This window comes from Aotus nancymaae, unplaced genomic scaffold, assembly GCF_030222135.1.
Source record: "Aotus nancymaae isolate 86718 unplaced genomic scaffold, 86718_ANA_hifiasm-v0.15.2.pri h1tg000076l, whole genome shotgun sequence".
NCBI classification, from domain to species: Eukaryota; Metazoa; Chordata; class Mammalia; order Primates; family Aotidae; genus Aotus; species Aotus nancymaae.
In genome coordinates, this window is record NW_026988491.1 from 9,765,220 (window position 1) to 9,837,308 (window position 72,089).

Here is a 72,089-nt window from a genome sequence, read left to right on the forward strand (position 1 = left end):
CTTGAGCTGGAACATCCATCTTCTCCTGCCGTTCTTTGGATACTGGAGCTCCTGGTTCTTGAGTCTTCAGATTCTCAGACTCACCCCAGTACCCTACCCACCATCCCCATCCCCAGTCAGTTCTCAGGCTTCAGCTTCAAACCTGGACTGAATTATTCTGCCGCCAGCTCTCCTGATTCTCCAGCTTACAGATGGCAGAAATCATGGGACTTCGTGGCCTCCCTAATCACACGAGTCAATGTCTATAATAAGTCTCCCCTTATATACCTATGTCTTACTGGTTCTATTTCTCCAGGGAACCTTAACCAATACAGGATGTCACTCCAAGATGAGACTACAAAACACTGCAACTGCTGTCCTCCATCAGTCCTTTCTCTGGGTCTCTCATCTTGCCACTGCGAGTCTAAGTCAAGAGATTAAACATGAACCCTGCATGCCAACTGTCCATCTAGGACTTATCTGAAGAAACAGCAATTTCTTGCAAATCAAAACCACGTTGAGATATCGCCTCATACCAGTTAGAATGGCGATCATTAAAAAAATCAGTAGGCAACAGATGCTGGAGAGGATGTGAAGAAATAGGAACACTTTTACACTGTTGGTGGGAGTGTAAATTAATTCAACCATTGTGGAAGACAGTGTGGCAATTCCTCAAGGATCTAGAAATAGAAATTCCATTTGACCCAGCAATCCCATTATTGGGTATATACCCATAGGATTATAAATCATTCTATTATAAAGACACATGCACACGTATGTTTATTGCGGCACTGTTCACAATAGCAAAAACTTGAAACCAACCCAAATGCCCATCAATGATAGACTGGATAAAGAAAATGTGGCACAAATACACCATGGAATACTATGCAGCTGTAAAAAAGGATTAGTTCACGTCCTCTGTAGGGACATGGATTAAACTGGAAACCATCATTCTCCACAAACTGACACAAGAACAGAAAACCAAACACCACATGTTCTCACTCGTAAGTGGGCGTTGAACAATGAGAACACACGGACACAGGGAGGGGAACATCACACAACAGGGCCTGGGAGGTGGGGGGCTAGGGAAGGAATAGCAGTGGGTGGGGGGATTGGAGAGGGGTAGCATTAGAAGAAATACCTAACATAGATGACGGGGTGATGGATGCAGCAAAGTACCACCGTGGCACGTGTATACCATGTAACAAACCTCCACGATCTGCACACGTACCCCAGAACTTAAAGAATAAATAAATTTTTTTAAAAAGAAACAGCAGTTTTTTCCAACTCTAGAGAAGAAAAACTTGCCACATGGGACTTACCCAGAGCCAATGCACACATCTCAGTAAGGTACTTGCTAAAGGACTTCCAGCAGTACTGTAATGCTAGCGTTCATAACCTTGAGTCGCATCCTTGAAAATGAATCCCCAACAAGATGCAATGTGACTATATGGCCAGATTTAAGTTTTATGCTGATTATTATGCCACCTCTAAACTCCTCTTCACACAGCTAACAGTGGCCACAGTTTAATAATTGTTTTACTTCTTTGTTCATTTGTTTTGGTTTTTTTTCTGGCATCATTTATCAAACCAAGAATTATAAGGACAAAATTCACATTTACCCAAATCAAAATGAACTAAAAGCCAGTTTTAATTTGCTGACAACCCCATCAACAGTGGTGAGTATGCCAAGGTATCTCTTAGCATTTTAAGAGATTCTCAAAATAGCAATTTCCAGCAATTTGCAAGTTCCATTCCTCTTTTCTCAAAAGCCCCATCTTTTGAGATGCAACCATAAATTAATAGCCTTAACCATAGCAATACCAAGGGTTAAGATGGGAGGGATATTATCACTTTGTCTCTGGCTGAAAATCACCCTCCTAAATTTAGTAATAAATAAGAGAGGCTAACTGCAATACAATTTACAACACTGACTCCTTCAAACTATTTACCATAATTTGTAACTATTTTATCACTTCTCTATTTGTTTATCATTAGTGTCCTCTCTGATCTGTGACCACACGAAAGCGGGAGCCATGTTGGTCTTGTTCAATATATCTCTCCTACGTAGTCTAGTGTCTGACACATAGTAGGCACCAAATAAATGTTTGCTGAATGAAGGATCGAGTGGAAAATTTCCCCAGATTCATGCCATGTACTAACGCTTCGTGCTTTATAAATCCATTGGTGAAGGTTTGTGTACTCAGCTTGACACATCTGTTCATAAGGAGATGATCTATGGGAAATGGGTTCTACTCCAGAGCAGTTCAAGTGGGACCCTGAAAATCCTACACCAACCCTGATTTTCTGTTCTTCAGACATCATTATGACTAACTTGAAATATGTGATATAAATGGAGGCTTTTAACCATCATACACAACTCAAGGTCCAAGCTGATTGAACATAACCGCCCAGAGGGATGTGAGTCCACTTCGAATCAAGTCCAGACTCTCTGGTTACCAAACCCTGAAAGGGTTTTGTTCTACGTTCTGTGTTGTGCTCTGAGCATTGCAACTCTCTCCAGGATCTGCCCATCCTGGAGGGAGGAAACAAATCTCACTCCCAAGCAAAAAGGCTTAGAACTCAGCAGGCTATGAGAGGGCTTCAAATGTTCTCAACAAAATCTGGGGTGAAAAAGAATCCGTCAAACGTGAGCTCAGAATGGCAGGTTAAGGTCTCTTGGTTTCCCTGGGAAGCCATGTCAAGTGCGGGTCTCAAGAGCAAATAAATAATACAAGGACTAAGGGTCCACTGAGAACTCCTGATCCTCTCACCAGATCATCCCCAGGATAGGCTATCTTCCTTTCATTGTCCCTGATCCCTCAGCATATATGACCTAGCCCACAGGACAAAAGCCCTCTTCTACTCAGGAAGCCAGTGTCGCATAGTCTCAGATACACACAGAGGGTTAGACCCTGGAAAAAATGTTCTAGAGAGAAGTAGTAGAGAGTACGGGCCCTATAGGCCTCAAATCTCTCAACAACCAACCCACTGAGATCTTCACACAGATGCTTCTTTGAAAGCTTTTTCTTTAAACTTAGGATGGAAAAATAATTCAGAAAAGAAGTGTGGGATGGTGGAAAAAGCTTGGGATTGGGCGATAGAAAGATTGGATTAAACCTGGGACTCTGTCTCCTGCTAGGAAATAATGGAGAGACTTTGAGTGAGTCACTTGCCTCACTAGGCTTATAACTCCCACTTCCAACAAAAGCTAGGAGTGCCAAATGCCATCATATGGTGAGCTTAGGACATGGTCCAAATGTAAACAAATGTGAAGGCATGCTGTAGGATAAACTGAGAGGAGGCACTCAAGGAGGGGCTTTTCCTTCCTTCTCTTCTTCCTTTCTACCTTTTCCTATGAACTGTAGGAAGGTAATTGGTCCATGTCTCCCATTGCTCAGGAAGTGCTAATGCCCCATACATGAAGTCACATGCTTTTTCTGGCACCAAATTCTGACAAGAAAACTCATTTTGTCTGTCACACATACCTTGAAGCAGATACCAGTGGTCACACACCCCCAAACAGCAATTACCTGTCTTCTTCCTGGCTGACAAACCCCAGTTTTTCCCAGGAACTGAGCTCCAGAAGTAGTAAGGAAAGCTGTCCCACTGTGTAATCCCAGGGAGCAAATGCTGAGTAATTCAACTTGTCATGGTATTTGCATTACATCTGCCAGCAACTGGTTTAAGTGGAGACATGTGACACGATCCTGGACAATGATAAATAAAGGGAATTTTCTGGTTGCAAAGAAACGCTTATACACTGCTGATGGGAATGTAAATTAGTTCAGCCATTGTGGAGAGCAGTTTGGAGACTTCCCAGAAAACTTAAAAGAGAAGTAACATTTAATCCTGCAATCCTATTGTTGGGTATATATCCAGAGGAATGTAAATCATTCTACCATGAAGAAACATGCACACATATGTTCATCACAGCACTATTAACAATAGCAGCATCATGGACTCTACCTAAATGTCCATCAACATTAAACTGAATAAAGAAAATATGGTGTGTACACACCATGAAATACTATGCAGCCATAAAAAAGGAAGAAGATCATGTCCTTTTTCAGCAGCATGGATAGAGCTAGAGGCCATAATCTTAAGCAAAGTAACACAGGAACAGAAAATCTAATGCCTCTTGTTCTCACTTATGAGTGGGAGCTGAACATTGAGCACACGTGGACACAAAGAAGGGAACAACAGACACCAGGGCTTGCTTGAGGGTGGAGGGTGGGAGGAGGGAGAGGATGGAAAAACTATCTATTGCATACTATGGTTATTGCCTGGGTGACAAAATAATCTGAACTAAAATAATCTGAAATAATAAATTGATTAATTTATTAATCAATAACAAACCTGCACATGTACCCCCAAACCTAAAATAAAATTTTTAAAAATTAAAAATAAATAAAAAGAATGAAAAAAGGCAAGTCTTATTCTCCCACCTTTGAATAGGTTTGTGTGAGGCCTGGACCCACAGCAATCATCTACCAGCCACGCCAGACACGCCTAAAGATAAAACCAGTGCAATGGGTGCAGCACTATTCACAATAGCTAAGATTGGCAAGCAACCAGGTATCCATCAATGGATGATAAACAAAGAAAATATGGTATATACACACGCGGAATACTACTCAGCCTTGAAAAAGAAGAAAATCCAGTAGGACAATGACAGTTAACAAGAATTTATTGCATATTTCAAAATAGCTAGAAAAAAAGATTTAGAATGTTTTTGGTACAAATAAATGATAAATGTTTCAGGTGATGGATATTCCAGTTACCCTGATTTTATTATTATGCACTGCATGCAGGTATCAAAATATCACAGGCATGCCATAAATGCATACTATTTATGTATCAATACAAATTAATTAACTGATTAAAATTCACATTTTTAAAACAGGAAATTCTATCATTTGCAACAACAAGGATGAGCCCAGATGACGTTATGTCAAGTGAAATAAGTCAAGCACAAAATGACAAATACCTCATGATCTCACTTATATGTAGAATCTAAGAAAATCAGTCTCTTAGAAGGAAAGAGAAGCATGGTGATTGCCAGGGTCTGGGGGTGTGGCTGGAAGGGGGATTGGACACATGTTGGTCAAAGGACATAAAATTTCAGTTAGACAGGAGGAATAATTTCAAGAGCTGTATTGTACCACATGGCGACTATAGTTACTAACCATATGTTGTATTCTTAAAAATTGCTGGCTGGGCATGGTGGCTCATGCCTGTAATCCCAGCACTTTGGGAGGCTGAGGTGGGCAGATTACCTGAGGCCAGGAGTTCGAGAACAGCCTGACCAACATGGAGGAACCCCATCTCTACTAAAAATACAAAATTAGCCACACATGGTGGCACATGCCTGTAATTGCAGCTACTTGGGAGGATGAGGTAGGAGAATCGCTTGAATCAGGGAGGCAGAGGTTGCGGCGAGCCGAGATCGCACCATTGCACTCCAGCCTGGGCAACAAGAGCGAAATTCCATCTTAAAAAAGAAATTGCTAAGAGTAAATTTTAAGCGTTCTCACTTACAAAAAAAAAAAAAAAAGATAACTATGTGAGGTAATACATATGTTAAGTAGCTTGATTTGACCACTCCACAATCTCACACTATCATATTGTACATGATAGATACAATTTTTATTTGTCATTTAAAATAAATAAATGTTTTAAAATAAGAAAATGAAAATAGGATATGGTAAACCAATGTACTGGGGATGGCAGAGAAGAAAGATGGAAGTACCTGGTTCTTGACATTGTTGTCACGCCTAAACTAAGCCACCCCACATCCTCTTACCTACACACATGATTGTGTGAATTAACAAACCCGCATTGTTTAAGCTCGTTCAAGATGGATATTTGATCACTTCCAGCCAAGATCATTGTGATGCACACTTCCTCCCAGACTCCAACACACACAGCCTATAACTTGCCTCCACTTTAGTTGGGTTCCCCATGCTTCCTTAACTTGCAGTTTGGTTGATGGTACAGCCATCACCCACAGAAATACCCATGACTCTTTTTTTTGAGACAGGGTTTTGCTTTTATTCTCTTGTTGCCCAGGCTGGAGTGCAATGGCGCAATCTCAGCTCACCACAACCTCTGCCTCCCACGTTCAAGTGATTCTCCTGTCTCAGCCTCCCAAGTAGCTGGGATTACAGGCATGCACTACCACACCTGGCTAATTTTGTACTTTTAGTAGAGGTGGGAGGGATTTCTCCCTGTTGGTCAGGCTGGTCTCGAACCCCCAACCTCAGGTGATCCACCCACCTCGGCCTCCCAAAGTGCTGGAATTACAGGCTTGAGCCACCGCTCCTGGCCTCTCATGACTTTTTTACTGCCTGTGGGAAACAATTCATATCTGGAAAAATCTAAGTGTATTGCCTCACCTGGCCTCTCTCTAGCTTCTTATTTTGTTTTGTTTTACTTCTAACATTGTCATTGCAAAAGTAAATTAAAGTGGAGAATACCTGAGCAGATAAAGCCAGTTAGGCCTCCTAAGTAACCTTATCATTGCTTGATTTACAAACACAAGCAAAACTTAAGCTATTTCTTGTGAATGCCTATATTAATGAAAAACAGAACTGAAATTCAACCAAAAAGAAGCCGCCAACAAACTTACATAACTAGGGAGTTTTCAGTGGCAGAGATGAAATAAGGCAACTTTATAAATGTAACCAATCAAATATTTTCCTTGCATCACATCTGCATCTCTCTATAAAAGCCTTTGTCTTCAACAGATCTTTTGAGCCACTTCTGCTTTGGAGCTGCCTGATGCATGAATTGCCATTTGCTCAAATAAACACTTTAACATTGTATTGTGCCTCCGTTTATTTTTCAACATCACAAATGGAAATTACACTGGGCATTTATGTGCTATCAAATTATCTGTTTATTATCTATTTTCAATGTAAGTTCTATGAAAATGCAGACCTTGCCTCTTTTGATCACAACTGTCTCCTCAGCATAAAGGTCATGCTCTGGCACATTAGAGTGGATGTTTCAAAATTATTTTATGAATGCATAAATGATTGGATGGCCGCAATCTACCTTTCCCACATGTTCTTCCTGAATACCTTCTCATAAGACGAAACCCCTCTCTCATCCATGAAACTAGTAACAGTGCATCATTATATTAGTCTGTTCTCACATTGCTATGAGGAACTACCTGAGACTGGTAATTTATGAAGAAAAGAGGTTTAATTGACTCACAGTTCCACAGGCTGTACAGGAAGCATGGCTGGGGAGGCCTCAGGAAACTTACAATCATGGCAGAAGGCGAAGGTGAAGCAGGCACATCTTCATATTGCAGAGCAGGAGAGAGAGAGAGAAGGGGAAGGTTATGTACACCAACCGATCTCATGAGAACTCTATCACAATACTAGGGGAATGGTGCTACACCATTAGAAAATACCCCATGATCTAATCAGCTCCCACCAGGCCCCACCTCCAACATTGGGAATTACAATTCAACATGAGATTTGAGTGGGGACACAGATCCAAACCGTATCAACCACACGTGCCTCAATGGGTCCCACTGCAGGTCTTTGTTCCTGCAGTTATCACCACATGACCTACTGATTCTTTGATGCCCAACTCAGATTCTGCTTCTGAGGGTCATTGGGGGACACTAGAAAGATCAAGGTAATTGACTCAGCTTGGAATCCCAGCTGTGCCACTACATAGCTGTGGGATCCCAAGCACATTACTTAAAGCCTCTGAAGCTTTGTTGCTTCACTGTAAAACAGGGCTAAGCTATCTACCTAAGCAGAGTTTATTTGCTTGTGAGTTTTACAGCAGATTCAACAAGACAATTCAGAAAAGGGACCCATATGTGATGCCCTCTCCTTCCTTGTTGGTCCAACAGCCACACAAGAGTCAGAAGTCTCTGACTTCTCTGACCACCCACAAGATTCCATCATTGACCATTGATACTTCTGCCTTGTGCCATTGTATGTCTGCAGCCATGTCCCCCTTCCTCCCAACCCACCCCACCCCACCTCAGAATGTAAGTCCCTCAGGGCAGAGGCTATATTTCCTTCATCTACATCTCCAGAGTGTTTGGCACATAGTAGATGCTCAAGAAATATTCGTGGAATGAGCATACATGTGAGTGATAAAAGAATTGAAGTCAGGAACATCAGGGTTATGGCTAAACATAGGAGAGAGGAGAGCAAGTGTCCAGGTCCACACCACAGAAGGGTGTTCTCTTTTTTTTTATTGTATTTTAGGTTGTAGGGTACATGTGCAGATCATGCAGGATTGTTGCATAGGTACACACATGCAATGTGGTTTGCTGCCTCCATCCCCCCCATCACCCAAATCTGGCATTTCTCCCCATGTTATCCCTTGCTGACCTCCCCACCCCTCCCCTGCTGTCCCTCCCTTGGCCCCCCCCAACAACAGACCCCAGTGTGTGATGCTCCCCTCCCCGTGTCCATGTGTTCTCATTGTTCAACAACTGCCTACGAGTGAGAACATGCGGTGTTTGATTTTCTGTTCTTGTGTCAGTTTGCTGAGAATGATGGTTTCCAGATTCATCCATGTCCCTACAAAGGACACAAACTCATCATTTCTTATGGCTGCATAATATTCCATGGTGTATATGTGCCACATTTTTCTTGTCCAGTCTATCATCGATGGGCATTTGGGTTAGTTCCAGGTCTTTGCTATTGTAAACAGTGCTGCTATGAACATACATGTGCATGTATCCTTATAATGGAATGATTTATAATCCTTTGGGTATATACCCAGTAATGGGATAGCTGGGTCAAATGGAATATCTATTTCTAGGTCCTTGAGGAAGCGCCACACTGTCTTCCACAATGGTTGAACTAGTTTACCCTCCCACTAACAGCATAAAAGTGTTCCTATTTCTCCACATCCTCTCCAGCATCTGTTGTCTCCAGATTTTTTAAGTTTTGCCATTCCAACTGGCATGAGGTGGTATCTAAATGTGGTTTTGATTTGCATTTCTCTAATAATCAGTGATGTTGAGCATTATTTTATATGTTTGTTGGCCTCATATATGTCTTCTTTTGAAAAGTGTCTGTCCATATCCTTCTCCCACTTTTGGATGGGTTTGTTTATTTTTTCTTGTAAATCTGTTTTAGATTTTGGATATTAGCCCTTTGTAGATTCTGGATATTAGCCCTTTGTCAGATGGACAGACAGACTGCAAAAATTTTTTCCCGTTCTGCTGGTTGTTGGTTCACGCTAATCCTTGTTTCTTTTGCTGTACAGAAGCTCTGGAGTTTAATTAGGTTCCATTTGTCTATTTTGGCTTTTGTTGCCAATACTTTTGGTGTTTTACTCATGAAGTCCTCGCCTATGCCTATGTACTGAATGATTTTTGCCTAGGTTTTCTTCTAGGGTTTTTATGGTGTTAGGTCTTATATTTAAGTCTTTAATCCATCTGGAGTTAATTTTAGTGTAAGGTGTCAGGAAGGAGTCCAGTTTCTGCTTTCTGCACACTTCTAGCCAGTTTTCCCAGCACCATTTATTAAACAGGGAATCTTTTCCCCATTGCTTGTTTTTGTCAGGTTTGTCAAGGATCAGATGGTTGTAGTTGTGTGGCATTGCCTCCAAGGCCTCTGTTCTGTTCCATTGTTCTACATCTCTGTTTTGGTACCAGTACCATGCTGTTTTGATTACTGTAGCCTTGTAGTAGAGTTTGAAATCAGGTAGCGTGATGCCTCTGGCTTTGTTCTTTTTGCTTAGGATTGTCTTGGCTATGTGGGCTCTCTTTTGGTTCCATATGAAGTTTAAGGGCATTTTTTCCAGTTCTGTGAAGAAGGTCATTGGTAGCTTGATGGGGATAGCGTTGAATCTATAAATTACTTTGGGTAATATGGCCATTTTCAGGATATTGATTCTTCCTAACCATGAGCATGGAATGTTTCTCCATTTGTTTGTGTTCTCTCTTATTTCGTTGAGCAGTGGTTTGTAGTTCTCCTTGAAGAGGTCCTTTACATCCTTTGTTAGTATTCCTAGGTATTTTATTCTCTTTGTAGCAATTGTGAATGAGAGTTCACTCATGGTTTGGCTCTCCGTTAGTCTGTTATTGGTGTATAGAAATGCTTGTGATTTCTGCACATTGATTTTGTATCCTGAGACTTTGCTGAAGTTGCTTATCAGTTTAGGGAGATTTTGGGCTGAGATGTAGGGTCTTCTAAATACACAATCATGTTTTCCGCAAATAGAGACAATTTGACTTCCTCTTTTCCTAATTGAATACCCTTTATTTTTTTTTCTTGCCTAATTGCTCTGGCTAGAACTTCCAATACCATATTGAATAGGAGTGGTGACAGTCTTTGTAGTTGGTGACTTTCAGATGGGGTCTCTGAGTGGATGTCCTTTTTGTTGATGTTGAAGCTATTTCTTTCTGCTTCTTAGTTTTCCTTCCAACAGTCAGGTTCCTCTGCTGCAGGACTGCTGGAGGTCCACTGGAGAACTTGCTTGCCTGGGGATCACCCACAGGGGCTGCAGAACTGCAAGGGTTGCCACAGGTTTCTTCCTCTGCTATCCTTGTCCCAAATGGGTATCTGCCAGATGCTGGCCTGAGCTCCCCTTTATGAGGTGTCTCTTTGGGTATACAAGGGTCGGGGAGCTGCTTGAGGAGACAGTCTGTCCCTTACAGGAGCTCAAGTGCTGTGCTGGGAGCTCTGCTATTCTGTGCAGAGCTGCTGGGTGGTACCTTTAAGTCTGCTGCAGCTGAACTCATAACCACCTCTTTTCCCAGGTGCTCGGTCCTAGGAAGGTCGGCTTTATTTATAAGTCCCTGTTGTGCTGCTGCCTTTTTTTATAGATGCCCTGGCCCACACGGAGTAGTCTATCAGTCTGCCAGCACAGGCATTCCTGAGCTGCTGCGGGCTCTGCCCTGCACTGTGTGAACTGCCTAGGTAGTGGCAGGCTGCCTCAGTAGTGGGGAACACCCTTCCCCGCACTGAGCTGGATGGTCCTGGGTCCAGCTGTGCTTGCTGTGAAACTCTCAATCCAGAGAGTTTCAGATTGCTCGTTTTGTGAGAGTGGTACCCACCAAGCCAGCTCCCTGTGTTAGCCCCCTCCCTTTCAGTTAAATGGGCGGCTCTGTCTCCCAGGCGTTCAGGGCGCCGGCCGAAAAGGCAGCCCAGATTTGCGTGAGTTTCTGTGCGCCTACGCGGTGCTGGCTGAAACCACCACACTGAAAACTTGTGGCGCTTTTCAGCCCGGGAAACTCCTGGTCTGTGGGCAGTGAAAACTTGTTTGGAAATGCAGTGAGCACTTACCCTCTACACTGTTCTCGCTGGGAACTGCACTCCAGAACTCTTCCTATTCGGCCATCTCGGATCTTCTCCCCTGAGAAGGGTGTCCTCTTAACCTGTCCAGGGGCCAGTCGCACCTTGGAAAGAGGCAAAATGAAAGGAAATCAAACAAGGTGCTTAAAACAAGTGTAACTCTGGCAACTTCTCTCTCTGCTGCTCAATTCTTCACCTGTGAAAGGAGAGGGCCGAGCCAGATGGTCTCTGGGGATTGTAGCAAGGTGGGAGGGGTGTGAGGTGCAGAGGCAGACTCACCTGGTTTGAATCTTGCTGCTTCTAATGGCTAGCTGTATAGCCTTACACCCATCACTCCACTTCTCTGGGCGTGTCTCCTCAGCTGTGAAACGGCATTAATGACACCTAATTGATAAGGCTGTTGAGTGGGTTAAGTGAGACGGTGAGCACACAGCTGCAGGCACGAAGCCCAGCACACAGAAAGGGCTCCATCACTTCTCTTTTTGCCTCTGCCACTTCCATCCCCAAAAGTCCTGTCCTTGCCCTTGACCAACCATCTCAAGTACGCATCAGAGTTTCCTCTGCCCTGAGTGGAAGGAACCTCATCCTCCCATCCAACAGCCCCTTCCATGGACTGATGATGGGCCTGAGGGAACTCTGGCCTCTTCACTGCAAAGGTCACTAAATTGGTTCATTTTCCTCCTAACACAGGAAAACTCCCTTGTCCAGCCCTAGGAGAAGGATAGGTCTAAGCAGGATCATGTGACTCACTCTGGCCACAGAATGTGAGCAGAAGTTTTATCAACCAATTCCACTTCTGACTCATCAAAATTCCTCCTTTGAACAGAACCAAACATCACGTTCTCACTCACAGGTGGGAGTTGAACAATGAGAACACATGGACACAGGGAGGGAAACAACACACACTGGGGCCGGATGGGGGGTTGGGGTCAAGGGGAGGGAGAGCATTAGGACAAATACCTAATGCATGCAGGGCTTAAAACTCAGATGATGTGGTGATAGGTGCAGCAAACCACCAGGGCACCTGTCTGCCTATGTCACAAACCTGCACGTTCTACACATGTATCTCAGAACTTAAAGCAAAATTAAAAAAAAAAAAAAAAAAACTCCTCCTTTGCCTTCTCCCTTTCCCCAGAAAACCTGGAGCCTATACTTGGAGGATGGTGGCATGACAGTTTGAAAGGAATCTGGGTCCCTAAATGACTGCATTAGAATGTGATATGGGTAAGCTATTCTGCTCCTGAGACTACAGGGTTTACACGTTACTGCAGCTGAGCCTAGTCCCCGCTAACTAAATCAGACAGCCTGACACTTCCAAAGGGCACAGCTCCTAAAACGGGGCATCTTTACCTATTCCCTATCTCGGGGTAAGTTCCTCCCTCTCCTGACTCTCTCTTCTCAGGGAGTGGAGACCAGCTTTCCCTACCCCCACCTCCCGCCCCTGCCCTCTATAAGATCTGGATTCTAACATCCAAATGCACATTCATAGTCTCTGCCAAGGTTTCCATCCCTCTTGTGCAAATTGGCTCCTTGTGGCCAGCATGGCATCGTGGAGTTCACCAGGGGAGTTCTGCGATCGGGCCTGCCATCCCATCCTCTGCACCCACTTGCAGAAAGTGGGTTTCCCCACATCAGAAAGCCCCGGAAGCCTTCACCCGATCTGATATTTGCAAGCCATGGGAAGCATATCTGAGAGTAAATGAATGCCTGAGGCTGACAGCCAGCAGACTGCACCTCAGCCCAGCCTCCCCGACACATGACCTCTCCTGGCTGAGTAAACATGTTTTATTGGGCCTGGGTACATTTCCTGGCCATTCTGCTCCCATCTCCCTTCTCCTGCTCTGGCCAGTTCCCCAGCACAGCCCCTCCCCGGGGCCTCCAATACCTGTCCTTCAGATCCCCACTGTCTCCTGACACTTTTCTCCCCTGACACCTGCATCCCCAGCCTTAAGGGGCGTGGATAGTTTCTTCTCTTATCAGCTTGTTTTACTGCCCCCTCCTCCTTGGTTACACAGTAATTTGGAGCAAAATTCCTGGCAAGGATAGATCAACAACTGTCAGCTCCCAGCCGGAGAGAAAGGGCCCCTTCAGTGCTGTCTCAGGAGACTGGGAGAAGAAGCAGAAAGGACCCCACAAGGAAGGGAGAGGCGCCCATGGAAAGAGGGCTTCACATGTGAAGTGAGGTCAGGGAAACTAGAACAGAAGAAAGCCAGGGCCAGCCCAGAGACAGCTGAGAAGAATCAGACTCACAGCTCAGCCCAGCCCTGGCACAGAGAAAAGACAGGCCTGGCAGCACCCAGGGACCCTCTTTCCTCAGCCTCCACCTGCAGGACAGCAGGAGCACTGATGCTCTGGAAGGTATGTTCTGGAGTCTGGAACAGCAGAATTTAAGGAAGTAAAGATGGGTGTCTGGGAAAAACCCTCAAGCTGCAGTGCAGCCCACGACTGAGTTGGCCACCTGAGGCCAAGGGTGGCACTCCAGCCTCCCAGAGGCTGGCTAGAGCCACAGGAAAGGGCCAGAAGCCAGAGAAAGGCCAAAGGTGGACACCCTGCCCCATATCTCCTCTGGAAACTGACCTCCTCTTTCCTACGCCTTATTGTCTCTCCCTCTTCTCTTTGTTCGCTGCTGGGCGGTGACCTCAGGGATCCTGGCCTAAGCTGGTGATTGTGCAGGCAACTGCGTCCGCAAAGACCGTTCTCCGGAAGATTGAACCCCAATTCAGCCATGGTGACTCCTTTGACATCAAACTGGTGAGGGCTGTGAGCCGGGGGCACAGGATACCATTCCTTCCAGCTCCTCGGTTGTGATCTGCCCATGGAAGTCCCTGTGGACACGAAATCCTGCTTGGATCATCTAACTGGAGGCTCTCTGTTCTTCACCTCCACATGCCCTCTTGACCCCAGGAGGTTCAGGGGAGGAAGTACACCACCCTCCACTGGCACCCCACTTGGCCTACACAGAGTCACCCCTGAGCCCCTCAATGTGTGCTGAGGTGGGCCCTGCTCTCTACAGGGGTATGGAAAGGAATAGCTTGGGGTGCTGTGAGGCCCCCAAGAAGCTGGGCCTGTCCTTCTCCATTGAGGCGATCCTAAAGAGGCCTTCCAGGAGGAGTGATGTAGACAGGCCAGAAGGGGCAGGCGGAGAGGGCCCCGGAGAAGCTGCAGCCTCAGGCTCTGGCCTAGAAAAGCCCCCACAGGACCAGCCCCAAGGTAAGTGTCTTCTGATCATTTCTTTCTGTTTCCTGGGCTCAAGACCCAGCTGGGGTCAGGCAGAGAAAAAGCTTCTCCATCTATATCAACTGAATAGAGGACTCTAAAATTCAGAGCAAGACCGGGCTCTGGGCTGGTTGCCTGATAGAACTTTCAATCTTTGGTTTTTCAGCTGCAGACACCAAGGCTCAGTTAGTTGCAGAATTCAGGGACCTGGGGCTTTTTCCTGTCTCCAGGCCCCAGCTAAGAATGCTAGTTACCATTTATTCAGCATTGACCATGCAATAGGCATTCTCTTTTAATTTCAGTAGAAAAGCATGATTATCGTAACTGGACAGATAAGAAAACTCTGTGAAAGAGAAGAAGGGGAAAATGTCCCCAAGTTACATAGCAGGTAAACAGAAGCCCTGTCATCAGGACCTGGCCCTGACTCCCCTAAATCCCTGCTGGGCCCAGCACAATCTCCTCCTCTTAAGCCGAGTTCAGCCTGCACAACTTCCAGGGGCTGAAGCTTTGGCTTGGGAAAGGTCTGTCCACCCTGATCACCTTCCTTGAGCCCGTGGCCACCCCAAAGCATGTCCCCAGATAACAGTGACCAGGTAGATTGAGAGCTGGCTTGAGGAAGGGAGGAAGGCCGCACTGGGGCATTGAGGTGGACACACACCTGCTAAGAATCAGGAACCCAGGGTGAGTCTTAGGTCTGGCCTGCCGTGTGACCTCAGGTACGTCCCTGTCCACTCTGGCCTCAGCCTTATGCTTGGCAAAACACCTGGGTGAGGGAATAAGAAGTGGTGAAGCTGGCAACGTCTCTAGGGTCTTTTGAGTCTGACAGTCACCGAGCCTGGAATAGCTCACATGAGGTTCTTAGTTCACTCCCCTTTTCACCCTTTTTAATCCAAGAAAATGCTGGAAAGGAAGCTCAGGGAGCCCTTGATGTCATCACCAGCCTTACATAGAGCTCCACATCCCCCCACCAGGCAAGTCTCCCATGGAAGGAGCTGATGAGGGGTCGCACTCAGCTTCAGGCATGGGGAAGACCAGGAGGGCTGTGTGTCCGCAGGCAGGCAGGAGGCTGGTGTGTTTCCCTGTAGCTGAGATTTCCAAAGGAAAAGGGTTCCCAGCTTAATATTTTTTAGAAGTTCATTAATATCTTCCAGTCCATTGAAGATTCACAGAAACATTTCCACTGGGGTCCTGAGTTTTTCTATGATCACCCTGTGTCATGAACGAGAGGTCTCGCCTCTCCTACCATAGCAGTTTCCCTTTCCCTATCCTGATGACAGCAGGCTTTGGAAAGGAAGCCACTCTTTCTAGGCCTCCATGGAAGATTCTAGCATGTTCCATGTCAGCTATCCATCTGGTCCCACAGAACAGACCCCAGTAAGTTCTGGCCAGACTAGCAGTGGTAACATTGAATGGTTCCTTATTACTTCCATTTTCCCATCTCATTGCCACACTTGAGAGCCCAACTTACAGACGATGAAACCAAGAAGAGAAGACAAATCCCCCACAAAAACTATGCGAGTAACGAACACTAGAATTGAACCCTAGTGGCCTGAGACTATCCCCTCTAGATTATTCTCGAACATAGTTTAAATCCATCTATCGCCCACTATACTGGAATTCAGCATTTCTGAAAGCTTGGAGAGGGTCCCGCTGGCAGCGCTCAAGATGACCTTGGTGGGTGCACAGATAAAAATGATCTAGCTTGATAGTCCTGTTGTTACTGCTACACTAACCTTGTATTTATGATGAAAGATTCTGCTATCCGTGTATAATCGTGATATAAGCTTTTATTTTTAAATACATTTATTATTTAAGTCAAACAAAAAAAAAAGTCTGTTTGGGAGAATGCTAAGCAAATATAATACAGATGGGATACCAACATGCCAGAAACTATACAAAAGAAACCTGCAGAAATTGCAAATGAGCTGGAGTCTGTGAAACAGGCCAGGTGAGGAGGGCAGGGATTCAGGAAATCTGCCCACTAAGCCCAGATCTGGCCCCAATGCACAGGAGGACCTCAGGCAAGTCTCTTCCCTCTCTGGCCTCAATCTCCCCACCTGTAATCTGAAAGAGCAGAGCTAGAATATTCATAAAGTCTCTCCCAGCTCTGACATGCCACGACCCATTCAACAACAAATTAGTTGCTGAAAAACCTTGGAGGATTCCCTAGTGGTGATTTTCCATCGCGGAATCTTACTCCCTGCAGAGAGGATGATCATGATGCCAGGCGGGGCGGGAGCAGAGAGACTGGAAGGCTCCCCCTGCCTCTCCCTATATGCCCAGCCCTGTGCTTGTTGCTGCTGGCTGATGCTTCTCTACTTCCTGTCCTACGTTCCTCCTCTTATGCAGGACCCCTCAGCAGAGGGCAACAGGACAAGAAATAGACAGCAACACTCTCCCATGTTCCAAGAATAATGATAGAGGAGTCAGTTCCTCTATCATTATTTTGTCTTGTTAACATTTAAAGGGCTTCCTAGACTGGCTCATGGACGTCCCTTGCCATCTCACCTAGGGCGCTTGTTAAATGCAGCCTGTCAGGCCCAGCACTCAAGACTCTGACTCTAAGTCAAAGGGCCCAGGAATCTGCATTCTAACAAGCTCTCCCAAATGATTCTGATGTTGGTGGCCCAAGGAGGTGGTCCTTGGAGGAAGCTGAGACCCAAAAAGGTAAAGTGGCTCTTTCTAAGCTACAGAGCCAGTACATACAGGAGATGGGACCAGGCTAGTGGTCTGGGCTCCAAGGCTAGTGTAGTGCTCTACCTCCCTCATTTCTCATGGCAGAGACCAAAATTCTCCCTGACATCTTCCCATTCCTGAAGGGACCTCCATGATCTATGGGTTGGACCCTCCCAGGTCTTAAGTCAATGGGGAAATCCAAGAGGACCTCCCTATCTGAAAAGATGCTACACCCAGCTTCCTGCTCCCTCCTCCAAGGAGAGACAAGTCCTCCAAAACCCAGGACCCTCCAAAGTTAAGGGAGACCCAGTTAGGCGGAAGCCTCTTTATACTGAAAGGTCAGACCCTAGGAAGAGAGAGAGAGAGAGAGACCGTTTTTGCACCTCTACCACGGATAATCCTGTGGGGAAATCACAAGCCCAGGGGGAAAGGTGACAGAAAATTGGCAAGGAAGAGACCACCGCAGTGGGTAAACTAGTATGGATTGCCTGGCCTGTGGGGAACTCAGGTATATTCCCTTGCCTGCTCGTCAGCTCTTGCTTCATTCCGTGAATAATCACTGAGTGCTTACTCTGGGCCAGGCTGGGGGCTGGGGAGGTAAGGTGAGTAAAACAAGATGTAGTGACTACCCACCTGGAGGGGGATGGGGTCGGCAGGCATGAGAGTTCCTGGCAGTGCCACCTTGGGCCAGTGCTGACTTCTGCCCATCTTGTCTGGTGGGGCTGGCCAGGGTAGAATTCTTGGCATTTGAGAAGCATCCTGAAGCAAGGGACAGCAATGTTTTTCTGCAAAGGAACAGATGGTAATTTTAAGCTTTGAGGGTCAGATAGTCTCTGTCGCAATTACTCAACTCTTCGGTCACAGCTGAAACTTGTCTATAGACAATGTGTACATAAATGGGTAGGTTTATGTTCCAATAAAACTTTATAGTCAAAAACAGAGGTCAGGCCAGATTTGGCCCTCATGCTGCAGTTCATCAAGGGCCTGCCCCTGACACATGACTGTGGCAGTCAAAGTCCTTCCCAGACTGGCCCTGTTCGTCCCAGGCTCACCTCCCATCACACCCCCGCTGGCTCTGTCTACCCTTGAGGTGCATGCAGCTCCTCTCCAAATTCCAAACCTCTCTTGCCCTTTAAATGCCTTGGCATCTTTGCCATTTAGAAGCCACTGCTCCTCCTGCCACCTCTTCTTCCTCATCTTTTCCCTCTTCCTCCCTGTCTGTAATAATTTTCTATGGCTGTTGTAACAAATTATGGCAATCTGTGTGGCTTAAAACCAAGAAATTTATTCTCTCACTATTCAGAAAGCCAGAAATCTGAAATCCAGGTGTTGGCAGAGATAGCTCCTTCTGAGGCTCCAAGGATCCATGCCTCTCTTGTAGTGTTTGCTGGTTCCAGCAACCCCTTAGCCTCATTTGACCTGTAGACCCATCACTCCATTTTGCCTACATCTTCTCACAGCCCTGCCATCTGCCTGCCTGCCTGTCTGTCTGTCTGTCTCTCTCTCTGTGTGTGTGTGTGTGTGTGTGTGTGTGTGTGTGTTTGTGTGTGTGTGAAATGCTTCTTTCTCTTATAAGGACACCTGTCATTTGATTTAGGTCCCACCCTAAATCTGGGATGATCTTATGTCCAGAGCCTTAATTATATCTACAAAGACTCTATTTCGAAAAAAAAAAAAAAAAAAAAAAAGCAATTCCCAGGGTTAGAACTTAGACATATCCTTTTGGGGCTCACTATTCTACCCATTATACCTTCCATCATTTCTTTGTCCCCTCATATTCCTCTTTCTCCTTTTCCTTCCCTGTCCCTCACCTCTTTCTCCTCTCCTCCTCCTTCTCTTCTCCCTCCTTTCCCTAGCCCTCCTCCTCCCCTGAACTACCTGAAATCAAAGACAGCTGCTCTGCTATGGGCACTGAGAGGCAGCCCTGGTTTGGAGCCGTGACTGAGGCCTGCATGTATCTCATCACCTGGTAATTAACAGCTCTGGCTCTTACCCAAGTAGACCTAGAAGCTCCCATCAGAACAGACAAGAACAGGGCAAAAGGATGTGGAGTTTAAAATGGGCACTTTCCCAAGAGAAGTATGCTTTGGTCTCCCTCCAATGGACTGTCTCTCAGTTCCTGACACCAGAGCTATGGGGACCTCCCTGTGAGGGGCAACGGTACTGGGAGACTGGTTCTAGAATTGAGAACCTGGCTCAGTCTCAGGCCCTGTGGGAGCACAAGAAAGTACAAGGTATGGCCTAGTGAAATGATACAAGGAAGGGGAGGCAATGAATAAAGGTATGTTATTAAGCCAATGGCCCCTGTGGGTAACTGAAGCTCAAATCCCTTGGGAAATGGAGCAAACATACTCCCCAGAATTATCCAAGGATTTGATCCATAAAGACAAACCCTGACAGTGAGAAGTAGATATGGAGCACAGAAAGGCTTAGGTGATACAAGCCAGGCATTGACAACATCAGCTATAATCATAAGGCCCAGAATGTCAGATCTAAGGGAAATCCAGAGGAGGAGGCTTAAAACGTTGGCTGTAATTTAAGTTTGATTTATCCATTATTTATCCAGACATGCAATAAATAGCCACTGAATATCTACTGAGTACCAGGCATACCTGTTGCACAACAAATCATCCCAAAACTTAGCAGCTTAAAATAACAATAAATACTTATTATCTCACTCAGTTTTGTGGATCAGGAATTTGGAAGTGACTTAACTGGGTGGTTCTGGCTCAGGGTCCATCATAAGATTGCAGTAAAGATGTTATTTGGGGTTGCAGTCGTCTGGAGGCTGGACTGGAGTAAAAAATTTATGTCCAAGGTGGTTCACTCACATGGCTGGTGAGTTGGTAACAGCCACTTGTGGGAGGACCCAGTTCTTCCCTATATAGGGCCCTCCACGTGCTGCTTGAGTGTCCTCACAAAATGGCAGATAGGCTTTCTCAAAGTAAACAATCCTAGAGGGACAGCCAGGTGGAAGCAGCTTGCTTTTAGGACTTAGCCTGAGAAACCATGTCACTTCACTTTCACAGTATTTCATTCATTAGAAATGAGTCACCAAGTTGGGCCCACTTAAGGAGAATTTGAAAAGAGGAGTGTCAACGAAGTTGCAAGTCCATCTGACAGCCACTACAGTACTGAGCTGGGCACTGGAGATGGTATAGAGCAGTGGTCCCCAACCTTTTTGGCTGGTTCCATGGAATATTATTTTTCCATGGACGGTGGGTGGGGGAATGGTTTCAGGATGATTCCAGCACATAACATTTATGGTGCACTTTATTTCTATTCTTACTACATACTCACCATAATGTAGAATCAATGAGAGCCCTGAGTTTCCTTTTCCTATGAGAATATAATGCTGCTACTGATCAGACAGCAGATGAGACAAATAACCATCAAATTTTAACAAATGAAAGTATAACTACAATTGTGGCAAGTGCTGGGAGATGGTGACATGGTACTCCAAGGGACAATTCCACGGGAAGTCGGTCTGTCAGGGAGGTCAGAAAGTGCTTCCCAGAGAAGTTATTGTTGGTCTGTAATCTGAAGACTGAGTAGGGTGGAAGGGAGGGTATTCTCATGGAGGGAGCCCCAAGGACAAGGACCTATTAATAGATGATGCCCAAGGATACAAGTTGAGGTCTAGGAGCCAGAAAGGGGCCAACCCATGCTGGCCTTGTAGGCTATGGTAGAGATTTTTATTTTTGCTTTTTATTCCTACGGGAATGAAGAACCATTTTTGGATTTTAGGCAGGAAAGTGTACAATGATCAGTATTAATGATAATTATTTGATTCCAATTGACAAAAATTATCTTAGGTTAGCTGAAATGGAGAGGAGTATGTATTGCCTTGGAGAAAATTAAGAACTCACTTCCCAGACCAAGCCATGTGAAGGGCAGAATAAGCAACCTTCAACCATGATGGGATCCAGAACCAGTAATGTCATCAAGTCTCTGCAGCAGTTCTCTCTGCATGCGAGCTCACCTCTCTCTTGCTGCTAACTGGCATTCTGATAGCTTCCAACAGTTCCAAGAGTTACATCAGTCAGTCTCCAGTGATGTCCTCAAGATCTCTAAAATCCCATGTTCAAAAACCCCAGAGGAGGGGCACCCATTGGCCGAGCTTAAGTGAGATGTCCACCTCCAAACCAGTCAATTGAGACCATAGGATGTAGCTGGAGGAGCTATGTGTGCTTGGGCCTTCTCTGCAGTCTTCATCTTGCTGTTTTCCTTTTTCTACTTCACTGCTCCATGCTGGGATGATGGTTCCTTATTTCAGAGCCCTTAGAACTCTTTATACATCATTTTAGTCTCCATATATGGAAACCTCAAGTTTCTTTAACAATGGTGTGTTCCTAAAGAGGTTTCCTCCCCACTCCTTGTAAAGAGGCATTTGTTAATAATTTGTTGGCCAGAAATGTCTCTTCCTCCTGTTTGCAAAGCCCTGTGGCTTTGTATATCTCTAATCTGGGCACTCTGCACATTTGCTACCTTGTTGCCTTCCATAGGTGTTTAAGCAAAGAGAACAATTAAATTCCTCCCCAGTTCTTGGAAAGAAGGGTAACTAAATATGGATTCCCCCATTAAACAGGAACAAGTTCTAGGACACTTCCTGTGTTACACCTTGGAACATCCTCTGACTGCACAGCTTGTGTTGTCTGATTGTTCCCCTGCATCAACACAGTATAGATTGGAGAGGAAGTGGGGATGGTCTGAAGCATAAACACACATACGTGCACACACACAGACATGCATGAAACATACATATGCATGCACACAATTTCCAAGCAAGGAAGGGAATTAGAACTGTTGAAATATTATAGCACTATCAAAGCACAGGAAATCAACCCACTGCTACCCTGTTCCAATAATCTGTGCCCATGCTTTATGTTTTAGTCTCACCGGACCTAAGCACATTGTCATTAGTCACATTGTCATAACACAAATACGATATACAAACCTAACAAAGTGCTTTAGCACACAGAAGAGGGAATAATGAACTCTGCATAACAGCATCAGAGAGGGCACTTCAGACAAGAAGTGGCTTTTGAGATGGAGTCAGGCAGAGAAGGGCCTTGTCTGGAATCTTGGACATGGCCAGGAAGAGGAAAGCCTGTAAGGCATCCAGGAGGTAAAAAAGGAATCATCCTTTCAAGAAACAACAAAATTGAGTGACTGGAGTCTAAAAACCATTAAGCATAGTCACAAGCAATGAAAAAGGTAAGGTAAATGGAAGGTCGAGTGTGTCAACCCAAGGACTTTGGCCTTTATATATGTACATCAGCATTTTTTAAATCTTAGATTTTAAAATGTTTTGGGAACTTCAGGCTTTCATTAAGATGCATGATCAGAGCTGCCTGGAATGAAGGGAAGATGGAGTGGGCCCCACACACACTTCAGTAAAGGAACTCTACCACTGTTTGTTTTGTAGGGTTTCCTTACGATTTCCTTTAACAAAGGGTAGAGTTGCTTTAAAAAAAAAAAAAAAAAGAAGAAAGAAAAATTTTAAAAAATACGTAAGTAAAAAGTATGAGTGAGTGTGTGGGTGTGGGTGTGTGGTGGTGGGGAGTACATATGCTAAAATTTATGCATACAAACTATTATGAAAGTGAGACCATAGGTGTGGAAGATGCCAAGCCTCACACCGCCTAGGGACTGCTAAGCCAGTCACCCCTGGGAGTGGCACTCCCTTTGCTGGTGAGTTTCTCAAGGGTCTGCTCCTAACTGTTTCAGTGATTTCTTTATTCTCGTTTCTTTTCACCTTTCTGATTTATTTGGTTGTTTATTTACACAAGAAACTCCTGTGTATTACGGGAAAATAGAAAATGCAAATAAAAAGATAAAAGAAGTAACTATAATTCTACCATTTCACCATCCAGTAATAATCACTACAGATATTTTGATTGAATGATTGACTCATAGAGACTGATAGAAAAAAATATTTTACAAATATGGAAGCTAGTTTATTGTAAGATAAAATTTTGCACTCTTAAATTAAAAAAAAAAAAAATCTATTGTGTTTCTGCTAGGAGATTCACAACAGACCTTGGAAAGAAATGTTTGATTGATTTGAGCTTTGACAGATGAGTAGGAGTTCACTAGGCAAAGGAGGACAAGGCATTCCCGACTCAGGGAGCACAGAACAAGGACCTGGAGAATAAAAGGGCATAGCTGATTTGGGGAATCTGGAAATGGTCAGGTGGGACTAAAATTATGGAAATGACAATTGAGGGAAACCAGATGAAGCTAGAAGGATAGAATGGGAAAGGCCTTGAATGCCATGCTAAGGAGCTTGCCTCGTTCCCTGTGGGTGTAGGGAGCTATAGTAAGTCTATGGCCTGACTAGAGAAATGAGGCCAGCACAGGTCAGCCATGGGGAGACTCCTGCCATGCACCCCACCTTCGTGTGTCAGGAGGTGTCCCCAGCCTACAAGAGGGCTGCAAAGGGGGCCCTGGGTGTCCTCCATGGTGAACCCACTGTTTTCAGAAGATAAGGACGAGGCGCATTTCCAGAGACTGCCCAGCAGCAAAGTCCCCTGAGCCTTTAACTGTGCAGACAGGACCAATTAGCAGACCCCAGAGAAGGAGCAATCAGGGGAGGGCGCTGAGCGTGGAGAAACATCCTTTTATAATTAGGTGGCCTAATCACCTGTGTAAATTGTGTATTTCTTATGATCGATGTGCTCAATGGCTCAGGTTTAATTAAGTTCTGCTGACTCATTCTCTTTGAAGACCCATTAAAGTGTGAGTCACAGCTTGTACCATTAATAACAGGGAGAGGAGCAACTTGAAAGGGGTGGCAGTTCCCTGCTGCCTCCATCCCCCTCCACTGTTGCCCCCACGTGCCCACTCCCCAGGTAGGCTGGGCTGTGACTACCTGCTTCTTAACTTCTCTGCCCAGAACCTGGTAGGGAGATGCTGGGCTGGATGGGAGCTCAAGGGTTTTCTCACTCCTGATCCAATGCTCCTTCCCAGATGATCCATGCTGCCTCAGACGTGTCCCTTCTTAGTAGGTTCCCAGAACACCCTGCTCTCTTCTGGTGACTGAGAATCCTGTCCTATGTATGGACCAGGGCCATCAATGAGTTTGCATTTTCCAGCCTCTTGTCTAACAAGTTTCCAAAATTCTACACATACACATTGAGCTGCATTCTACCTTCTTCTCTGTTCCGTATTATGCTGTTCTGCCTTCTCCCACCTTGATCTCTTATTTCTAACTCTCTGTGGTCTGTAACCCAAGCATCAGCCTTCCTGGCCCCCTCCCAGCCTCCCCTTTTTCTGTAGGAAAATTGAAATACTGACCTTCATCCTTCCTGAACTACCCCCATGGACACTGCTCTATACCCTCCCTCCCTGCTTTGTAGTCCTTGATTAGGGGGACTCTGCTCTGACTCATCACCCAGAGCTCCTGGGCACCATCCCCTCCCCTGGTCTCCCTCGTTCTCCCCAGGCACCAGCGGAGATGTGAGTGTGGGGCAGCCCTCCCTTCCTCTTGCCTTCCCTATACTTCCGGTCTCCCCAAAGCCATCAAAGCTGACACTATACCTGAATGTATACCTGTCAGATAGTATCTTTCCTAGAGATTTCAGTGATCTTTCCTGATTATTTCAGTGATCTTTCCTCATTGTTTCACTGATTTATTTATTCTCATCTCTTTCTACCCTGCTGTTTTATTTGGTTGTTTATTTACACAAGCAGTTCCTGTATATTACAGAAAAATAGAAAATACAGATAAAAAGGTAAAAGAAATGTAACCATAATTCTACCATGTGGTAATTAGAGGAACTTGCAATGCAGGGAGAAACTTAAAGTTAGACTCAGAATGTGACTTTTTCAAATATTCAGTGGGAGACCCTCTACGGTAGCGCCGTCCAACAGAACTTTCTGTGATGATAACAATATTCTATATCTGCACTGTCCAATATCGTAGCCACTAGCCACATGTGGCTATCGAGCTATGAATAGTATGACTAAGAAACTGAATGTTTTGCTCTATTCAATTTAAATAGTCGCATGTAGCTAGGGGCTATATTATTGGACGGTGCAGTCCTAAGGAATTAAACACTTCACCAGGTACAGCCTCAGATCCTAACCTCATTTCCTTGACTCCAGGCTGAAGTCTATCTGTCTCTCCTAAAACTGCTCTTGGCCTTCTGGTTGGGTCTTTCCAGTCATACTTCCTCACCAGTATGAATTTTAGGCACCCCTCCTTACTCCGAGAGAGGCCGCTGAAATGGTTAGACACACACACAACATCATGATCAGCATCATCACCTCTCAAGGACAAACATGTATCCTGAGAATGGGTGGTTCAAAGCTAATGAGAAAAAATATTTTTCTAACCAGCCTATGACTTGGCAGGAAGCCCCTCCTCCATGCAGTCGGCAGTCAGGTTGTTTTGCAGAGTAGAGTTTAGATCCTTTCCTTTTTCACCCCACCTCTAAATTACTTTCTTCCAGTCCTCTTGGGAACAGGGAAAAGCCAGCATGACTTAAGAGCTGCTCTTTTAGTTATACAAATGGAAGCTTTGAAATATTTATTTTATTAAGGATTCTATTCTTAGTCATAAATTGTTGCTCACCTGAGTTTCCTTCTGGGGTAAATGGAGGAGATGGCTTATTTTCGTTATGGTCTGTCTTCTCTTTCTACTCCTCTGTTCTCCACATTGTTTCATTTCCTGTATTCCGGTTCCACACCCCGCATTCTCTCCCACAGTTCTATAGTCCCAGGAAGACCTCAGCTCCATGCTGTCCTTGACACCTCAGTTTGCCTGGCCAACCTGGAATCTTCCCTTTTGTAATTTTTTTTTTTTTTTTTGGGGCAGCTTCCCACAGAACTGCACTATATCATTTACTATCATCTCATATGCTGACTGAATGAATGAAGGAGTAAATGCAGTACTGTCAAGCATGGCTTGTGCATTTCGTCCTTCTGCAGACAGGCCCTCAGTGCCTATTAGGTGTTGGGTACAGAGATGACATTCACTGAGCTCTTGGAATGAATTGACACCCGCCATTTATCTCTACATCAGTTCTGATTGACTTCAGCTATATCTCTTAAACACAACACCAGCTCTAAACACAGAACAAATATCTTTAAAAACACACACACACAAAGTTAAAAAAGCAGTGTGGACTTGGGGAGGGAAAGAGGGTAGAGAACAAGAGGCAGAGATGAGGCTGTCTTACAGAGGTGGGTCACAGGACAATAGCTTACTCTAATTCAAAGCCTCACTGCCTGCGACTCCCAGGAAGCTTCCAAGAATCCACAAAAGTGAGAAAAAGTACTTTGAAAGGATAAAAATGGATTAACAACAAACGTGAGGGGTGATAGAAAGGAGTGAGGCCAAAAGCAGACCTGAAATCCCATTTCCGAAACTGAGGCAACTGTGCCCAGTGGCTTCCCGGAGAGGAATCTCTCCTTACTGGCCCGTCCCTTTCAGCAAGCAAACCAGTCCTGCAGGAAAGCCTGAGGCAAGGGCTTTTGAGCCATTCATCCTCCATCCCAGAGAAGGAGGATTATAAATGTCAGGGTGGATTTTGCCTTAGTGACCTGATCATTCAACGCCTCTCTCCTCCTCCATTCTACTGATGGGGAGACTGAGGCCCAGAGAATGAATCTAAAATGTGGCACAAATTGCATACTGGAACCAGGAACAGAGCTCAGGTCTTCTGGCATCCAGCTCACTGGATTTCTACTATCCAATGACAGCAGGATTGATCATAAGCACCAAGAAAGAAAACAAGATAGTTGATTTCCTCAGGTGTTAAACCCTCAGAAGTGAAATCTATTTTTCATGAGGGTCTACTCCAATTCTCAGTGTGTGAAGGCTTTACCTCTCTTATTTTGGGTAAAAAGAAAGTGTGCTTGGTGGGAGTCAGGAGACCTCAGCTGGAGCTCAGACTCCCACTGTCCTTTGTGCCAGCTTCAGTTCATGCCAGTCATCCTTTCTGACCTGTGACATTTGACATCATACAAAGTTTCAGACAAATCCTTTGGAAGTCTTTTCTGTCCAACAGGATTGACAGCAGGGCCTGAATTCCACTTTTATCCATTTAAGGCACATATTTGTTAAGCTGTCATGGGGAGTGAGTTTCTCAGCTGGTCTCAGATATAGTCAGACACCAGTCTCTGCCCTCCAGGGAGTCAAAGCCTAGAGAGGGATGACAGCAGACACATGAGGCGCCCTTCCCTGGGAGGTTTTGAGTTCTCTGAGCAGAGATGTGAGTGACTCTGGGACAGGAAGTAGCTAGGTTCTCAGTTATTTCCTGAGAGTAGGCTTTTCTTACAAGGAATGAGGAAAAAGTCAGGAGAGGCAAGGTGTCAGCTAGAATGGTAGGAATTCCACTGGGACCCAAAAGTGAAGGTGATCTGGGGAGACGGTTTGTGCCTTTTCTACAATCCCTGGAACCACACCACAGGGACAATCTGTGGTCCAATTAAGACAAGGATTTTAATTCTGTCCTCAGAAGTCCATAGTCAGGTAAACAGACCCACTGCCACCTGGTTTGGTCCTTCCTCCAACATCATCTGTCACTTGGCTCCAACCAGGAGTTACAGTCAATGCTGGTTGAGTCTACCATTCTGCCAGTGGGGCAGTCTTCCTTACTCTCCATTGTGTGGCCAGGTTCAAGGACCACTTTTCTGTCCTCACCGTAATTAGTCTATCTGCAGCATGCACCCAGCTGACTGTGCCTTCTTTCTTGAAACAGCCCTCACTTTCCTCCTACTTCAGAGACCTCCCCTTCTTGGACTCTTTGTTGTCTTCCCAGTTGACGAACCTCTGCATGGTGGAGGTGCTGCAGACTTGCTCATGGGCCCTCTTGTCTTCCCCACCTACACTTTCTGCCTGTGTGATACCCATTCCCATGACTACAAAGGCCAAATAGATGGTGACAATTCCCTAATTTGAACCTCAGTCCTCAGTTTGCCTTTGAGCGCCAAATTTATCAATGCATCTTCCGATTCCATAGCTTCCTTTGGCTAACTAGTAGGCATCACACACTTAACATGTCCAAAATGAATGCCTGATTTCCCCAAAATACAAACACATGAACACACACACATGCACGCACATGTGCGCACATGCACGCACACACACACACCTTTTGCTCAAGCCAAAACCAAATTGTCATCCCTGATTTATCTCAGCCAAAAGATAATCCATCAACCTCACTTGACAGCCTCTCTCAAAATATATCCCATAATTAGCTCTATACCTCCCTGCAAACAACTTCAGCAGCATAACAAGAGAGATGGTGGTTGATGGATCTCATCCCACTTATCACATCTGCCACCACCATGCCACTAGAGGTGTTTGACTCTCTTTCCTAGTTGTATAACAAAAAATTTCCAGGGATGGATTCCAATAGGTTCATTTCAGGTTCCCACACTTGAACCAATCCAGTTCCCACTACAACTACTTGGTGGGTGTATGCGAAGAATAGTTTTCAAAAGGAGGGCAGGGTAGGTCCCAGGAAACAGGCACTTCTGGGCAGATAAATCCCAACAGGTGTCCACCTCCCTCTGTTAGTGCAGTGACCACCATGTATTCTAGGTCATGTGCTAGCCTATCTGTACCCCCTATCTCACTATATGATGAGTGCTTCCAATCAGGGACCAAGGCTTCAGCTTTTCTACAACTCACTACCTAGTGTTGTGCCTGGAATAAAGAAGTATGTACTTAACAAAAAAGGTAGATGAATGAATGACAAAGCTAGCAAGTAGAATGAAGGTATTGCTGGTAAGAAAGATCACCCAGGGCTAGAAAGACAGGAAATGATTTTTGGAGGTTGTAAGAATGAACACAGGTGCTGAATAATCAGCAGACGTTAGAATTGCACACAAGAGGGAAGGAGTGATCCCGGACAGAGGGGATTGCCTTGGAAAAAACAAAGTAATAAGCACACACATGATGTGTTATGGATATGGTAAGCAGCCCAACTTGAATGAAGCAAAGTGTGTGGGTCGACGAAGTACTGGAGGCAGGGCCGGCTTCATGAGCATGTGTGTGACCCATGCAGATGCTCAGGGCCCTGTGCTCAGAAGGAGGCCCTGAGAGCGGGATTGAATGCATATTGCCGCCATCTTGAAATCTTGATAATTGTGTATTTGAGTCTCTGATTCGTGGAAGCCAGTGGAACAGTGATGCATGCATCAGAGGCGATCAATGCCTTTGCATCACCTCCCAGCTTCTCTAGGATGGGCTCTTGGCCAGCTGTTTCCCTGCTCCTACCCAGTAACTGCTGCTCCCTCCATCTTGGTAGGAAAGGGGACTGGGTATCCATGACTCTAAGTCTTAGGGTGGGTCCCTAGGTACCTGTGAGGGTCTACTCTCATCCTATCAGTATCCTTGTGATCTCTCAGGGATGCATGACATGATAGCAAATAAAAACCCACCATGACAGTTTAAGAGACTATGGAAAAAAGAAAAAGCTATTTTTCTGCTTTTTGAGCAATAGGCCCCACATTTTCACCTTGCACCGGGCCCCACAAATGAGGTAGCCAGCCCTGAGTGGAACTGAGGCTGAACAGGTGGGTCAGAGACAGGCTGTCAATGGCTTTGACTGCTATCAGGCTCAGCCTTTACTTTGCAGACCAAGACTGACACACTTTTCTATGAAGAACCAGGTGGTAATTACTTTAGTCTTTGCAGGTCACACGGTCTGTGTTGCAATGATTCAACTCTGCTCGTATAGTGCAAAAACTGTCAGAGACAATATGTAAACCAGAGGGAGAAGCTGTGTTCTAATAAAACTTTATTTAAAGACAGACAGTGGGCCAGATTTGGCCTGGGGTGGCCATAGTTTGCCATCTCCTGTTGTAGACAAAAGGGAGTCATTGAAGGCAACAGAGCAGCAGAAAGATGCAATTACAGAAGATTTTCTAGAAGGTTAACTTGGCCTCACTGCCCAGGGTGGGTGAGGGTCAGTCTAGAGGCAGAGGATTTTAGGAAAGAGAATACTGTGAATCTCCAAGCTTGAGGAGCCAGGGGCCAAGGCTTGGGAGCAGCAGTGGGGTGGAAGGGTGGGACGAGGTAATACAAAAACCTCATGTAGGTGCTGACGCCAAGGCCACTGACCTGACTTGGACCCTCTCCCATGCAGAAGGGAGGAAGAGCAAGCGGAGGGTTCGTACCACCTTCACCACCGAGCAGCTGCATGAGCTGGAGAAGATCTTCCACTTTACACACTACCCAGACGTGCACACCCGCAGTCAGCTGGCAGCCAGGATCAACCTCCCAGAAGCTCGGGTGCAGGTACAGCCATCCCTGCCTCAGGGCCCAGCCTCCATGCCCTTGGGACCATGTGTAAAACACTATATATCTCGGGCCCTTCGGGGTTGCCCCATCTGAAAGTTTCCATTGGCTTTGTCCTGTGAGTGCAGTCATTTTGGCCAAATATTATTTTCTGTGAAATGAGGTCACCACACTTCGAAAACGGTTTCTCTCCTCTGGGAATGGAAAGGGAGTGTGGCATCAGTGATCACCATGAACCTCTGCTCCATACCTTTCCTCCCCACTTAGCGACAGTTCCAAAACATCATTCACCATGCAACCTAATTTACAAAATAGGTCTTGACCGCCTAGACCAGGGGTCAACAACCTTTCTGCAAAGAGTCAGATGGTAATGACATTAGGCTTTGCCGGGTCTATTGTCAGTGTCAGAACAACGGTTCGACCAGACCAAGGCAGCACAAAAGCAGCCTCAGAAAATATGTAAACAGACTTTATTTATGAACATGAAATTTGAATGTTGTGTAATTTGCCTGTCATAAAATATTACCCTTCTTTTAACTTTTTTCTAGCCAGTTAAAAATGTGAAAACTATTCTTAGTTTAGGAGCCATTCAAAAGCAGGTGGAAGGCCAGATTTAGCCTGTAGCCGGTAGTTTGCTAACCCCTGATATCTAGAAGGCATGGGGATCCCTTTGGAGGCAGTGTAGAGAAGTGGAAAAGGTCTTGAATTCATGGTCTTTGTCGGGGACCTGGTTTAAGCACTGACAGGCTACTCTCTCAGCTGTAATCTCTTCACCCCAGGTGTTTTTTGCTTCATGTGGGATTAGAAATACAGTAGCCCACTGTCACTCACCAGAGGTATTTCCTGCCCCCTTCCCACATGCCCAGCTTTGCAAGTGCCATTCTAGCACACGATAGTCCCCCAGATCTGACTGTGGCACCATCAGCACTCTGTCTAAAACAGTTTCTAAGTCGCTCTCCTTTTTCCTTTCCACAAATGAGACGGACTCATTCTAATTCAAAATCAGGCTGACATTCCATTCTTTGTTCCCTCCTTTCCTTCTGGCTGAGAACCCCTCCTGTCTTAGACTTCCCTCCTTTTCCTTCCCACCTAGAATCAGACACCAGCTAAATGGGAGGCCCCTGTGTCAGCCACAAAGCCCAGAATTCAACACCTGCCTATGCAGAATTACCGAGGATAAATGGCCACAAATCGGGGACCATCAGCACCTGCTCAGGAATGCAGGGAGCTGCCAATGTTCAGCCTGCCAAGGGGCCCCAGGGGTTGAAAACAGGTGGCCCACCGGTGACCCACACATGACTTTCACTTGGTCTGCACGGTATTTTAAAATACAGAAGCTTTCACATATAAATCAAGATTCCACTTTGGAGACAGCATGAACCTGCAATGCTGGATTCACATTTCCACATGGTGACTGTTGGCAAGAGCTGAGAAGCTGCCCCCTTTCGGCTCTGTTCACCACAGACCCCACCACTCCTAATTGTGCAGCACCAGTGGCTTTACTCACACATGACCCCCCTCTAGCCCTGAAGGCATTGAAGCTAGAAACCCTGGTTCCCTCTCAGAAAGCCGACCTCCAGATCCAAGGACATCCTGGATGCCACAGAGGCTTTACAAACTTTCAAGTGCTGTCCCTTGAAAGGTGCAGTTATTATGAATTTCGAGGAGGTGGTATTAGATGGAGGAAAACTCTTGCTTATCCCCATCCTTCCTCCCTAATTACAGATCTGGTTCCAGAATCAGCGAGCCAAGCGGCGGAAGCAGGAGAAGACTGGCAACCTGGGGGCCCCACAGAAGCTGAGTGAAGCCAGCATGGCCCTGCCCACAAATCTGGATGTGGCTGTAAGTGGCTGAGGTCTCAAGGTAGGGTGGAGGGAGCCATCGTCTGGGAGTATCCCAGTCAGATCTAGATGTGAAGAATCACCTTGGGGGCTCTGTGTACAGGAAAAAGTGCAAGGAAAATTCTTTTAGAAACAGCACGGGGCAAGGAGAAATCTGGAAGACCGTGGGGCCTGGGATAAGTGGCTGCCTCTCTGTCCCCGTGTCCTCCTCCCTTAGTGATGACCATGTGCGAAACTTCTCAGTTTACAAAACAGGGACACAGAGGGAAGTGCAGTACACAGATGTTGGACACATGGGCTTTGGAGTCAGACTGCCCGAGTTCTAATCCCAGCTCTCAACTGCCTGAGGTATGACTTGGAAGAGTCACTTTATCCTTCAGAGAATGCAATAAAGTTTTTTGATGAGGATGAAATAACTGAGACATAGAGGATGCTTAGCACCTAGGAAGTGTTCCCTAAGTATTTAGGGAGCCATCCATGGAGAAAACACATATTTTTGAGTGTGTACCAGGTGCCAAACACTGGGGATAGAGCAGTAAACAAAATAGACAACTCTTCCCTGCCCTAGAGTTAAAGGTATTTACACACCCACGGCAATGCTGTGAGATGGGCTTTTTCATTTATTCATTCTTTGCAAATGCAGAAGCTGGGCCCTGAGAAGCAAAATGACATTTCCCTGTCAAACATTGTAAGTACCAGGATTTTCTAATCCCCAGACCAAGCACTTCTCCCCACCTACGGTAACCAACCGTCCAGGTTTGCACGGGTCCATACACGACTTTCAGAGTTAAACCCAGAAGGTCCTGAGAAAACCAGAACAAGTGATCGTATTACCCACCCTGAGCTGCTCAGGCCGTGGAGGGAGAGGCTGAAAAGCTGCAGAGACAGCTTAGGACTCACTTCTGTCTTCTGACCTCTCCTTTTGACAGGTACCCACGTGGACATCCACCGCTCTGCACAGGCTGGCTCCTCCCATGGGGTGTTGTCCATCTGCTCAAGGTCAGCTGGCCTCTGCCTGGATCCCTGCCCGGATCACCTTCCTCCCATGGCACCCATGGGAAACGCAGCCTGTCCCAGGTCCTCCCACCCATCAAACTTGCATCCCTACGCTGTGTTCTTCCACCTCCACACCCTAAAACGGGCAGCATCTGTGCTACCTCAACAAAGAGATTGGACATCCTCTCCCCAGATGAGCCACTCTCCTCTCCAGGTGAAGGCAGGTAGCAGATGTGCCCTGGGCCTCTGGGGGAATCAATCTTTTAATCCAAACATGGCCCACAGCCCAGGAAGCTACCCTGAACATGCCAGTTGGAAGGCGGTGCCAGACTCAACAGCAAAGTAAACAATAAAGGACAGCCCTCTTCTCTCCTGGCCAAAGCTGCTTTCCTGGTTCAGAAGACGGGCTGGATGAGATCTCAGGCCGAGCTCTGAAACGGGGAGGTAATCCTCTAGCACCTGTGCTTCCTCTAACTTGCTGTGTGACCTCCAGCCAGTCACTCACCCTCTCTGGACCTCATCTGTTAGAGAAGGCAGCTGGATAAAATGATTTTTGAAGACCTTTCCATGGTGGGCACTGAGACACAGAAGAGGCCCACGAGAGATTGTTCGTTCATGTATGCACTCATCCATGACGCATGAGTACCTACTGGGGACGCCATAAACAGAACTAGATATAGAAATAAACAACTTGGGTTCTGCCCTCGTTCGTCAAAGTGTAGTGCTGGCCCGCTCCTGCAAGCAGAACACTCGCTCAGCAACCTTGCTGTTGGCCCAAATTTGACATGTTCTTTATGATTGTGAGCATCTCAGAGTGAGAGGAAAATGTAGAAAGGTTTTAAAATTCTAAACAGGATTTAGTGTCTTTAGTTATCCTGCTGGATTGGGAAGAGATGTCATTTCTGGCACGAATGAAAAGTAGGACGGTAAGCTCTTTTCATTCGGTTTATCTTTCCAGGATATGTGCAAGGGGACCAGATGGAAGACCAGCCTCACTCTGTCCTGGAAAGCCCGAGCTTTCAGCCAACTCCCTGTTTGCATGCAAAGACCCTGGGCAAACCACATGCTCTGCCTGAGCCTCAGTTTCCCTATCTGTAAAATGAAGGTAGTAATTCCCACTGGTCGTCTGCCTCAAAGAGCATTCAGGACGCTCTGAGAGGACATGGGAGTACTTTGTGAAGTGAGGGTGAGGCCTCCAGTGCAGTAATATTGTTATTCCAAGATTCCACTGAAAAGTGGCTGCTTTGGATCCCAACCCAGGATGAGCAGCTCCCGCTCTCAGGGAGGTTATCCCTGAGCTTCCCTTCCGCACAGGTGTCTCGGATTCTTGTCTTTGCAGGTAGAGGACTGGGCCTGCTCTGCTAAGCCTGGAAGCCTGGAATGACCCCTTGCACAAACGTAAAATATATTCAAGGAATCTTCCCCAAATCCCAGATCTTCTGCAATCTACCTGTGCCCCTGACCCACCCAGGAGTTGGACCAGGAGTTGGCATCCCTACGTCTTAGTCCTGCACTCCTAATTTGCTGTGTAACCTTACCATTAATCTCACTGGGCCTCAGATTTCTCACTGGAGGTAGCTATGCTAGCTCTGCCTGCAGGCATGCATTATGCCAGAACTACAGACGACAGCTCACAAGATGCAAAAGTGCTTCGCCATCTTTAAAGTGCCAGATCACTCAAAGCCTATGAATGTGGATATGGACACCCAGTCTCCAGCACCGCTGGATGAAAGGAGAAGGCTAGAGGCTGAGGGAGGAAAAACCAGTTAACAAAGGCAGTAGCTCATTGCTTGGGTAGCAGGTACCCATTTTAGGACCCTAAACTCGAATGTGCAAAATAAAATTTCTATCATTTTGCTATAACTGGATTTACTTTCTGTGTTGTCTGCAGGAAATGTATGCTGGTAACTTCTAGGTTGCTGATGCCTCAGGCACTTCAGGTTTAAAGGCAGTCACTTGAGATGGTTGCCTTCTGCTCCCCTTCTTTCCACAGGGGTCTTTGCTAGGCTAAGGGGGAGGATTAGAGAAGTGTTTTTGCAAATGCCACCTCCAGCCTCCCAGAGGGGATGTTTGCTTCCCAGCTTTCTCAGTCTCCTACTGGTGTCTTACCTAGCCTGGTCTTGGGCATGACTCCTCTGCCCTAGAGATGCATCACCCCATTCAACTCCCTATTGGGGGTTCACTCCACATCCTCTGCTGCAGCCTCTCACCACAGTTGTGAATCCTCCCTGGCTTTCTCTCTCTCTCATGAGCAAGAGGAAAAGCTGACAGCTCTCCCACACCCTGCTGGGGCCATGGGAGCCCTGGGCCAGGCAGCAGGTCTCACTCACTCTTGACCTCCCACAGCCATTCCTCATGCCTTGGTGATAGGAAGGTCACGGGTGAGACGTGCAGATCTCCAAACTGTAAGAGGAATGGAAAAGAAGTAGGTTCCCTCTGCTCTGGGGTCCCACTCCCCTTCTCAGTCACAAACCCTTCTTCCCCAGGCTCCTCTTGAAACAGGATTTTCCCAACTCTAAGAGGTAACAAGTGGCCAGATGTCTCAGCTTTGCTATTGAGGTAAACATTGATTTTGTGAGGCCATTTCTTCCCCCTAGGAATTTTCTCCCCAATAACTATTTTTATTCCCTTTACCTTCTGTGTGTGGGACAAATGAATCACTTTAGAGCTCTCGCCAGCTGTGTGACTTTGAGCAAGCGGCATGTCCCCTCTCTGTGCTTGTTCCCGGGATAACAACAATTTCTTGCCTCTTAGAGTTTCTGTGACAATTAAATGAGCTAATACATTTTGGCACATGGTGAGCACTCAAGACATATTAAGAAAAAAGTCATTTTCCCAAATACACCTTCTGCCCCTTTCTAATTCTGAGCTTGAGCATCTATTCTGATCTCAAGTTCTATTCCAGGAATTCTTAAACCAGTCTCCAGGAAGTCAAGGAGCTCTCAAGAGACTATGCAAAACTGTATGTATCTCTGTGTTTATTTTTTCTAGGGAAAGGGTTCATTGCTTTCATCAGTTTTTCAAAGAGCTCTGGGGCTTAAAAATAATAATAATAAAGAATCCCTGTCAGACATATCTGAGTCAGATTTTGACAGCTTCATATTCTAGCTATGAGGACTACAGACTTGAGAGAAGATCAAGGATAACTATTTTAGAAAGGTAAAATTTAAAAAATTGCTATGGTTTGAATGCACCCCCCAAAAAGTGTGTGTTGTAAACTTAATCACCATTGTAACAGTGTTAAGAGGTAGAGCTTTTAAGAGGTGATTAGGCCATGAGGCTCTGTCCTTATGAATAGATTAATGTTATTACCAGAGTGGGTTCTTTATAAAAGGATGAGTTCAGTCTCTCTCTCTCTTTCCTCCACCCGCCCCCAACCACGTTTTTCCTTCCACCATAATGGATGACAGACCTTGACAGCAAGAAGGCCCTCAGCAGATGCCAGTCCCTTGTTCTTAGACTTCCCAGACTCCAGAACCGTGAGCCAATAAATTTCTGTTCAATATTTATTACCCTTGTGTTGTATGCTGTAATAGCAGCACAAAATGAACTAAGGCAAATAGAAAATGAACAAATGTCCAAGTTTTATTTAGCTCATTAATTAATGAGAGAACTGCTAAGATGTCACAACCAGCTCAAAGGTGAACATGCACATATATTCAAAGAACAGACAAGCATACAGGCCATCAGGAATGCTGAAATGAATTACAAATAAAGAAAAACAAGAGCCAATAGCCACAGGGAAATCATCAATTTCATCTCCACTAAACATGACTCATTTGCATTTCTATTGACAAGAATAATTTGCATTTCTAACCAATTTCTACTCATTTAAGTTGAAAAATAGCTCAAAGATAATGAAGATGCAGATATCCTGAAAGAGTGTGCCAGACAGAATACCCTATAATCTTTATATGCCCCTTTCAAAGTCTTTCACAATTTTTTGCCCACATAAAGTTACTTTGTCTCTCTGAATCTCATTTTCTTCATCTATTAAATGGGGATGACAAGACCCACCTCAGAAGATTGCTGTGAAGATTATATTAGATGATGTGTGTATAGTTTTGTGCTTATAAAATACTTTACGAGTGTAGGAAATCTTTATTGCTTTTCAAGCTCCTCTGGAACTCAAGTTTAAAAGCCCATATCTGGAAAGTGTTTTGAACTGCAGTCACTTTTTTTTAATATCCATTCACCTTTTATAGTTCAATTTCTTAAAAGGCTGACCAAGCAATAGAAAATAGGCAAAGAGCAAAAATAGGAGATTCACAGGAAAAGTGTACAAATGGATACTAAACATACGAAAAAGTCTTAACCTCACTCATAATTTAAAATGTAAGGGATGAAATATATTTTTAAATCTTAGATTGGCAAATATGTAAAATGGTAAGGAATTGATGAAACAGGCACTCTCATATATAAGAAAGCATGAATTAGTAAATCATTTTTGAAGACAACTTGGCATCATCTATCAATATTCTAAATGCAAATCTCTTGACCTAGTAACTGTATTTGTAAGAATTTATCCAATAAATACACATGTATATAAATACTGTATATAAGAATGTTCACCAAGGCTTTATAATAGCAAAAACTAGAAACCACGTAAATAGGACGCTGGTTGAGTCTACTGTAATATATTCATCCAGCTGTTAAAAATAAGAAATTGTAATGAACCTCATGAGAAATTATCATTAGATACATCATTAAATAGAAATATCAAGTCGCAGAACAGTATTATGATCTCACTTAAGAAAAAATAATATCTTTATATATAAAAACAACCTTTTGTATAAATGTATGGAGTACAAGTGCCATTTTGCTACATGCATAGATTGTATAGTAATCATCAAGGCTTTTAGGGTATCTATCCTCCAAATAATGTACATTGTACCCATTAAGTAATTTCTCATCATCCATCCCCCGCTCACCCCCTCATCCTTTCAAATCTCCATTGTCTATCTTTCCACTTGCTATGTCTACATGTGCATATCTTTAGTTCCCACTTATGAGTGATAAATGCAATATTTGTCTAACTGTGCCTGACTTACTCTACTTAGATAATGAGCTCTAGTTCCATCCATGTTGCTGCAAAAGATGTGATTTTATTCTTTTTAATGTCTGAATAGTATTACATTGTGTATGAACACTACATTTTCTTCATCCAGTCTTCCATTGACAGACACTTAGGTTGATTCTACATCTTTGCTATAGCAAATAATGCTGCAATAAACACATGAGTGCAGGTATCTTTTTGATATATTGATTTCTTTTCCTTTGGGTAGATACCAAGTATAGGGACTGCAGGATTGAATGGTAGCTCTATGTGGAGTTCTTTGAGAGGTCTCCATGCTATGCTCCATGCTTGTACTAATCTACATCCTCTATATGCCAATGGTTTTTGCATAAGTCAGTTTCTGCTCCATAACAAACTACTCCAAAATGTGGTGGCTTGAAACAGCAATCACTTCTTTGGTTCATAGTTCTGTGGCTTGACTAGGTTCTTGATCTGGTCTGGGCTGACTCAACTAATCTCAGACGGTCAATCTCTGGCCACTGAATGGTCTAGGACAGCCTCACTCACAGGTCTGGGTTGGCAGGCTGTTAGCTGGGGTGACAGAGTGAGTGGGCCACATGGCTCTCATCAGCTTCTTCATTTAGGAGTCACTAGATTCCAACAGCACAAAAGCGGAAGCTAGGGAAGTCTCCTGAAGCTTAAGGCTCAGAATTCATACATCACTCCTGTTGCATTCTACTGGTGAAAGCAAGTCACAAAACCAACTCAGAGTCAAGGCATGGGAAAGTAGATTCCTCCTCTTTGCAGGAAGTGCTGCCAGTGTCATCCTGTGTTAGTATCTTTTCACACTGCTATAAAGCACTACCCCAAACTGGGTAATTTACAAAGGAAGGATGTTTAATTGCTTCACAGTTCAACATGGCTGGGGAGCCCAGACTCCTTGCCTGAGTTCCCAAGAGACGTCGAGTCTCTTCTTCTCTGTGCTCCAGGGTCCCAATCAGAAACGGGCTCAAATAGCACCGACTGCTTTCTCCCTGAAAGGTGGAGACCAGGACTAATGAGGATGGTTTGCCATGAACCTCAGGGTCTGCAGAGAAAGATTCCAAATGGAAGTGATTACTAATCTTTCTCTGGGGTCGTGGGTAGCAAAATGGTCCCCTCTGGGCTGAGTCACTCAAGTTAACTGTTTGGTTTCTTTCTTTTATGATTGACACGTAATACTTATACATAATAACGGGATACAATATGATGTTTTGATACATGTATACATTGTGTAATGATCAAATCAGAGTAATTAATATATCCATCACCTCAAACATCTATCTGGAGCTAAACACGAAGGAAGAGCAGAAGGGGCTGGAGTCATGGGGGAGGTCAGGGAAAACTGGGAACAATGGACAAAATAGATGACTGGATGTCAGGACCAGCTGCAAGCTTCACAGGGCCCAGTGCAAAAGAAAGCAAGGGCCCCATTTTAAAAGAAGATTAAGAGTTACAAGACTGCAACAGAAGAGCATTAAACCAAGTGTGTGCCCCTCCCAAGAAAAGAGCCCGGGTAACAACACAGGTCACATATCAAGGCTGGCCCTGCTGGGTGTCCTTCCCATGGAGAGCTGGGTATTGCCTCGTAGACCCCAGGGGCAAGCGGCTTCTGCAGGGTCTGCACCCAGGGCTTCCAGTGATCCAGATGTTTCCCGTTCATAGCGCTACATGGGATTCCTGTCCATGGTAGTGCAAATGAATTTTGCCCAATAGACAATATAACTCTCCCTTAAGTCCAATTTTCATTTGACCACTTGTTAAATGAACAACCAGTAACATCTTACTGGCTCCCACATTAATTAATGAGTTAAATGAAATCTCTGCCAGGTGTTCCTTTTATATTTGTAAGAGAATTACAATTTTAATTTTGAAAACTGTCGTTTAACAGGGGAAACAAGTTCAGATAGTCATAACAATTTAGCATCCAGACAAGAACACCCTTGAGAATGAAAAGGAAAGGCTGTTAATAGTCATAGTAGGACAACTAGGTATAAACCAGGACTGTCTCGAACAAACTGGGACCTTGGTCACACTGACTGCAACAGACAAATGGGTGCTGTCTTAGCATTTGATGAAGACTTTTACTTTCATGGAAAACTTGGAGAAATAGTGGCTTGATGCAAGTCCAAGTGGATAAGTTAAAGAGATTTTATAAAGGACAGACACAAAAGGCACACTCCAGCCTCGGGTCTTGGCACTGGTTCTTCCCACTGCCTGTAACACTCTTTCCCCACAATCCCACATGACTCCCTCCCAGACCTTCCTTAAGTCTTTATTCCAACACCACCTTCTCAGGGAGCCCTTCCCTGACCAGATGGCTTACCATGAAAACTCTCCCACTCCCACCTCCTCATAACCCATAGTCTTTTCTCTGCTTTCTTGGCCTCCATAGTACCTGGTATCACCTATGATTTGCTTTTCTTTTAGTTAGCTCCCAATCTCCCCTATAGCCTGCAAGCTTCAGATTCCTGACTACTTTGTGCACTGATGGGTCGCAAGTGTCTAGAACAGTGCCTGGCACACACTAAGGACCCAATAAATATTTCTGAAATTACTGCATTAATTAGCAGATTGCTATCAGCCCTTAGAAATATTCAACGCTTCCACTAACTGCTTGGACAAGGATACATAAGGTATGATTGCAACATTGGAGGAGAACGAGAATCGTAGAGAAAGAGTAGATTCATTCATCCACACAACAAATAATATGAAGTCCCTATGTGCCAGGCCCTGTTCCAAGTGCTAGGATTCAGCAGTGAACAAGACAGACCAAAGCCGTGCCCTGGTAGGGATTATCCGTGTGTGTGTGTGTGTGTGTGTGTGTTCAGCAGCCTCATAAGGGGCTTACCCTCTAGCAGAGGAAGACAGAACTAAATTAAACACAATAAAGAAGTAAACTGTATAGACGTTAAGTGATACAGAATAAAAACAAAGATGTGGCAGGGTTAAGGGGAAGGGGGCACTGCAGGTGGGCTGCAGGTTGCAGTAATGAAGGGAAGTCCCTACAGGAAGATCTGACTTGAGCAAAGGTTTAAAGGCAAATGCCCACCTTAAAGATGCATGGCCCCAGGAGACGGACCAGCCCTGTGGAGAGGGATTAGCACTCTGAATCAGAAGGGGGTTCTTATCCCAGCTTCTATAGACTACTCTCTTGCCATATCTATTGCTGTATAACAAACCACCCCAAAAGTAGAGGCTCGACAGCCACAGTGGATTATTTCTTATGATTCTGTGGGTTGACCAGGCTCAGCTGATGGTTCTTCTGCTCACATAGCATAGGGTGAGGTCCCTCACGCTGCTGGAGCTGGAACATGCAGGCTGAGGCCTCTCACCCTCCAGGCTTCCTTCCATACTCTAGTCAGGTCTGATCTTTTTTTACAGTGAGGTGGCTGGCTTCCCAGAGCTAGCATTCCAAGGAGACGAGCCCCAATGTGCAAGTGCTTATTGAGCCTTTGCTTAAGCTGCTTGCTGATGTCACAAGGCCATACATACCCCGGGCCCATGTGGGAGGAGACTACACAAGCATGTGAAGACCTGGAAGTGTGGTTCATACCCCGCAGTGCATGGCCTTGAGCAACTTAATTCAAAACAGACACTCCCTCTGTACTCCATTTTCCTCATCTGTAAAGTTAAAGCATGAAAGTCAATGCTCTCTGAGGTCCCTTCTCCTACCAGCCTTCTTACAACGGAAAAATCACAATGGGAAAAAATCCTTGAGGAGATGGCTGAAACAAGATGAAACTTCATGTTGATAAATATAAGGACCTGCACTTGAGACCAGAAAACCAACCAGGAAAGTTCACAAAGAAAAAGAAGTGGCTTAGTAATCATCTGCAAGAAAAAGGTTTAGGTAGTTTATTCGTAGGTGAGCTCAGTGGAAGTTAGCAATGTATTACAGCTCCCTAATGAGTTAATGGGTATTCAGCTTCAGCTGCACCAATGGGAGCATTAGGTGTAGACTAAGGGAGGTGATACTCCTCTGTAATCCAGCCCTAACTGGAGTGATGCATTTCCTTCTTGGTGCTTCCTCTTAAGAGAGAAGTGTAGACAAAAGGACCATGTACAAGAGAACCTGTAGAGAGATCAGGCTGGCACCATCTGAACCCACAATCAGTCTTTGTCTCCTTAAGACTGAAATAGCCGACATTGCGTGAATCCTGACCTAAAGCAATGGGGAGTAGACAGCGCCACCTGTGAGGTGTTCTTCCCTAAACAATTGCACTTGACTTCTGTACCTATTTACAGCAAGCATATAGGACAGAGAAATAAAATGAGTACCACGCAGACGTAATCAGCTATGTTCAGAATATAGGATAGTCAGCAGAACAAATTACTCCATTTCTCCAGCAAATCTATGGCATGGGATGGGCATGGTCGCTCACGCCTATAATCCCAGCACTTTGGGAGGCCGAGGCAGGAGGATCATTTGAAGTCAGGAGTTCAAGACCAAAGTAGTCATAATGGAGGATTTATGATTTTCTGGTCTCAAGTGCAGGTCCGTATATTTATCAACATGAAATTTCGTCTTGTTTCAGCAGCTCTTCAAGGTTTTCTTTCCATTGTGATTGTTCCATCGTAAGAAGACTGGTAGGAGAAGGGACGTCAGAGAGCATTGATTAAAAAGATTTTTTTGCAATTTTTTTTAGCTCATCAGATATTGTTAGTGTTCGTGTATTTTACATGTGGCCCAGAGAAGCCAAAAGATTGGACACCCCTTGGTTAAGGGTGCAATCATACAGTAAGATAAAAGGAATATATTCTGGAAGGCACAGGTTCTCCAAACCAGGTATCCTGAGGGTCACCTGAAAGAACCAGGGTGCTTGGGAGGCAGCTTGGGGCCTCTAAGATACATCTCAATGGTCAAATGTCTGAACAGCTTGCTGGAGTAAGAGGGGAGACTTGCTCTGCACAGCCTCACCAGGCAGAACAAGGACCAAAACGCAAAATCTAGAAAGGCAAGTTTAAGTTTAATATGAAAACCAGAAGAGGAAGTTTCCAGAACTGCCTTTCTCCCCTCACCTCTGCAACCCCTCCTCCACCACAGCCCTGCAGGAGCCCTGCCTCCTAACCACTCTGAATCATCTGCAGCTTCAGAACATTCCTAGCTCTCAGGCACATTCCTAGCGCACACCCTTACCCTCCACTGTCCTTAGCCAGGAATATCCTCCCTTCTCTCCAGCTATTGTAACTCTACTCAAACTTCAAGGCCCTGGTCAAACAGCTGCCCTCCTCCCACTAGTCACGGTCCCGCTCTCCATCCTTTAAAAGAACACCCTTTGTAGAACACAAGTGCTTAGAATGCGCTGGTGGCTATTACATGCATATGACTTTGCAGCTTAGAAAAAGTGTTATATTATCTTTATAGAGAGATATCATAGATCAGTTATACATTATCTTTTATAATAATCCTTCCTTCTCACTCCCACAACATCATGTACCTTTATGGATATTACAGAGGCCCCATATACTGAAGTCCTACCACATGCCAAATGCTTTAATTCTCATACCAATCCCATGACACAGGCATCGTAAGTGTCAGAGAGGGGAGGCAACTTACTCAGTGCCACACAGCAGGGATCAAATTTGAATTCAGGCTTGCATAATGTCAAAGCTTCTATAAATGTGCACAGGATGCAGGTATGTATGTATGCCTAGTCCGTGTGTGTATACACTGTGTATATATACACAGCCTCCCCTTCTGCACTGTCTGTTCTCTTTTCTAGCAGTGTCTAGTATTAGCAGTGTCTAGCATATGGTAAATGCTCAATAAATATTAGATGAATGAACAAATCCTGCATTGTGACTACTTAGCTTTATGCCTCTCCCTATAATAATCCCCACTACTATAAACTTCTGAATGCTGTAGTAAATAAATGGATTTAGGCTCCAGGGTTCCATATGGGATAGAGAAGCAGTCCTCGAAGATGAGTGTCAAGACTCAGACAGAGAGTGGCAGGAGCCTGCCAAGGTCACCAGGAGATCGATGGAGAGCTGGAGGGAGGAGAGGGGCTGAGGAGGCCTCCGTTGTGGTCACTTTCACCAGTCCGGGCTGCTCCCAGGCACTCTCAGGGTCTGGGAAAAAGAAGGCTTCTCACGTCTTCCCCAGCAGCCTGAGCCCTGACCGCTGTGTGACCCCTGGGAATGGGGACCTGTACTCTCCAGGGAGGGAGGTTACAGCCAGGAGGCAATAAAGTCATTTCATGGTAATTAGAATCCTAACCAATTTAAGTCATTTACAGCTCTCAAACAATTACAGGGTGGTTCTTATCTCCCCAAGAATCCCGAGATGTTATTTGAAGGGGGCCATAAACTGGGAACCTGGTTGGGGTGTGGAGTAGACAGAAGAGCAGAGAAGGAAAGATGGCTGCCCATGGCAATGGGAGAAGAGGAGGCTTCTTAAAGCTTACTGTGTTCTCACCTGGGGAGAGATAGCATGGGGAGAAATGCCACATATAGGTGAAGGAGAGGAAGGCAGCAAATCACATTGCCACGTATGCACCTATGCAACAATCTTGCATGTTCTTCACATGTACCCCAAAACCTAAAATGCAATTTAAAAAAAAAAAGCTTACTGTGGGCTGCTCTCTATAGCAGATGTGGGTGGGACAGGCCCCTCGCTGTGGATTTAGTGGGAGAAACATGTCCTATCCCTATCTGGAAGTTACCTCTCCAGAATCACGAAATATCAGAGCTCTAAAGCCTAAAGAAACATCTAGTCCAGCATTTCCCAAATAGAAACCCTGGATATCTTGTGATTCCTGAGATGTTCGTAGGTGTTTGATGAAAAGTTTCCTAAGGTGAATGGGTTTGGGAAATTTGTAAAGTGTGGCTCCCTCGTACAGAATCTCAGAGTTTATTGCATGTCCAAGGTTCTGGGAAGATCGACAGGAAAGAAACCAGGTTGCACAGTAAAGTGTAACTGTATGGAACCCAGCGTGTCTCAGACTTGGACCACCGAGCTTTTTAACCCCCATGGAAATCTATTAATAACACAACAAAGCTCAGGAAATCTGCACCTGTGCCTCTCATTTCCTTCCCACTCTGGGACTGGAGCTAGACTGAGTGGCTTTCTGTTCCATGTTAACACATGCCCATGGTTGGGGCAGGTATTTGCACCCAACAGTGGGCAGTCAGCCTTCTGGGGGTACTTTTGGAAGGGTGGTGGTAGAAATAACATACAGAGATCCCAAGTATGTTTTACCCAGTTTTCTTCAGTGGTAAGATCTGGCAAAACACTGTCACAACTAGAATATTGACATGGACACAGTCAAGATACATAAAATTTCCAAAAGCACAAGATCCCTCAGGTTGCCCTTTATAACCATCCTCACACCCCTCCCACCTTCGCTTTGTCTTTAATTCCTGGCAAACACTAATCCATGCTGCATTTCTATCATTTTGCCCTTTCAATAGTTTATATAAGTGGAATCACGCAGTTTGTAACCTTTAATGATTGGCTTTGTTTACTCAGCATAACTCTCCTGAGATCCACTCAAGTTGCTTCGCGTACCAATGGTCCATAACTTTTTACCACTGAGCACATCTGAGATGCACCAGTTTGTTTGATCATTATTCACCCTCTGAAAAACACCTGGGTTCCTTCCAGTATGTGGCTATTATGAAGAACGATGCCTTAAATATTTGAATACAGGTTTTCATGTGAACGCATCTTCATTTCTCTGAGATGAATGATTGGGAATACAATGGCTGAATTGCATGTTTAGTTTTTAAAGAAACTGCCAAGTTTTTTGCCAGAGTGGCTGTACCATTTTATATTCCCACCAACAACCATCAGTGATCCAGTTTCTCTGCATCCTCATCAACATTTAGTGTTAACATTACTTCTAAGTTTAGCCGTGATGAGAGATAGATAGTGATATTTCATTGTGGTTTTAATTTGCATTTCTCTAGTGGCTAATGACAATGTATATAATTTCATGTGTTTCTTTGCCACCTGTATATCTTCTTCAGGGAAATTTCTTTGTATCTTTTGACTATGTTCTCACTGAATGGTTTGCTTTTCAGTACTGAGTTTTGAGAGTCATTTAAATATTATAAGTACTATCATTTTACAGATATGCAGATCAGAAATATTTTTTCCTACACAGCTTGTCCTTTTACCCCCTTAACAGGGTTTCACAGAGCAATAGTTATTAATTTTGACAAAGCCCAATTTACTGTTATTCCCTTATGGATCTTGCTTTGAGTGGCAAGTCTAAGATTCTTTGCCTAGCCAGAGTCCAAAGGTTTTCTTCTATTTTTTTCTAGAAGTTTCATTGTTTTGGCCAGGGGCAGTGGCTCATGTCTATAATCTCAGCACTTTGGGAGGCTGAGGCGGGAAGATCACAATGTCAGGAGTTCAAGACCAACCTGGCCGATATGGTGAAACCTTGTCCCTACTAAAAATACAAAAATTAGCCTGGCACGGTGGCACACACCTGTAGTCCCAGCTACTCAGGAGGCTGAGGCAGGAGAATTGCTTGAACCCAGGAAGCAGAGGTTGCAGTGAGCCGAGATTGCACCACTGCACTCCACCCTGGGCAACAGAGGGAGACTCCATCTCAAAAAAAAAAAAAGAAGTTTCATTGTTTTGCATTTTACATTTAAGTTTATGACTCATTTGAAGTTAATTTTTATCTAAGGTGGGAGACGTAGGTTGTGGTTTCTATTTTGCCTATGGGTGCCCAATTGTTCTAGCACCACTCATCAAAAAGGCTATCTTTCGTCGATTCGATTGCTTTTGCACCTTTATCGAAAACAGGTTGAACATATTTGTGTTCAGTTCTTCTGGGTTCGACATTCTGTTCCACCTATGTGTCCCTTGCTCCAGCGACACTACAGGGTCTTCACCACTGTAGCTGTAGAATCAGTCTTGAAAGTGGGTAGACTGAGTCCTTCCTCATTATTCTTGCTTTTCAAAATGATTTTACCTTACCTACTAGTTCCTTTGTCTTTGCACATAAATTTTAGAATAGTCTTGTCTGTAACTACTAAAAAATCTTGCTGGTATTTTGATAGGAATTGTGTTAAATCTGTATATCAATTCGAGAAGAACTGACAGATGTACTACATTGAGTCTTCTGATCCATAACACAACATGTCTCTCCATGTATCTAGCTCTCCTTCAATTTCTTTCATCAACGTTACATAGTTTTTAACATGCAAGTCCTTTACAAGTTTTGTTAGATTTACACCTATGTGTTTCTCTTTTTGTTGAGTAATGCACATGATATTGCACTTTCAACGTTGGCGGCCACATGTTTCTTGCTGGTGCCTATAAATACACCTGATTTTGTTAAGGTCTTTTTGTGTCTTGGGAACTTACTAATTCACTTATTAGTTCTAGGAGTTTTTGACAGATTTCTTGGAATTTTCTATGTAGATAATCATGTAATCTACAAATAGGGACAGTTTTATTTCTTCCTTTAGATTTGCATGCCTCTTCTCTTCTCTTCTTTCTTTTCTTTTGTTGCCTTATTGCACTGGTCAACATTTCAACCACAAGGTTGAATAAAAGTGATAAGAATTGTGAGTGAGACATTCTCACCTTATTCTTGCTTTTAGGGGAAAACCATTCATTCTTTCACCATTAAGTGTAATGTTAGCTTTAGGGTTTTTTTTTTTTTTTGAAGATGTTCTTTATCAAGTTAAGAAAATTCCTATTTCTATTTTTTCTGAGAATTTTTGCACAAATGGGTATTGAATTTTTCTTTTTTTTTTTTGGCAGCATCTTAGACTTTTTAATCTCTAAGAATTTTTTAAATGCTTTTTTTGCACTGAATGATATGATCACGTAATTTTTCTTTTCTAGGCTGTCAATATGGCAAATTACACTGATTGATTTTCAAATGTTAAACCAACTTTGCATCCCTGGAATAAACCTCATTTGGTCATAGTGTAAAATTATTTTTATATATTACTGCTTTCTATTTGCTCATATTTTGTTAAGGACTTTTGTAACTATATTCACAAGAAAAATTAGTTTGTAGTTTACTTTTTTGTACTATCTTTTAAATCCGCTCTGTCAGTCTGTTTTTAATTGGTATATTATAATTAATATAATTATTAATATGTTAGGGCTTGAGTCTATAATCTAATTTGTTTCTGTTCTCTTTTTTGGTTTCTGTTTTATTTTTGTGGAATACTTGAACACTTTCCATTTTTAATTATCTGTAGTATTTTTGAGTGTATACCTTTTTACTGGTTGCTCTAGATATTACGCTATATATGCCTATGACTTACCATAGTCCACTGGTGTCATCATTTTATCAGTTCAAGTAAAATATGGAAGCTTGCCTCCCTATGTGTTCTTTTACTCTCTCCCATTTATAATATGTCTTAAGTATTTCTTCTATCTACATTTAGAGCCACATCAGGCAGTGTTATAATTTTTGCTGTAGCCATTAAGCAATTTATAAAGCTCACAAGGAGAAAGAAAGTGATTCCTCAGTCCTATCTTTTTTCTCCTTTCCTTCTGGGACTCCGATAACCTGTATGTATGAGCTTTTGTTATAGTGCCCCAGAGCCCTGAGGCTCTGTTCATTGTTTTTAATCTATTTTCTCTCTGTTATTCAGATATCTGTTACTCTATCTCCAGGTTCACTGAGTCTTTCCCTTGACTCCTCCATTCTGATGTTCAGCCTCACTACTGAAGTTTTTTTTTTTCAATTATATTTCCCAGTTCCAAAATGTTCATTTGTTTTTTCTTTATCTTTTCTATTTCTTTCCTGGAACTTTCTATGTTTTCATTTGTTTCAAGTGTGTTCTTTATTGCTTGTCAAAGCATTTTTATTGCAACTTCTTTAAAATATTTGAGATAATCCTGACATCTCTGTCATCTTAGCATTGACACCTATTAACAATCCTTTTCAGTCTCTTTGATAGACTCTTGGTTCTTATTAAGATGGGTGATTTTCTAGTGAAACATAAAAATTTTTATATTATATTTTGAGACTCAGTCATATCCGAACCTTCTGTTTTTGCCATGTGTCTCTGACACCATTCCGTTCTGGTCAGGAAAAGAAGGGTATCAGCTCATTATTGCCAAGTAGAGGTAGAAGTCCAGATTTCCCGCACTGACACCCAAGGTAGGGGGAAGAACTTCTCATTACCATCGGAGAGCTTGGGGTTAGCTTTCCATCTGATCGTCATTGGCATTGCAATGGGTAGGTGGCCTCATTAACTATGGGCAATAATGAAAATCCTGACTCTCTACAAGGTCTCCTCTGATCACTCCAACAGGGAGAGTGAGAAGACTATTGCCTGGAAAAGTGAAGTCCAGACTCTCCCCATGGTATTCTCTGATGCCACAGGGTGGAGGCTTGTCCCTGGCCAGTGGGGATAAAATCCTTGGCTCCTTACTCACCCTTCTGAGATGCCACCTTAGCAAGGGATTTGGAGAGCCTCGTTATAACCTCATTAGTGTGGAAGTAGAGGACAGTCCCACTTGGCCTCTGCTGGCCTGGGTGGGGATTGGGCTATGTTTTTTCCTATAGTGTTTGAGTGGAATAGAGCAGTTATTAATCAGAAGATTTCTGTCTTGCTAGAATGCCACTTTCCTGGCTCGTTGGCTAGAGAAAGCAGGCTTTAGGGGGACAAAATGGTCCATTTCCAGGTTGCCAGCTTCTTCAACTCCAATTCAGGGAAACGTAAGGAAAAAACAAACAAAAAGAAAAAGGAAAAAAACAGGGAACTCACCACCATGCCATTCCTTGGATGCCAAGTTCCCTAGCCAGCCTATGTCTTCTCTCCACCTTTTAGTCTTCCTGCATTTATTTCCTATCTGATGTCCATGGTGTTTAGTTGCACTTAGTGGAGGACTCTGGGCAAGTATATCTACTCTGTCCTCCCAGGGGCAGATGTCTAGATTATGCTTTTTATCTTTGCACCTTTGCATATGCTGTTCCTTCTGTTCGGAATAATCCCACCTCTCTACCAAGAAGCTGTCGCCGGCCCCACAGACTGGTTAGGTGACTGACAGCATCCCCTGTGCCTGGACCACAGTAGTGATCAGATTGAGGTATCTTCTTTTTGCCTGTCTCATGCTCTAAACCATCAGCTTCTTGAAAGAAGAACAAAGTCCTGGTTGACTTTGCCTCCAGCTCACACCACAGTGTCTGCTGCATGGTAGGCACTTGATGAATGTTTGCTGAATGAATGAATGATATTCACTGCAGGATTCCCTTCTGCCCTCAGGCAATGCATAGCGTATAAATGAGGAAAACTGCACCGTATGCCAACTCTTCCTAGACTTTCTTGGTGACCTTGGAAAAATGACCTGAACTGACATCAGTTTCTTCCATGTTGACTAATTAGCAAGAAAATGGGAATAACTATTGTTATCAAAACTAAATATTTTTTAGCAATTAGTATGTGCCAGGCACTGGGCAAATGCTAGATCTTCATTATCTTATTTAATTCTAAAAATAACCCAATGCAATGAGTTCTATTATCTCCATTGCACAAATAAACAGACCAAGGTTCCATGAGGTTGTATAAATTGCTATAGTTGCAGAGTCGGTGTAAGGTAAATGTAGGGCAAAAGTCAAACCCAGATATCTCTGCCTCCATCACCCCATGTCAGGTGAAATTCCACAAGGTATTCCTCCTGAACCTAACTTGGATCAATTCACAAAAAAAATTATGGGACATCCACCATATTCTGGGAGTTGAATATGGTGGATGTCCCACAATTTGAATTCCAAAATATATAAAGTTTACAATCAAAATCAGATAAAGATTTTAGAGGAGCTTAAAGTGTTAAAGGGGGGAACGGGAAGGAGAATAACATGGATTAGGCGTTCTTGGACAGCCAGGGACTGTGTGCACCACCTCACATATAGCATCCCCCAAGTCCTCTCAATGGCCCTAGAGGGTTACTACTGTCAATTACACTCAAGGTCAAAGGACAGTAAACACTGAAGCCAGGCCTAGAACCTAGGACCATCTGTCTCCAAAGCTCTCACTCTTTCTAATATATACATTCCCATACAATGCCTTAGTTCAAGAAATGAAGAAACCAGTGGGCAGGCCTCATCTCACCAGTCTATATGGGTGTGAGCCCACTGAGTGCGATGAGCTGAGTGTCCAGGCTCTGGAAGTCCTGGGCTTATGTCCCAACTCTGCCAACGTTGCCCAGCTATACAAATGTGAGCTATAAACCCCAATGTCTCCATCTGTAAAATGGGATTGACAAGACCATTGTATACCTACAGCTCAAGGAATGAGATGTTCATCCTTTAGGCAACTTATCATAGCATGGCACGTAGCAAATGTTCAATTAATGGTACTGAGAATCGCCATGCTAAGCTCCAGCATGTCCAATCCTATACCACATCCTGAGATTAGAAGATGTGACACATGGCCTTTAGGAAATATAGCTTCTGGCTGGGGAAATAGGAAATGGAATGGTTAAACCTCAAGGGAAGAGCCCAAAGATATGGCAAAGTTAATTGTTTTGAAGGGTCTGAAAGGTGTCATGAAAATGTGGTAAATTTCTAACCACTGAGAAAGCAAGAAGAAAAAATAAGAGATAGGCCAGGCCTGGTGGCTCACACCTGTAATCCCAGCACTTTGGGAGGCCAAGGTGGACAGATCACTTGAGGTCAGGAGTTTGAGACCCAGCTGGCCAACACAGTGAAACCCCGTCTCTTCTAAAAATACAAATAAATTAGTCAGGTGTGGTGGCTCATGCCTGCAATCCCAGCTACTCAGGAGGCTAAGGCAGGAGAATTGCTTGAACCTGGGAGGTAGAGGTTGCAGTGAGCTGAGATCATGCCACTGCACTCCAGTCCAGCCTGGATGACAGAGTGAGACTTTGTCTCAAGGAAGCAAAGGGAAGGAAAGGGAAGGGAAAAGGGAAAAGGAAGGGGAAGGAGGAAAGAAAGAGACAGAGAGAAATGGAGAGCTGGCTTTTCAGGACAGGAACAGCATATGGAAAACCCCAGACAGGAAGAGAAGGCTGGTGGGAAGGCAGCAATGGGCCTCAGCTGGAACAGAGTCTGGGAGCACTGGGGTGTAAGAGCCAGAGAAACCTGATTCTCCATCCTGGGATCCTTCCTCGAGTTTTTCATAATGATGCAATCAAGCCCAGGACAAAGTTGTTTTCTTATCCAGCTTGCAATCTCTGAAATCGCATTAACAGCCCTAAAGCAAAGTTCAGTTTCTACTTTCAAATGACCCTCAGGACTGAGATGTTCATCCTTTCGGCAGCACTCACTAAGAACCTACTGTGTGCTGACCATTGCCCTGGTGCTAAGAATTCATGAGCAAACACGACAGACACAGCTGCTGTGATCTCCAAGCCTGCTTCCGACGAGGGGAACTGGAGAGCAAGCAACTTCGTACAAGATTCTGTTAATTCCTCAGCTGTCATTGTGCTGTGTGCACAAAGGTTAGTATGTAATGAGGCGTCTGATGTTTCCTGGGGCTCAGGGAAATAGGGTGGAGTGTAAAGCCTCTGGCAAAACCAGGGCAGAAGTCACAGCCAGGGACCCACTTACAGCCCGAGTTGCCGAATGCCTGGCAGACTAACATTTTTAAGGGGCAAAGAGAGGCCTGCAAGACGGTTTTTGTGTATCCATGGGTCATCATCTGTCATAGAAACCAGTGACAGAAGGCAGGGACTGGGATGATTTTACAGTTTACAAATTCAGGCTCCCTCAGCAATGACAGGGTATTGGAGAGGAAAGCTCACTGATCCAGGAGTCTCTGAGAGAGTCTGGGTTTCAGGATGAGGTGGGTCACCACACTGAGCAAGTTGCAAGAGGTGGGATCTTTCATAGACAGATGTTTCTAGAGTATGTTCTACAATATGCAACTGCCTTGCAATATCTGAATAGGGGCCCCATTTAAAAACAAAACAAATTTCTTTAGATTTTCTTTTATTTGCAGGACTTCTCAGAGCCTTGAGTGTGCTGATATGCATTATGGTTTCCTGAGATGGACCTACACATTCCAATCTTATTTGATCTAGAACATTTTTTCCTAGGGATTCATATTAATATTTTTCCCTATGCAGTTGGAAAAACACCACGTTAGGGTTAACCTTACTGGCTGGACAAGCTAATGAGCCCTGACAAAGAGGTTTTTTTTTTTTTTTTTTTGAGATGGAGTCTGGCTTTGTTGCCTAGGCTGGAGTGCAATGGTAAGATCTCAGCTCGCTGCAACCTCCAACTCCCAGGTTCAAGTGATTCTCCTGCCTCAGCCTCCCAAGTAGCTGGAATTACCAGCACCTGCCACCATGCTCGGATAATTTTAGTATTTTTAGTAGAGATGGAGTTTCACCATGTTGGTCAGGCTGGCCTTGAACTCCTGACCTCAGGTGATCCACCCCCCTCAGCCTCCCAAAGTGCTGGGATTACAGGCATCCACCACTATGCCCAGCTAATTTTTGTATTTTTAGTAGAGAAAGGATTTCACCATGTTGGTCAGGCTGGTCTCAAACTCCTGACCTCAGGTAATCCACCCACCTCGGCCTCCCAAAGTGCTGGGATAACAGGTGTGAGCCACCGCGCCCAGCCTCTGTTTTTAAACTGGATGGTATGCTGGGTGTGAATAATGCAGCTTTGCATCAGTAATGGATTTCCTCCATTCCATCCCTAGCAAGCAATCCCTGGGTCCTTGCTTGAATGCCTCCAGTGACAAGACACTCATGATCTGTCAAGGAAGCCCACTCCCACTGTCGGAGGTGAGATTCCATCTGAAGCCCTTCCTTGGAATGAGCTGAAATTCACCTCCCTGATTCTTTCATTATTAATAATAGTAATGTTTATCCTACTATCATTTATTTAACATCTTTTATAGGTGAGGGTCTGTGCTGAGTATGTTTCATGTGTGATCTCAATGAAACTCTTCAAGTACTCTGTGAGGTCAGAGTGTTCCTCTCCTACAGCTGAGGAATCAGAGGTTTGGAGAAGTTCCATTACTCTCTTAACTCGCCCAGCTAACAAGAAGCAGATGGCTGACTCAACATGACCATCTGACCGAAAGGCCAAGGACTTGGATGTACCTAACCACTCCGCTCTCCTGCCCTTCCTCACAAAGCTCCTCCCTCTGGAACTCTCTAGAATGAAAACACATACATCTGTGGCCCTCCCCACATGTCAGGCTTCATTCTTACAGACTGACGCATCTGAGTCTTACAGCAACCTGTGAGGTGGGGTCGGTGAGTATTCCCAGTACCCACGGGAGACACTGACCAATGACCCGCCCTGAATCCCACCAATCCCAGGTGGCAGATCCTTGGTACCCAAGCCATCTCGCTCCAGAGCCTGCCATTTAGCCACCACTCTGTGTGCCTCCTCACCGTGCCTACAGCCTTGTCCATGTGCCCACCCATGCTCTGACTGAGGGGACTGTCTCCTGTGACCCTCATCTTCCCCAGCTCCATGGCCCCTGGTCCTTCTGTGCTTCCTCCCAGGCCAGGGTCTCTAGCCCCTCTCTATCCTTGCCTTTCTCCTGTGGGCCCATCCCAGGATTCTGTGCAAATAGCCAGGCCATTTCTAGGGTCCCAGGGAGGAAAATAAGTCAGGAATCCAGGACCAAGGACAAGAACATGGATAAGAATCAAAGTAGCTCTCCAAAGGGGACTTGCTGAGCCCAGATTCTTTGGGAGAATTAATTCATTTAACTTCTATGGCAGCTGCTAACATCTGGAGAAGACCCAGGACACATTCGTTGAATGAATGAGGCAGTCCTCACTTTTTCATTTTACGAATAAGGAAGGAGATGTCCTGAGGATCTTAGAACAGGCTCAACACCACACAGCTATGACAAATTCAGGATTCACAGCCAGGTCCTCCTGGTTCCCTCATTTTTGCTCTTTCTTCCACCCCCACATTACAACATTTGGTCCACATTTGGAGTCCAAAGAAATGGATCCTCACTCCAGCTGTGTCTTGGGCGCCTTTGTTGACCTTGAGCCAGGCTCTCTAGAAAAGGCATCCAGAAGGTCTCCAAGGAACCTTTAGGAAGAGGAACTTCCCAGGCTTGGTGACCATGAAAGGAAGGAGAGAGAGAATCCACCAGCTGGAGCGCCACATGCACCCAGCCAGCTCTGGCTGTACACTTCTTTTACAACAGGAAAACACACGCTCTCAAGTGACTCACTCAAGTGTCTTTAAAGAGTTCTGTAAAACTCTGCATTTCAGTGCACAACCAGTGAGTGGATAAAGTGAATGTGGTGTGCTGGGCATACAGAACTAAGGGAGGAATCTCAGGCAGAGAGCCCCACGTGAGGAATCAGAGACAGGCTGGGCTCCAGAGCTCTGCCTGCCTCCACCCAAGATGTGCTCAGTGGCACCACGGGGATGGCAGGTGCTCAGTGGCAACACAGGAGAGGCTCAGAGCCTGATGGAGAAGCCACGGGACCTTCAGCAATTCCCCTAAAATACACAACTGGGATTCCCTCCTGCAATATCCATTCAGCAGTTATTGACAAAAACGTGCCTAGGAGGATTGTTGTGGGAATTGAGGAAACATGAGGTGGGTTGGAACACGCTTCAACCGCAGAGCATTTCATGCGTGGGAGGGAGAGCTGTGGGGACCCACGGAACATTCCCACCACCATCGCCTCCCCTCTCTGGTCCGACCCTGGATGAGGACAATACAAATTAGCCATGCCGTAACCTGATGCTAGAAGCTGTCTGGGTGTCCCGTGGCTCCCGTCACTCTTGGCCACACAGTGGGGCAGTGGGCAGGCAGCTGCCCCTCGGCTTCCAGAAAGGGTAGGTGGGCAGTGGATTTGAGCACAGATCCCCGCCCCAGATCCCACAGCTGCTAGGGAAGAGTGCGATTGTTTTCTATGAAAGGCAAGATGGTAAATAGTTTAGGCCTTACGGGCCTTATAGTCTCTGTCGCAATGACTTAACTCTGCAGTGGTAGCTCAAAAGTAGCCAGAGACAGTACGTCAGTGAATGGGCATGGCTGTGTTCTAATAAAACTTTATTTACAAAATCAGTCAGTGGGTTGGATTCATCCCACAGGCCATCGTTGGCCCTCGATAATCCCAAAATATTGCTGGACTCCGGTGGTGGTAGAAAGGATTTGAACACAAAGTTGCTGTGACTGGTCACTTTTTCTCAACACCCCACAAAACCTGCTTGCCATTGACATTCAAGTCTATCCTTGAAAGCCTGAGAAATCCCAGTTAGAAGATGCAACAGCTCCTTCCTTCTTCAGATCAAGCTCCCAGCTGGGGGACATTGGGAAAGTCCCCCCACCTCTCTGGGCCTCATTCTCCCCTCAGTAAATGCACTTATTAAAAGCCTCCCCTAGGACCAGGCACAGTGGCCAGGTACGGTAGGGTGTCCAGAGAATAGCTCCAGAACATCGGCACCAAAATCTGCCTTCTATGGAGGTAGAAATGGGGACTCAGAGGTTAAGCAATTTGCCTGAGATCACAGAGCTAGGAAGTGTTCATATGGGAACTAGCACCTAGTGCTGTGGACTCCAGAGGCCAGACCTCCTAACTCTGCCCCTCTCAGGCTAGGATGACTCCGAGACCCCATCGGGTCCACATCTCTGAGTACTGGGAAGGTGCAAAGCCCAGCAGGAGAGAGGATGAGGATGGCAGAGGAAGAGCAGGGAGCTGCCTTTGTTATCCACCAGCTGTGTGCCAGGATATAAGTACATTTAAAAGAGGTGTTATCCTCCCCCAGGAACAGGTGTGGAAACAGGCCCAGAGAGGTAGAGGGCCTTGTCTAAGGCCACAGAGCCAGTGAGTGGTGAGTCAGGACATGAACCCAGGCCAAGGAACCCCACATGACCCAGTTCAGCTGACTTCCCTGGCCACACTCCACCCCTCCGTTTACATGCCCAGAATAACCCAGGAGCCAGGGAAGACCTCCTCCCCAGGTGGCACAGAAGTGAGATCCCAAAACAGTGCACCCCACCCCCAGTTCCCTGACTCTAGGGCACCACTCAAGCCCACAGATGTTCATCTGTCCAAGCTGAGAACCATCAACAATGATCCCCTTCATTCTAACCGTGAGAGGCCCCCAGGACTGGGGCACGGCCGGGTTCAGCACGGGCAGGATTATCAGCCACCCAGGAAATGCCTGGAGGTCTTGAACTTCTGAACTCCTCACTCACCTCCACCTGAACCCAGCAAAATGGCCTCTTTCCTGATATTACTTTACAGCCTTGATTGTAAATTCTTCCCTGATCCCATTTATGGCTGCAGGATAAAAACATGTGCCCGGGGCATCACTTCCGAGGAGAGCGCCTGGTTTATAAAGTGGCGCTGTCACAGCACAGAGGAGGGGTGCAGCTCAACCGGCCAAGCCAGTGATCCCAGGGCTCCCTCCTGGTGTCCAGGAAGGGCAGGCTCACCGGACCCTGCCAGGGCACCGAGCCAGGCACACTGCAGAGCCCTAGAAGCCGGGCAGCATTCCCACCCTTACCAGGGATGGGAGCATACCTTTGTTCATTGCATCCTCAGGGCAACACTGAGAAATGGACAGGTCGTATGGCTACCTTCATTCTACCAGTGAGGATGCTCGATAGAGGACCTGAACCCTTGGCCCTCTATAGGGGGCTGAGGCTGTAAGGGGCAGCATGTACAGGGCCACACAGCCAGGATGAGAACCCAGACCCAGAGCTCCTTCTCCACTTGCTTTCTTAGAATAAACCCTCGAGTGTCTACAAGAGAATTCATCTCAACAGAATTGCTTCAGCCTCACTGAATCCTCAGACGTCCTGGGAGCATGAGTATCACCCTCCCCACTTTGCAGACCCTCTTACTACACAGGTGTTTATGAAGCATTCTCTGCCTGCCATTCAGCACCCCACTCCTGGCCTCTGCTGCCCTCATGCCTGTGGACTGATGGGCTGGGGAGGAGAAGCGGGGTGCCTGCAATGCTGCCCTTTCCTCTTCCCCCTCTCTTAGGAGCCAGATGCTCAGATAGAGGACCTGAATCCTTGGCCCTCTATAGGGATCCCTGTCCACAGATGGATTCAGCGAAGGGCAGGGTGCTGTGCCAACCCAGCCAGTATCCTGGCTGGGCTGTCGACCCTGGCCTCCAGATTTAAGCCCCATTCTCTATGCCAGGCACTATCAGTAATGAAGGTGCTATTTTGGCTGCCCTTCTCTGTCATCTTACTTCCAGATGGAGGCCAAAGCTGAGAGGTGGCAAGGGCTAGTGTGTCTGAGGCATGGTCAGATCTAACAGAAGGAAAGACCCTCTCACCACAACAACGGTCCCTCCCGGTACTCCTTCTGCCCCTAACTTCCACAATTCCTTGGCCATGGGGTGTCTGGAGGCCCTGACTTGTGATATAATCAAGGCTGGCCAGAAGAAAGTGGCCCGTGGGAGGACAAAGCCACTGGAGTGGGGACCAGGGAGAAACCAGAGCTGCCCGGGAAAGGGCTGGCAAGGTTCACATTCAAGGCCGTGGCTACCAAGCTGAGTGGTACAAGAAAAAGCCCCACACCAGAACCAGGAGATCCGCTTCTAGGCCCCACCCATGCCCAACACGCCCTTCACATGCCCGCTCAGGTTCCTGGGTCTCGGGTTCCTGACTTACCCGTGAAATGGGTGAAGACGGCACTGAACCAGAAGATCTCAGAAGCTTATTCTAGAGCTAGGGTCCTGCACCTTTTCCTTCAGCCGTGATCCTCAGCCCAGGCCACACACTAGAGCCTCAAGGGGAAGCTTTTTAAACACTGATGCCCGGGTCTTCTGACTACTGTGCTCTAACAACACCCAACCTCAAACTGGGATAAACTGACTTTTTTTTTTTTTTGAGACGGAGTCTTGCTCTGTTGCCAGGCTGGAGTGCAGTGGCGCAATACTGGCTCACTGCAATCTCTGCCTCCCGGGTTCAAGTGATTCCCCTGCCTCAGCCTCCCAAGTAGCTGGGACTATAGGCACGCACCACCATGCCCGGCTAATTTTTTGTGTTTTACTAGAGATGGGGGTTTCACCATGTTGGCCAGGATGGTCTCAATCTCCTGACCTCGTGATCCACCCTCCATGGCCTCCCAAAGTGCTGGGATTGCAGGCGTGAGCCATCACACCCGGCCAATACATTGACTTTAAAGCCAAGAACAGAAGCTGGAAAGACTATGAAGAGGTGATACCAGGAGATGTCCAAGCGTAAGAAACAAAGATAAAATAAATAAGCGTAGTAGGTGAGAGTTGGGTTTTGGAGTCAGACAGACTTCACTACCAAGTTCTGCTTCCTTACTCACCAAGAAAGGCCACTCAGAAAAGCTACACACCTCCTGGTCTTGAATGTTTTATCTATAAAATGGGCACAAAACACCTTCTGCATATGACTGTCCTAGGGATTACACAAAAGAGCCATGTGTCTGGCATATAACCCACTCAGAAATACGAGCTTTATTATCAATGACGCAGTATGCATGCCCCATTTCCAGGGCAGGTGGACATGCATCACGGTTAAGCAGGTGGGCTCTGGACCTGTCACACCAGAATCAAGCTCTGCTTCACTCACCTGCTAGCTGTGTGCCCTTGGGTCAGCCAGCTCTCTCCTCTGCACTGTAGCAAAGCTGACGATAATCAAGAAAAGTATCCAGCTCCTGGAGGGCAAGGATGGCTGCCTCCTCTCTGCAGTTGAAAAAAGCTTTTGATCCAGAAGATCCAAGGCCTTCAGAGGGGCCCAGCCTCCCAGAAGGCCCTGCAGGCATCACTCTTGCACTTGGGAATGAAGCCATTCTCAGGTCTTAGACTAACTCCTTGTTAGCTTTGCAGCAGGGTTAAATTTAGGAGTAAGTGAAAATGTCTAACACAATATGAAGCTACTATAGGCTTTCAGTACATGCTTCTTTTCCATCTCCTTTTCCTCCAGCAGTGGTCCCAGGATGCTAGCTCTGTTGGTGACCAGGATCCTCTGATCCAGGAGGCACCTGGGGTTCATCGTAGCCCTGGCCTTCAGTGTCAGATGCCCTAAGCTCCGTAGTGAGTCTGCCCCGTGACTGGGTCTGAGCACTTGACTCATTTTCCAGGCCTGCCTGCTGTGCAGCATTGAGAAGAGGAATACGAAAGCACTTTGTAGACATGGAATACTTTGCAGAGGCACAGATCAAGGCTGGAAAGAGACCAGAGTGGCTGGAGAATCTAATCTACAGCTCTGATCCCCACCACCAGTGTGCTGAGCAAAGGTCACAAACTCTCAGCACCAGGTTTGACATCAAAAACTTCCTCTTCCAGGTAGAGCCTGGAGAGCCCCTCTTTCCATCGATCTCAGAATCCAGGAGGAGAAAGAAGTGGCCTTGGAGTCAGACAGACCTGTATTTGTGTGTCCTCCTCCCACCACTGATAAGGGATGTCCTTCTTATAGGCCTCGTTTTCCCCACCTGTAAGAAGAGAACATGTCCCTAACACCAGATGTTCATTTGAAGGATCAACTGAGAATATTAGCTGTATAAAACCTTCAAGAAACCCTGAGATAAGGCTCATTCTTACTAGCTATGGGACCTGAGGAAAATTACTTCACCTCCCACAACCTCAGTTTCTCCATCTGTAAGGTAGGGATAATGGTGTTCACCTCATAGGGCTGTTATGCAAATCAAATACGATAATGGGAGTCAGCACTTAGGTCACTGGCACATAGTAAGTGTTCAGTTCACAGCAGCCAGTGTTACTGTCCCTGTGGCTTATCCCACGGCACCTTCTTCCCCTAGACCCAGCCCCTGGAGGACAATGGTGGCTGTCTCCTCTCTGCAGTTGAAAAAAGCTTTTGGTCCAGAAGACCCCAGGCCTGCAGGGGGACCCAGCCTCCCAGAAGTCCCTGCAGGCATCACCCCTTGCACCTAGGAATGAAGCCATTCTCAGGTCTTAGACTAACTCATTGTTCAGCCTGTCCTCACAAATCAATAACTGCTTACCCTGGAACAGTTTTGATTAGTTAAGGCCTGCTGAGTGCTCTGCTGATAAACTAGCCTGCTATTAATGCTAAGTATCTGCCTTGTGCTTGCTATTTTTATTATTGTTGTCGTTATGAAATCCTCATTTCCTGAACCACACAGCTGGGACTATTATTTAAAAATTACCTTGGGCTTGAGCCTCCTTCCCTGAAACCTAGGGAAAGGGGCTTTTCCAGACACCTCAGCTCACCCCTTCCCACGCCTACCATGTGCAGTACCCTTAACGCAACGTTATATTAATAGACGCTTCCCTCAATAACAGCAAACAACCTCCACCACTTTTGACTTCTGACTTCTCTAGCAGTGGAGCCCCCCAACTCTGTCAGCCCCAAGGTGAGGATCACCTCACCCTTTTAAATCAGCCACCAGTGAGAAGGGCAGAAGGAGGGAACATTTATTAAGTGCTTGCTGTGTACCAGCAATTGTGCAACGTGCTTACTACTGGGACCTCATCTAGTCTTCGGAGCACCCAGAGGTGCTAACACAAGCCCCGTTTTGTCAATGAAGTAACTGGGGCTCAGAGAGGCTGGGCACTTGCTCAAGGTCATAGCATCAGCAAGTAGGGATAAGTGGAGCTAAACTTCCGTCTGTCTTTGTGCTTCCCACTTGGGTAGGCCCCTGGGGGACCTCTCCTGGCCTTGGCTGACTTCTCCCACTCTTTATTATTATTATTATATTTGAGGGTATCACTCTGTGGCCCAGGCTGGAGTGCAGTGGTGGAATCTCAGCTCGCTACAACCTCGGCCTCCTGTGTTCAAGTGATTCTCCCATCTCAGCCTCCTGAGTAGCTGGGACTACATTAGCATTTTTTGGTAGAGACTGGGTTTCACCATGCTGGCCAGGCTGGTCTCAAACTCCTGACCTCAAGTGATCTGCCCGCCTTGGCCTCCCAAAGTGCTGTGACTACAGGCGCAAGCCACCGCGCCCGGCCTTCTCCCACTCTGTGCCTCTCCGTTGTGGGCTCTAGGACCCCAGCCTGCCTATTTGTGTTGCTCTCTTTCACACTGCCTCCTCCTACTCCATCTCTTGGTTTTATGGCTACTGGGGGAGGACTCGGGGCATGGGGCATGGGGCATGGTCTCTCTAAGTCAAAGCTTCATAAACCTTTGTAATCCTTGCTCCAGTGAAGAGGCAAAGGACGCAAATAAAAACAACAACAACAACAAAAATCCCTCTTGGAAGAAGAACCAATATCTGGGCAATGGCACAAAGAGGTTTCGAACCCAGGCAGGAGGAGCAGGAAAGCCTGGGTTCAAATCCTGCATGTGCCTCTTATTAGCTGTGTGACCTTGGAAAATGCTGAAGCTCCCGTTTTCTCATCTGAAAATGGCCTTCCTGGTAGCATCTGCCTCCCAGGGCTGTTATAAGGATGAAGTGAGAGAACCTACGTTAAGGGTTTCATGTGCTTCCCAATGCAAAGTAGTTCTTTTTGTTGTTAGTAGTAATAATTGCTAACATCTAACAATGGTCGCCATGTGTCAGACGCTGTTCTGAGTAACTGTCTTGTTTCATTTCATTTATTTACAGCAACACTCTGTGGTATTTCCATTGTATGTTTGGGAATCTCTGTATAATCTCCATTTCACAGATGGTAAAACCTAAGGCTGAAAGATGTAAGTAACTTGCCTGAAGACATACAATTTTAACTAAAAGTTATATTTTGAGATAATTGGAGCTTTATATGCAGCTGCAAGAAATAATACAGAGAAATCCCCCAGTGCTAACATCTTGCAGAACTGTCACAACCAGGATATTGACTGATATCGTCAAGATACAGAACATTCCATCACCAAAAAGATCCCTCTTGTGGCATGTTGCCCTTTTTTAAAAATATATACTTTAAGTTCTGGGGTACATGTGCAGATTGTGCAGGATTGTGACATAGGTATACACATGCCATTGTGGTTTGCTGCATCCATCACCCTGTCACCTACATTAGGTATTTCTCCTAATGTTATCCCTCCCCAATCCCCCCACCCCCTGCTATTCCTCCTCTTGCCCCATCACTCCCCAACAGGCCCCGGTGTGTGATGTTCCCCTCCCTGTGTCCATGTGTTCTCATTGTTCAACACCCACTTATGAGTGAGAACATTCAGTGTTTGGTTTTCTGTTGTTGTATGTCTGCTGAGAATGATGGTTTCCAGGTTCATCCATGTCCCTGCAAAGGACATGAACTCATCTTTTTTATGGTTGCATAGTATTCCATGGTGTATATGTACCACATTTTCTTTATCCAGTCTATCATTGATGGGCATTTGGGTTGGTTCCAAGTCTTTGCTATTGTAAACAGTGCCGCAATGAACATACATGTGCATATGTCTTTATGATAGAACAATTTATAATCCTTTGGGTATATACCCAGTAATGGGATTGCTGGGTCAAATGGTATTTCTATTTCTAGATCATTGAGGAATCGCCACACTGTCTTCCACAATGGTTGAACTAATTTACACTCCCACCAACAGTGTAAAAGTGTTCCTTTTTCTCCACATCCTCTCCAGCATCTGTTGTCTCCAGATTTTTTAATGATCGCCATTCTAAGTGGCGTGAGATGGTATCTCAATGTGGTTTTGATTTGCATTTCTCTAATGACCAGTGATGATGAGCATTTTTTCATATGTTTGTTGGCTGCATAAATGTCTTATTTTGAAAAGCGTCTGTTCATATCCTTCACCCACTTTTTGATGGGGTCGTTCCTTTTTTTCCCTTAAATTTGTTCAAGCTGTTTATAGATTCTGGGTATTAGCCCTTTGTCAGATGGGTAGATTGCAAAAATTTTTTCCCATTCTGTGGTAGCCAGTTCACACTAATGATAGTTTCTTTTGCTGTGCAGAAGTTCTTAAGTTTAATTAGGTCCCATTTGTCTATTTTGGCTTTTGTTGCCATTGCTTTTGGTGTTTTAGTCATGAAGTCCTTGCCCGTGCCTATGTCCTGAATGGTATTGCCTAGGTTTTCTCCTAGGGTTTTTATGGTTTTAGGTCTTATGTTTGAATCTTTAATTCATCTGGAGTAAAATTTTGTATAAGTTGTAAGGAAGGGGCCTGGTTTCAGCTTTCTGCACATACTAGTCAGTTCTCCCAACACCATTTATTAAACAGGGAATCCTTTCCCCATTGCTTGTTTTTGTCAGGTTTGTCAGAGATCAGATGGTTGTAGATGTGTATGTTGCCCTTTTATACCAATCCACTTCCCTCCAATCTCTACCCTACCTTAAACATTGTTTAGAGAATTTCTTTTTCTTTTTTTTTCCTTTTTTTTTTTTTTTTTTTTTTGAGACAGAGTCTGTTCTGTCACCCAGGCTGGAGTGCAATGGCACAATTTCAGCTCACTGCAGCCTCTGCCTCCTGGGTTCAAGTGATTCTCCTGCCTCAGTCTCCCAAGTAGCTGAGATTACAGGCATGTACCACCATGCCCAGATAATTTTTGTATTTTTAGTAGAGATGGTGTTTCACCATGTTGGCCAACCTGGTCTGGAACTCCTGACCTCAGGCGATCCAACTGCCTCAGCCTCCCAAACTGCTGGGATTACAGGTGTGAGCCACCATGCCCAGTCCTTCTGTCCATTCTTTTAGGGTAGGTCTATTGGTGGCAAATTCTTATTTTTCTTTATCTGAGGATGACGTGATTTCCCCTTCATTCCTGAATCATATTTTCACTGGGTATGGGAATCTGGATTGACATTTCCTTGGAACTCGCCACCCGACTTTTCCTCAGATCCCAAAGTCCCTAACCAGTCTGCCTTCTTCTCCACCTTGTAGAGTCTCACGTTTGTTTTGTATTTTATGTCCAGGGTCTTTAGTGGCATGTAGCAAGAGAAATAAGGAAAAGTATGTCTGTCCTACCTTCCCAGAAGCAGACATTGCCCACACACATTTTAATAAGTCATTGAGTCTGTATAAAGGCACATGCACACGTATGTATACTGCAGCACTGTTCACAATAGCAAAGACTTGGAACCAACCCAAATGCTCATCAATGATACACTGAATAAAGAAAATGTGGCACATATACACCATGGAATACTATGCAGCCATAAAAAGGATGAATTCATGTCCTTTGCAGGGACATGGATGAACCTGGAAACCATCATTCTCAGCAAACTGACACAAGAACAGAAAACCAAATACTGCATGTTCTCACTCATAAGTGGGTGTTGAACAATGAGTACACATGGACACAGGGAGGGGAACACCACACACCAGGGCCTGTCAGGGGATTGGGGGCTAGGGATTGTGGATGGTGGGGGAATTGGGAAGGGATAAGATTAGGAAAATACCTAATGTAGATGACGGGATGATGGATGCAGCAAACCACCATGGCATGTGTACACCTATGTAACAAACATTCTGACATGTACCCCAGAACTTATAGTATAATAAAAAATAAAAGTAAAAGCTTTGCACAGTGGCAATATCTTAGCCAATGAGGCTTATCTAAGGCACGATTATTGCTAATTGAAAACTTTTCACAATACCCCACCATGACGACTTGAAATATAGTCGGTGTTGACAATTTTTGGCAGTCTCTACAGGGACTGAATCATCTCACATTAAAATAAATAAAAATAAATTTAAAAATAAAGTAAAATTTAAGAATTTATAAAACCTTTTCCTGATAATGGCCACGGTTGTCATTCCAACCCTACCTCTAACGTAGCTATCTCAAAATCCTATTTAAGGAGAACAATGACCTCTAAAAGGAGAGAAATTACAGCTAGCCCATAAATTAGTTAAGGAGCAATTAAAAGCCAGCAGTTGCAACTGCTTACAGCACCCTCCAAGGTGCCTGTAAGCAGCCACAACCCCTCAGCTGAACTAGCAAGCATAATATCTGTGCATCCGTGTACTTTATTCATCTATCGCTGAGTCAAGGTCTGCAGGACAGAACCCCCGCAAGTGAAGACCCCAACAGTGGTGCTCCCAACATAAGGCAACCCCAACAATCTGGCGGTGGACATTATCTAATTTTAGTCTCACTGAATCCCACGAAGATGAGATAGCCCCAGTCCTTTTGACAGGTGAGGAAACCAAAACTCTGAGAGGTCACCTACGGGAGGGATGAAAACAAGCGCTCTGACCACACCCTGGCCTCCATCACCACGGGATTCTAAGGCCAGGGGAGTTGCAGCATCTTCTGTCAACCCTATGTATGTGACCCCAATTTGTGGTTTTAAATCCCACCGCTTGCTGACAGATTTGTCACCTGTTATAAGGGCAGAATCCATTATTATTATCAATAGTAGTAATGAATAATTAAATGATAAATGCACTAATCTCATTAAGCCACTTATTTAATTAATTTATTTTAATTCATGTAATTAGTTAATATGATAATGTTTCCTTTCATCCAAAGACAGCCTGCAGGCTCTCCAAGCATGATGTATTATGATTAATGGATTTTCACATGTTGAGAAGGAAGGGATTTGGGGAATTGGCCGAAGTCAGAGTTGCCCTGTGGGGGGTCACTTAGCCCATGGAGAAGCCCACTGCCCTCTCTCTGATGACTGTTTTCCTACCCACAGGCACTAAGCTCTCACTGGCTTTCTTGACTTTGCACTTGCCTGGAAAGCCCTCTCCTTTTCTCCCTGAGTAGCAATACCACCCATCCTTCAAGACTCAGCTTAGGGGAAAAGTCACCTGACCTTTCCCAGCTGGATTAGACAGCTCTCCTGAGATACCCTGTGTAGCATGTGTCACAACTATGGAAAGTCCCTGCTTAAAAACAAATCCTTTTGAGAGAAGGGGCTGGGCTATGACTACAACATCAGCAATCACAAACCCAGCAACCACCGTCATTCATTGAGCATCTATTCTGCACCAAGCATTTTCCCAAGCACATTGCAAAGACAGTCCCTTTCAGTCTTCACCCAATAGCAAACAGTGGGAATTGTTTCCTCATTTATTTTGGAATAAGGAAACAGAAACTTTAAGCAGTTAGATAACTTGCCCGGAGCCACCCACCAAAACCGGGATTCGAACTCATGCTCAGATGGTCCCAAAGCCTGAACCCTGAACTACCATGCCGGACATCTTACTTGTCTTTGCAGCCTCCACCCCTAGCACAGGGCCTGCTTACTAAATACCTGTACAATGAATGAATGCCCCAAATGACTTCTTAACAAATTTGGATCGCATAGTGAGAGAAACAAGAAGACCTTGTGGCTGAAAGAGAAGTGACAATGATAAGCTTAGAGGAATTCTGTTATTATGTTGATCTTTCATGGTAATGTTTAAGGACATTAAAATTTTCAATACTGTTGATGGAATTACATTTTACTCTAAGGCCTAAGACCACAAACAAACAAAAATAGTAATTCCATTAGTGGTTGAAAACGGTGATAATCCTGGTGAGTATGAATTTTATTGCTATAGCAACTAAAAAGCCCAGAAATGATAAATAAAAAGTTCTCACATGCTGTGAGGAGTACATTTTCGTTGCCAATACTCCATCAAACATCATAATTCCATTAGTAGTTAAAAATTGTAATAATACCCTTGACAATCATTTTTATTGCCCTATCTGTAAAACACAAAGATCAGAAATAATTTTGTCAATGGGAAAGTGGTGATCATAACTCAATGGTGTTAGGGAGAAGCCTGTGGTTTGGTTTCGGTGTGACTAGCATCTCAATTTGGAGCCTTAACACCTGAAACCGTGATTCAAAAGCTATTTCAAATTTAAGCCATTTCCCTCTTTCATTTCTAGTGTTCTCATGGCAAAGAAAGAATGCACTCAGAAGTAGGCTGATGGTGGCTCTGACACTCCTTTGTGACTCACCCTCGTGCTCAGTCTTCTAATCTGTTACCTGGGACCAAATAGGCTCTATTTCAGTTTAGTCTAATACCTGGGGATACAGTCATGTATTATAGAGATGGTGACCCTGACTACACGGAGCTTATGGTTTTGGGGGAAGATGGATATTATTTATTATCCACCGCATTGAAGGGAGTGATTTTCAGGAGCTCCACCCAGAGGCCACCAAGAAGCTCCTCCACGTGCAACCCTGATGTAGGTGACTCTTAAGATGCTCCCCGTGGAAGCTGCTTCCAGGCTCAAGCCTGTACCCTTCCCTAGCTGCTGTGCCCCTGGAGAGCAATACCTTCTTCCTCTTCCATGCTTATACTTGCCATGAGCACTTCCCATTGGCCGACTCTGCCCCAGAACCGTCTTGGGAAGGGCATTCTAGAAAGGCTTCCCAGAGAAAGTAACATTTAAGTTGAAAACCAAACGATGAGTAACACTTGGTTGGAGGAAAGAATAGAAAGGAGCTGGGGAGGGAGAGGAGAAGGAAAAAAAATCCCAGGTAGCGGGAACAGCATGTGCAAAGTAGAGCTGTGCTGTCATTAGCCACCTCTGGGGATCTCCTGCAACTCAGTAAAACTCCCTACTGGTGGGCCGGGAGTAGCATAGGGATTGCGCAGCGGTTCCTCAAATGTGGTGATGGAGTTTACTCCACCAGTTTCATCAAGTGCTATCATCAGTAGGTTTCACCATGGTGCTTATAATTTTTTTTTTTTTTTTTGAGATGGAGTCTTGCTCTGTCGCCCAGGGTGAAGTGCAGCGGTGTGATCTCAGCTCACTGCAACCTCCGGCTCCCAGGTTCAAGCGATTCTCATGCTGCAGCCTCCCAAGTAACTAGGATTACAGATGTGTGCCACCAGGCCCAGCTAATTTTTGTATTTTTAGTAGAGATAGGTTTTCATCATGTTCGCCAGGCTGGTCTTGAACTCCTGACCTCAGGTGATCCACCTGCCTCGGCCTCCCAAAGTGCTGGGATTAAAAGCATGAGCCACCACACCCAGCAACTTATAATTTTTTATGAAAAGTTCACCATAAAGATTGCATCTCAGAGTGAATAGAATGGTGACTCATGTTTCACAACTTATGTTTCTCATCTAATTTATTTTTGATGGTCCTGTCATATTTTTGGCAAGTAAATAACTTTTCCCTCTCCTTGGGATTTAAGGTCATGCAGCCTCCACGACTCCTCCCATCTACATTGCCTCTACATTCTACCATCATCTAGCTCATGATTATAAAAATATTTAGAAGAAAGAATAAACAAAACCAGGTCTTTGGGGGTAGTGTGGAGAGGGGGAACAAGGAGATCCTGGGTTCCGTTTTAAATATGTGGATTTTGTGATACACTGGACGCATCCAAGTAGGGATGACAAGGGACAATTTATATATTGGTCTGGAACCCAGCAGAGAGAGCAGATGTAAATTCTGAAGACATGGGGTGCAGGTGGCAACTGAAGGCATGGCAGCGGATGAGAACGTAGTGAAGAAGAGCAGAGGAGGCAGGATGGAGCTTTGAGGAACCCCAACGTTCAGTGCCTGGTAAAGGATGCTCGGCCGGAATGGAGAAGACAAAGGACAAGCATCCAGAGAACTAGGAGCTGAGCCAGGACACTCTTGTATCACGTAAGCCAGTAGAGAGCTGTCGCAAGAAGGAGATAGTTCTGAAAGTGTCCGTGACTGTAGCAACGTGGAGAACATCCATGATGCCCTCCATGAGAGCTCTTTGTTGGAGATTGTGGGGAAGAATCCAAACAGGAGTGGGTTGAGGAGGGAGAGGATGGGGAGAAGAACAGGGACCATGAGTATAGGCAACCTTTGAAGAAGTATGGCAGCCAAGGGAGGGGCAGGCGGACGCAGCTACGAGGGAGTGTGGGGCCAAGGTGGTTGTGGTGGTGGTTGTGTTTCAAAACACAGGTGGAATTTAAGCATATTTTAAAGATCCAAGACGGCAAAATGCAGGGGTGAGAAGGCAACTAAAGCAAGGCTAAGCTAAGGCAAGGGAGGTCCACGGGGAACGTGGGGAGGGGCGGTGGCAAAACTTCAGGAGACGCTCGTTCCTTAAAGGGCAGGGCCAGCATTTACCCGACGTTGAGACCATGTGCCTCCTTAATTGTGCCTCCTAGAAGCCTGACTGGCTTCACCCTCACCAGAGCCCAGAACTGAGATCTTGGAGTCGTTGAGGTGACAGCTTCAGAGCACAAAGGTGACTCTCAGAGTGTTACCCTTTTCCAAAAAAAAAAAGAAAAGAAAAGAAAAGAAAGTAATAGCCAAACTTACAGGACTTGAAAGCTTGAAAGAACTCTAGGGTGACTCTCAGAGGGTTACCCTTTTCAACTTGACAAGGAAAGTTATAACCAAGCTCTCTAGAGGCCGCCTCCTACTGTGGCTTTTCAGGATGTCTTTAGCTGTGAAACACTTTCTTTACTCTCATGTGGAAGTCCAACATGTAAAACAGGAAATGCAGATGGTTCTAGTGGAATCTGGGAGCCAGGAGCCTTGAGCTCTGATAGCTGCAACGCCCAGGTCCACAGAGAGCTTACATTGCACGGATCATAGTTTGCAAACCTCTGGGCTGGTTCAAGATGCCCATGGGGTCATTTGTGAATTCACTCCGGCTTTCAGTGCAGCCTCTGGGGCTGTGTGGGAGGCTCAGCAAAAGGAAGTCCGATAACACCTTTGCATCTGCAGAATCGTCTCAGTTTCATAGGTGGACTTTGCTTCAACTAACCTGACACATTTAAATTAATTTATCTCTGCCCTGCCTTGTTCCCCAAAGGATTTGAGGTAGTGTACCAAGATATACGTGAGACACAAGATAAAGGACCTAATGACATCAACAAGAAGATGGTAAAATAAGCCAAGGGAAGTTAAAGGAAGAGAGGCTAAGATCTGGGATTTGCTCAGAGTCCCGGCCACTTGCTGCAAAGTGGTCACAGATGTGACTCTAAGTTTTCTAACAATTAAAGCAAACAATGCATCTAGCTGATGAAGGCCAGATGACTGAGGATTCAATTGCCCATTTCAAAACAACACCATGAAGAAGATTTAAGTTAGAGCCATGAAAATAGAATTTGATTCGCAAAATTTTAATTTACTCCTGACGTTCTAAGAATGTTCCCAAGGTGGAAAGCAAGGTAATTTGTCATAGAGGAGGTCTGACCAGATGTTGACTGGTAGAAGCTACCAGGAGTTAAAAGAGTCAGTCAGTGCCTACTGACTCCTCTCTTCCAGAATGTTCTGGGTCCTTGAGATACAAGTTTAGAGGCCATGACAAGAACAGAAAGTGCAGCTCAAGACAATTGTCCCTGGGGTGCTGAAAGGCTGGGGGTCTGTGTGTGACAGGAGCACCTTGCTGGTTCTAAAGGCTCAGCCAACCTTGTTGACTCCAGGAATTCACCCAGGAGGCTTGGCTCTTAATACAGTCTCCTAAGTCCACTTTCTCCTATGAAGCAATATTTTCCACTATATTCATTCATGAATTATTTTATTCATCAAACATGTATTAATGTCTAACACGTGCCATTTATTTTCACATCCACTATCTCACTCAATCCTCAGACAACCTTGTGGGCAAAGTAGACATGATTCTTCCCATTTTATAGATGGGAAAGTTGAGGCTTAAAGAAGTTAAAATAACTAATCCAGGGTTTCACAGCTAGTAAGTGGTAGAGCTTAGCTTTGAGCCAAATCTCCTGACCCCCAGCCTGGTGTCTTTTGCATTGTATCATGGAACCATGTATCTGAGCTGAACACATCAAGGCTGAGGATTAGCGACTGCTAGTGGCTACCAACCCAGCTGATACCCGGGAACCAGGAAAAGCAGACTGGGGACCAAGAGGCTTGTAGGAGTGAAAGGGCAGTCTGCTGTCTTCAGACGATGGGAGCAGAATTAGTGTCCTTGTGTGCAAAATTCAAGCAATAATCTCTCCTTTTCAGGTTTGCTTTTGTTTAGAGCCACCAGGTACATGTGTGCAGGTCGTGCACTGCACAACTCTAGAGGGTACCATTCATAGCAGCAGCAGTAGCATGGATTTGTATTCTACTATTGCAGTCTTCAAGCAGGTAGCAAGAAAGTGTACCAAAGAGTAGG

At 45.2% G+C, this 72,089-nt stretch overlaps 1 protein-coding gene and 1 non-coding gene across 2 annotated transcripts; both read left to right on the forward strand.

The window, feature by feature from the left end:
• Window positions 1–13,330: 13,330 nt before the first annotated feature.
• Window positions 13,331–35,111, forward strand: ISX (intestine specific homeobox). The gene is made up of 5 exons (XM_012434292.2): window positions 13,331–13,622; window positions 13,908–14,474; window positions 30,260–30,411; window positions 32,137–32,253; window positions 33,182–35,111. Exons 2-5 carry the CDS (start codon window positions 14,246–14,248, stop codon window positions 33,386–33,388), a joined length of 705 nt encoding a protein of 234 aa, XP_012289715.2. The 5' UTR covers window positions 13,331–13,622; window positions 13,908–14,245; the 3' UTR covers window positions 33,389–35,111.
• Window positions 35,112–65,591: 30,480 nt separating this feature from the next.
• LOC135271350 (U4 spliceosomal RNA) lies at window positions 65,592–65,732 on the forward strand. Its single transcript, XR_010339453.1, has one exon. It is a non-coding gene; the product is annotated as a U4 spliceosomal RNA (small nuclear RNA).
• The last annotated feature ends 6,357 nt before the right edge of the window (window positions 65,733–72,089 follow it).

Excerpts from the sequence above, each read along its gene's own strand:
- ISX (XM_012434292.2), top strand. The coding sequence starts at position 14,246 with ATGTGTGCTGAGGTGGGCCCTGCTCTCTACAGGGGTATGGAAAGGAAT. Across the intron at positions 30,412-32,136 it reads TCCCAGAAGCTCGGGTGCAG|ATCTGGTTCCAGAATCAGCG; the intron begins GTACAGCCATCC and ends CCCTAATTACAG. Across the intron at positions 32,254-33,181 it reads CCACAAATCTGGATGTGGCT|GTACCCACGTGGACATCCAC; the intron begins GTAAGTGGCTGA and ends TCCTTTTGACAG.